We start from the raw sequence: 72,089 nt of genomic DNA, 5'->3' as shown, positions 1-72,089 counted from the left end.
TTTAGTCGTATCAAGCATGGTTGTAACGACTCACATAGGGATTAACAACGCTATTTTGGATTTATGAAATTATACACTTCAATGGTTTTATAAAAATATAAAACTATGCATCCCTTTGTACTTTACTATCACCACTCCAGTCTTAGGGTTTTTAAGACTATACATTTTCATAAAACAGGAAATATGGGATTTTCTAGGAACACACACTCTTTTTACTTACAAAAAAAAAAACAAATGACACGCATGCAATTATTCACAATTTTAGAACAAGACTACAAATCATTTTTCACATGAAATATCAGATTTTATGGAGTTTTACAAATTATTACAATCAAAGATGTCACAAAGCTTTTTATACAATCAAAGATGTCCTACTCATGACCTGGAGTTGGGGACATCGGTGTTTGCCCTAAATATTTGGAGACATTATCTTTATGGGGCCAGTTGTACTATTTACACGGATCACGAGAGTTTGCGATATCTTATGGACCATCCGAACCTGAAATGAGACAACGCAGGTGGTTGGACGTGGTCAAGGATTATGACTACGATATCCTTTACCATTCGGGTAAAACAAATGTGGTAGCGGATTCCTTAAGCCGCAAGTTGGCTGGATCTTCAGTTGGAGATATGTGTATGAGGATATCCTTTGATTCTCCACTTTTGGGTTTGACCAGAGAGGCACAAGCAGAGATATTTAAGAAGGAGAACTGGAAACAGGAAAGGATCAAGGGCGAGATCAACAGGTTAGTCACTGATAGTCGGGGCTGTTGACCTGGTGTGGTCAGGTTCGGGTTCCGGTTTCTGGTGGGATCAGGCAAATAGTGTTGGAGGAGGCTCATAAGTCTCGCTTTTTCTATACAACCGAGAGCCACCAATATGTATCGAGATTTTAAATTGAGTTATTGGCGGTCGTGTATGAAGAGGGATATAGCCTGGTATGCTGAGAGGTGCTTGACTTGTAGGATGTTCAAGGCCAAGAATCAAAGGTTGCATGACAAGCTACAACCTTTGGAGGTTCCCATGTGGAAGTGGGAATAGATCACAATGGATTTTATCACCAAGATGCCGAAGATTGCCAAGGGTTTTGATGCTATATGGGTCATTGTGGATCGATTGACCAAGAGTGCCCACTTTTGGCAATCCGAGAGAGCTCTTCGGCCGAAAAGTTGGCCGATGTGTATGTCCGGGAGATTTTTGCTCGTCATGGGTTTCCAGTCCCCATTGTTTCAAACCGAAATGTTCAGTTCATTTTCTGATTATGGCAGAAGTTCCACGAGGAACTGGGCACCAGGCTACATTTCATCATTGCTTATCACCCGCAAATCGACGGTCATAGTGAGTGTACCATCCAGACACTTGAGGATATGTTGCGGGCTTGTATCATAGATTTAGGTGTGTAACATCCCAAAAATCATGACCAAAAATTTCTTTTTAAAATCATCAATCAACCATAATCAAGTCATACATAAATCCTTATATGAAATCAAGTATCATTTCAAACATATTTATTTTATCAGAGTAAACATCTCAGACTCAAAACTTCTTGGTGTGTGTCATGCGATCATCCTGAGCTCTTCCTTCCGCTACCGGAAGCACCTGAAACCAAAACTAAAAACCGTAAGCACGAAGCTTAGTGAGTTCCCATACTACCACATATTGGGCCCCTGCCCACTGCATTGGGACTTGCCCGACATCGGACTTGCTCCGGCATCGGGCCCTGCCCGATATCAGACCCCACCTGGCATCGGGCCCCGCTCAGTATACAGATATGTTTCTCTTAGGCCTCGCCCGCCTTACACATACAATCATATAAACATGTTAACACATAAGCAAACATACCCTACTATAATCCTGTCCTAAGGCCTCGCTTAACTTGGGCCTCGCCCCTTACCTGCTACTGATGAGTCATGGAACCCTGTCCACACTCCTACTGATAGTGAGATACGGGCCCCCACCCACACTCACTTCTCCCCTATCTCGGGCCCGCCCCTGCTCGGCTACTAATGAGATACAGAACCTCGTTCATACTCATCTAGTGATGAGATGCGGGACCTTGCCCACACTCACCTCCCTACTAGGCACATACAAGTATCACACATACAACAAGTATAACGAGCATACTAACATTCCTCGGGACTCGCCCGACATCAGATCATAATCTGTAACTTATATTATAATAGTTCCTAGGGCTAACCCCCGGGTCTTCCAACTATAAATCAACATAATGGGCCGACATTGTGGCCGTAGACCCATGCACACAATGAGGAGACTCACCTTGCACTGCTGAAGTCCTGCTAAAAACTCCTCTGGCTACTAATTGGAACTTCCTGAACTGCTGATCCTTCAGCTCCCCGAGCTATAAATACCAAAATATCACTTAGTCCAATTTAATTAACCCTTCACAGGGTAGAATGGCCATTCTACCCCTAAGCCAACTTGGTCCATAACTAAGGCCCAAACCATAATGAAAGGCCCAACACCAGGTGAGCTTCCTAAGCCCATTAGTGGCCAAATTTGCTAAATCGGGCCCAATCCCTCTAATGGGCCTTACCCTAAGCCCAAACATCTTTTTGGTCCACATCATCTGACTTATGTTGGCCCACTAAGGCCTAAAGTCCAAAGCATGGCCCAATCTGAGGCCCAATAACACGAAGCCCAAATTGACAGAGTACGCGGGGCGTACATTCACGTACGATAAGCTTACTAGCCAATGGTATATACGTTGGGCGTACCTGCATGTACGCTCAACGTACTCCCCCTGTTAAGTCACTTTCCCATTAATTGCTTAATACTCTACTCCAGAAGCTACAAACACAGATCCAAGTCCTTTTCCATGTCTTAATCCATAAAGTCACTGACTTTGTGACTTAACTTGGCCCAAACAAGCCCAGACTCCCAAAATGATATTCTTCTTCCATAAAGAGGGCTAGATCTCATGCATGAACCCATTAAGTCATTCAAGATGGAGACTTTACTGCTTATGGGACCCTTTTAGCTCTGAGGGTGGCAACCCTAAGCTTACAAACGAGATTTCATCATAAAGGTCCATTCTTGGGACCAAAATAACTCCAAAACCACACTACACTAGATCTAAGCATTCTTAAGTAAAGTTATGAACTTTATACCTCAAAAGAGTTCCAAATGATGATGCTATTCCAGATTTATAAGCTCCGACTTCCCAAGTTCTTCCTTGCCAACTTCGTATTTTCTTCTTCCAAGCTTACACCACCAAAATGAGCTTCTTGAAGTCAAAAATCACCCAAGGATGAAGAGATGAGGCGTTCTAGGGTTTCTCTGAGATTGGGGGATAGATAAGGAGGCTAGGGTTTGAGCTATTATGTTTTTATATAGTGGTCACTCTAAAAGTTAGGGTTTCTGGACACTAGACGTACGCTGGGCGTACATCCTGTACGTTGGGCGTACGCCAAAAACACCCGCGACTTTATGACCTTATACGTTGGGTATAACCCAGCCTTATGTTGGGCATACTATTTCGCTAGCCACCTTGCATGCATGATCCTTTCTTGCCATTTTTTCCATTAAGGACCAATATTGCCAATAACTTCAAAGTGCTATAACTCCTTCATTCTAAGTCCGTTTCCGACGAACTTTATATCCACGAAAAGGTGGAGATAAGCCCTACACTTCTGGCAACACACCCCGACCCCAAACCTCTCGAATAAAAACTTCAAGACATATAAAAGACTGAAATGCCCCTAGCCTGGGCCTCTAAAATCCATAAACAAACATTTTCAAAACAGGGGGTTACATGGTGGGAGTTAGGATTCCTACCTACCTCTTACAGAGTTTTCTTACAACAATAACTATCACTCCAACATTGGTGCCCCACCTTTTGAGCTCTTGTACAGTTAGAGATGTCGTACCCCAGTATGTTGGGGAGAGGTAGGTCACAGGGTCATAGGAAGGACCGAAGTATTCCTTCAGACCATGGAGCTTATTCAACCGATCAGCCAGAGACTGCAGATAGCTTAGATTCGGCATAAGAGTTATGCTGACCGAAACCAATCGGAGTCGGAATTTCATGTCGACGATATATTACTGAAGGTCTCACCTTGGAATGGTGTGACATGCTTCAGGAAAAGGGGAAATTGGGTACCCAGTATATTGGACCATTCTGTGTGATCGTCGAGGTAGGTAGGGTAGCCTACTGGTTGGATTTGCTGAGCTAACTCTATCATATCCACAACACTTTCCATGTCTCTCAATTGCAAAAGTGTGTGTTTGACGGTGAGGCAATGGTCTCTTTGGATGATATTTAGGTCAATGAGCGCCTGAATTATATTGAGAGGTCGGTGGATATATTGGAGAGAAAGATGAAGGTCTTGCACAACAAGGAGATACCTTTGTTAAGGTTCAGTGGCAACATCGGAGAGGCTCCGAGTGGGAGCCGGAGGCCGAGATACAGGAGCATTATCCTGAGTTATTTGCGACGGCCGAATTCGAGGACAAAGTCTAGTTCAAGTGGGGGAGAATTGTTACATCCCGATGTCAAGGTAATTTCAATTTCAACCCTGTGTTTGAATAATATTGTATTTTATCCCTTGGGATTGAAATAGATTGCAAAATAGCCCATAGTGGCAATATGGTAATTTTGTCCAGGTGTAGTATGTTGAGCGTACGTTGTGTAAGCTAGGCGTACGTGAAGAAAGTGAAAACCCTAACTTTTAGGGTTTGGTCCATATATAAACCCCATTATAGCCTCATGTCTCATTTCTTCATCAAACTCCCTCTGTGAAAAACGACCCTAAGCAAACCCTAAGTGATAAGAGTGCATTTTGATCCCATTGGGGTGTTTTGGAGGTGTTCTTCAAGAAGAAGAAGGTGGTGAGAAGAGCATGGAGCTTGGAATCATCTTGGATCTTAGATTTCCTTCTTGTTAGTAGCCTCCAGGAGGTATAAAGTTCACAACTTGATCACTCCATCTTGTAGATCTAGACATTTCTTCCTACAAGACACTTTTTGTTCCAAATATGGTGATTCTTGAGCATGACATGTTCTTGACCCCATATGTAACATCCGGAATTCGGGATAGAAGGATCAAGATTTTGAGAAACAAAGAGGTGCCATTGGTTCAGGTCCAATGGCAACATTGGATGCGTTCCAAGCTGACCTGGGAGCCGGAGTTAGAGATGCGTGAGCAGTATCCAGAGTTATTTGTGGAAAGAGACTTCGAGGGCGAAGTCTGATTCTAGTGGTGGAGAATTCCGGATTTCCAGGTACATTATTTATTCATTTATTTTTGGAAATTTTGGAGGAACTCGGCGAGTTGATGCTTAGACTCGCGAATTCCATCCGGGTTAATGACCGGACTCGGCGAGTCGACTAGTGGACCCAGCGAGTCCGTTCTGTTTAATGAAACCCTAATCCCCGAGGTTTGAGGCCTATTTAAAGGGGCTTATAGCCACCAATTGCGGCTACCAGACCCCTGAGTGAAACCCTAAGCAATCTAGAGCGTTTGTGAGGAAGGAGAGGCCATTTTTGATCCTTGTGTGGGTGTTTTTGCAAGAAGAAGGTGACCAAGGCAAGAGGGAGCCGAAGAGGGCGCTATTATGTGGATTTCAGAGCCTAAGAACTTCATATTGAGGTATATATTCGATCCTTCTTCAGTTTTGGGTGTTAATCCTTGAGAGTTACGGTTTCTAGCCCATTTAGAGTGTGATTGATGGTGCAATTGGTCCCTGGCTTTGGATCTGGATCCAAAGAGGTCCAGAGACCTTAACTCCCTGGTCTTTATGGGGTGACTTTGGGTAATATGAGCTTAGGGTGACATATTGAGGCCATTTCTTCAAATAGAGCCATTAGATCTTTGCATGGACATCAAGATCCAGACTTTACGTGTTTATATTGCTTAAGGAGGCCAGATCTATGGGTTAGAGGAACGGATCTGACCTCAGGAGGTCAATTGAGCTTGAGCATGGCATGAACTCGCTGAGTCCCAAGAACAGACTTGACGAGTAGGGATAGGGTTTCCCATGGCTCACTCAGTAAGTAACTTGCCGAGTTAAGGGAATGACTCGGTGAGTCGGAGGGAAATAGAGGACTGAATTTCAAGGCAGAACTCGCCGAGTTCATAATGGGACTCGGCGAGTTGAGTCGGGGTGGCCCCGCGATTCATGCCAGGTGTAACCCGTCGAGCAGGGGAAAGACTCGACGTGTCATGCGGGACAAGAGGGATAGTGGACACGCATAGACTCGCCGAGTCACCCAAGTGCACTCAGCGAGTCGGGTCAAAGTTTGACCGTTGACTTTGTTGACTTTGAGGGTTTGGTCAACAATGGGGTCTTTGTGTCAAGAGAGGGGTAAAATGGTCTTTTACCCTTCTGAGGATGCCAAGAGAGGATTGAGTCTAGTCTCAAGAGTTATATTTATGAGAGTATTTACTTTATGTGATTAGGCGGAGGCTAGACCATATTTCTACCGAGTCAGATATTTACCGAGACATCTGAGGTGAGTCTTTTCACTATACATTACCTAGAATGGTAACAGAGTTATGTGCTAGTGTACTGTATGCTATTTATGTGTTATTGTGATATGTGATATGCATGATACAGAGTTTCTAGAATTAGGACCAGTGGGTCCATAGAGTTAGGGCTAGAGGGCCCATAGAGAGAGTTGGGACCGGAGGGTCCCACTGAGACACACTGACCAGAGGGTCAGTAGAGTTATAGCCTTGAGTGGCTAATATATGTTAGAGTGGTATTTTGGGGAACTCACTAAGCTTTGGGCTTACAGTGTTTTGTGTTATGTGTTTTCAGGTACTAGTGAGGAGCGTGGGAAGGCGCCGGCATGATTCGTACACACACACATGGAGTTTTATGTATTTCGATCTTGGGAAATGTTTTGTGGAACAGAGATATGATACAATGAGATTTTATTAATAATTGTGAATGAACAATGTGTGTTTGAAAATGTGAAAAATTGCTTTAATTTTTAAGGTGTTACAAGTTGGTATCAAAGCCTTGGTTTGAGGGATTCGGATGCATCTTCGGGCGTATCTAAATTCAAACTGAGGATTTGAGAAAAATTTTGATAACAAAACAATCTTAAAAGAGTAAAAAGAGTTTTGAGACAAACAGAGTAGAGCCGTGTGTACGATCAGCCAACGCCCGAACGGTGATTTCCCAAAATACCCTTGCAATAAGTGTTATGAGATATATTATGTTATGTTATATGATGAGTTATATTATGCATGCTAGAGTAGACTAGGTATTCTTATTAGGACTAGAGTGGCCTGATATGTGATGCCTTAGTCTAGGAATTTGCTGCTAGGGATGCTTGAGAGTGTTTAGATATCAGTGAGGAGCTTATGAGAGATCTACTAGTGAGTAGCATATGTTTATAGAGATTAGAGTACTTGGGATTTGGGACTCTGGGAGGAGGACTTGGGATGGATGCTGATGCGGTGTGGACGATAGTATTGGGCCCGTAGTACTGAAGACATCGGGTCAGTGCACAGTCCAAGTAAGAATCCTTAGAGTGCTAAGGAACAAGTAGGGTGGAGTCATCGAGTGTGGGTATACTCGAGCGAGTCCCTAATATTCTTATGTCATATTTCAGAGGGAGATCACGGTTGGGACACACCACACACCAGGGAGCAGCAGTACTAGTGATGAGGAGATCCGTAGGATCATTCATGAGGAAGTGGCTACGGCCATCAGGGTAGAGATACCAGAGATGTTCGGGTCTATCAAGACCACACTGATAGAGACATTTGACGAGAGATATGCTACTCTTTCTGAGGCTGCGGTTGCTGCGGCCACTGCAGCTATAGCTGCAACTAGGCCGTAAGGTGGTGATGCGCTGCTGTTCCGGGAGTTCAACAACACAAAACCACCGGAGTTTGATGGGACCCAGGACCCGATTGCAGCGATGAGGTGGATTTCATACATTAAGGGATGTTTCTTTACTTGCTCATCTCCAGAGCATTTGAGAGTTTGGTTCGCGTTGAACCAGCTTCGCTTGGGAGCGAAGGATTGGTGGAAGTTTGTGACGGCGCACTATTCGCCTATTGAGCTTGTTGCAGTGACCTGGGAGAGGTTCACTGCTATGTTTCGAGATGAGTATGTTCCCCAGGTGGAGAGGGAGCTTTTGGCCCAGGAGTTTCTGACCGTCAAGCAGGGTACTGAGCCTGTTACAGTGATTACGAGGATGTTCCATGAGCGGGTGATGTTCTGCCTAGAGCACGTGTCCTCCAAGCAGGCACGTATGAGCCGATATCTGAGCATTTTGAATAGGGATATACGAGAGTTCGTGGCGAACTCGACGTACCGGACATTTTCTAAGCTTCAGGCAAATACCCAGAAGAGGGAGATAGAGCTGGAGACCCAGGCTAGGGAAGAGGCTGAGTCTTAGGGGAGAGATCGGCGACCGACACAGTCTCAGCCGGCAGCCAAGCGGGCCAAGCCCGCTGATACGAGATCTGGGAATTAGAGGGGCCGCACTTGTGGCAAGTGCGGCAAGAGCCACGATGGGGTGTGCAAAGCGGGATCTTGCTACAAATGTGGCAAGGAGGGGCATATGGCCAAGGATTGCCCCAAGGGGTTTGCAGTATGTTTTCACTGCAACCAGACTGGACACCGGAAGGCAGAGTGTCCACAGTTGCGAGGGACAACTCAGGGAGCATCTCATGGATCTGCCCATGTTGCAGTGAGAGCTACAAACAGTCGACCCGTAAAGGCCGAGGCATCGAAGGCGCGAGGGAGAGCCTTCCAGTTGACCGCGGAGGAGGTCCGCGCAGCACCCGATGTCGTGGCTGGTACTTTTCTTGTGAGTTATGTACCTACCTTGGTGTTATTTGACTCGGGTGCGAGTCGGTCTTTCGTATCTTTGGCTTTCAGTCAACACATCAGTATTAGCCAAGAGGCGTTGAGTCGACCTTTGAGAGTTTCCATAGCTGACGAGAAGGCGGTGTATGCCACCGAGGTGATCCGAGGTGTGTACTCGAGATTTTCGGTGTTGAGTTTCCGATTGATTTAGTTCCTATTGTGATGGGAGATGTCTATGTTATCGTGGGCATGGGCTGGTTGAGCAAATTTGGAGCGGTTATTGACTGCGAGAGACAGTTGGTGACCATACGAGACCCTAGTGGGGGAGTTCTTTTGGTGTACGGCGAGGGTACACGTTCTGGGTCAGCATTTTTTTCGGCCGCTAGAGCGAGACAGAGTCTACAGCAGGGTTGTAGTGGGTTTGTGGCGTATGTGATGGATACGAGGGTTAACTTTGGGAGGCCGAGGTCAGTTGATGAGCTTCCGATAGTGCGAGAGTTCCCGGATGTTTTCCCAGAGGAGTTTTCGGGCGTGCCTCCTGAGAGGCAGGTAGAGTTTCGTATCGATTTGGTTCCAGGGGCAGCACCTATCGCCAAGGCGCCCTATCGCCTTGCACCTCCAGAGATGCAGTAGTTATCCTCGCAGCTTCAGGAGCTACTGGGGAAGGGGTTTATTCGGCCGAGTAGTTCGCCGTGGGGAGCGCCTATCCTCCTTATCAAGAAAAAGGATGGTTCACATCGGATGTGCATTGATTATCGGGAGTTGAACAAGTTGACGGTCAAGAATCGTTACCCGTTGCCAAGGATCGACGATTTGTTCGATCAGTTGCAGGGAGCATCTTGGTTCTCCAAGATTGACTTGAGGTCTGGATATCATCAGATGAGGGTGCGAGATGAGGATATCCAGAAGACAACATTCAGGACTCGTTACAGGCATTACGAGTTCGTGGTGATGCCTTTCGGGCCCACCAATGCACCGGCGGCGTTCATGGATCTCATGAACAAAGTGTGCAGGCCGATGTTGGACCGCTCAGTGATCATGTTCACGAACGATATATTGGTGTATTCGAAATCCAGAGAGCAACATGAGGAGCATTTGAGGGAGGTCCATGGAGTTTTGAGAGCGGAGAGGCTTTATGCCAAATTCTCCAAGTGTGATTTCTGGTTACGAGAGGTCCAGTTCCTTGGGCACCTCGTTAACCAGAATGGGATATTGGTCGATCCGGCCAAGATTGAGGCAGTGATGAGTTGGGAAGTGCCGAGATCCCCCACCGAGATCAGGAGTTTCTTAGGATTGGCAGGCTATTACCATATATTTATTAGGGATTTCTCCAAGATCGCCATGCCACTCACCAAGTTGACCCAGAAGGGTCTTGCTTTTTCATGGGGCCCAGAGCAGCAGGCCTCCTTCGAGACACTTCGCCAGAGACTATGCGAAGCCCCGGTGTTAACCCTTCCGGAGGGGATGGAGGACTTCGTAGTGTATTGTGACGCGTCGATATCGGGGTTGGGAGCGATGCTTATGCAGAGGGGGCATGTGATAGCATATGCATTGAGGCAGCTGAAGCCTCATTAGATGAGGTATCCCACCCACGATCTGGAGTTGGGGGCGGTGGTGTTCGCCCTCAAGATCTGGCGTCACTATCTGTATGGGGTTCAGTGTACCATATACACGGACCACAACAGCTTGAAGTATTTAATGGATCAACCCAACTAGAAAATGCGCCAAAGGAGATGGTTGGATGTGGTGAAGGATTACGATTGTGAGATCCTGTACCACCCGGGCAAGGCTAACGTTGTAGCCGATGCCCTGAGTCGTAGGGCGGAGGGCGCCCCAATATGAGATGTTTGTATGAGGTTGATAGTGATGACCCCAGTGTTTGATGCCATTCGAGGGGCCCAAGCTGAGGCCGTGAGACCAGAGAACCGTAAGATTGAGCGGGTTATCGGGCAGGTATCGGAGTTCGTCACCGATAGCCGAGGGTTTATGACCTTTCAGGGTCGGATTTGGGTACCGTTTGTGGGCGGAACGCGTACCATCTTGATGGAGGAGGCGCATAGATCGAGGTTTTCAATCCATCCCAGGGCCACTAAGATGTATTTGGACCCGAAGAGAGAGTATCGGTGGCCCTGCATGCAGAGGGATGTTGCATGATTCGTTGAGAGGTGTTTGACCTGTCGCAGGGTTAAGGCCGAGCACCAGAGACCGCATGGTAAGTTGCAGCCGTTGGAGATTCCCGAGTGGAAGTGGGACCATATTACCATGGATTTTATCACCAAATTGCTGAGGAATGCTAGGGGCGTCGATGCAATTTGGGTGATTGTGGACAGGTTGACGAAGAGCGCTCACTTCCTTGCTATCAGTGAGAGCTCTTTCGCTGAGAGGTTGGCAGAGTTGTACGTGAAGGAAGTGGTATCACAGCATGGAGTGCCGATCTCGATCGTCCCAGATCGAGATGTGCGTTTCACTTCCAGGTTATGGAAGAAATTTCATGAGGAGTTGGCTACGAGGCTTCATTTTAGCACCGCATATCACCCACAGACCGATGGGCAGAGCGAGCGGACGATTCAGACGCTCGAGGACATGCTTTGGGCATGTGTACTGGACTTCAGAGGGAGTTGGGACACATATTTACCTTTGGTTGAGTTTTCCTATAACAACAACCATCATTCGAGCATCGAAATTCCACCCTTTGAGTTGTTGTATAGGAGGAGGTGTCAGACTCCCATTTGTTGGGGTGAGTCGGTCAGCATGTGATGGGTAGTACAGAGATAGTACTTCAGACGACTGAGCAGATTCAGTAAGCCAGGCAGAGGTTACTGACGGCTTAGAGTCGTCAGAGGAGCTACGCAGACAGGTGTCGCTCGGAGCTCGAGTTCCAAGTTAGTGACTTCGTACTCCTGAAGGTATCTCCCTTGGAAAGGAGTGATCCGATTCAGGAAGAGAGGCAAGTTGGGGACTCGATATATTGGTCGTTTCACGATAACCGCCAGGGTGGGCAGGGTAGCGTACCGTTTGGAGCTACCTGCGGAGTTGAGTTAGATTCATGATACCTTCCACGTGTCTCGGTTGAGGAAGTGTATCGCTGATGAGTCGGCAGCGGTTCCATTAGAGGACATTCAGGTGGATGCGAGCCTGAACTATGTTGAGAGGCCGATCGCGATTCGGGATAGAAGGATCAAGATTTTGAGAAACAAAGAGGTGCCATTGGTTCAGGTCCAATGGCAACATCGTAAGGGTTCCGAGCTGACCTGGGAGCCGGAGTTAGAGATGCGTGAGCAATATCCAGAGTTATATGTGGAAAGAGACTTCGAGGGCGAAGTATGATTCTAGTGGGGGAGAATTGTAACATCCAGAGTGAGCGGACGATTCAGACACTCAAGGACATTTTTCGGGCATGTATACTGGACTTCGGAGGGAGTTGGGACACATATTTACCTTTGGCTTAGTTTTCCTATAACAACAGCCATCATTTGAGCATCGAACTTCCACCCTTTGAGCTGTTGTATGCGAGGAGGTGTCGGACTCCCATTTGCTGGGGTAAGTCGGTCGGCGTGTGATGGGTAGTACAGAGATAGTACTTCAGACGACTGAGCAAATTCAGCAGGTCAGCCAGAGGTTACTGACGAATCAGAGTCGCCAGAAGAGCTACGCAAAAAGGCGTCGCTCGGAGCTCGAGTTCCAAGTTGGTGACTTCATACTCCTGAAGGTATCTCCTTGGAAAGGAGTAATCCGATTCAGGAAGAGAGGCAATTTGGGGACTCGGTATATTGGTCCTTTCAGGGTGACCGCCAGGGTGGGCAGGGTAGCGTACCGTTTGGAGCTACCTGCAGAGTTGAGTCAGATTCATGATACATTCCATGTGTCTCAGTTGAGGAAGTGTATCACTGATGAGTCGACAGTGGTTCCATTAGAGGACATTCAGGTGGATGCGAGCCTGAACTATGTTGAGAGGCCGATCGCGATTCAGGATTGAAGGATCAAGATTTTGATAAACAAAGAGGTGCCATTGGTTCAAGTCCAGTGGCAACATCGGAAGGGTTCCGAGCTGACTTGGGAGCCGGAGTTAGAGATGCGTGAGCATTATCTAGAGTTATTTGTGGAAAGAGACTTCGAGGGCGAAGTCGGATTCTAGTGCGGGAGAATTGTAACATCCGGATTTCCAGGTGCATTATTTATTCATTTATTTTTGGAGATTTTGGAGAAACTCGGCGAGTTGATGCTTAGACTCACCGAGTAGAGTCGCGAATTCCATCCGGGTTAATGACCGGACTCGGCGAGTCCGCGCTGTTTAAAGAAACCCTAATCCCCGGGGTTTGAGGCCTATTTAAAGGAGCTTATAGCCACCAATTGCGGCTACCAGACCCTGAGTGAAACCCTAAGCGATCTAGAGCGTTTGTGAGGAAGGAGAGGCCATTTTTTATCCTTGTGTGGGTGTTTTTGAAAGAAGAAGGTGATCAAGGCAAGAGGGAGTCGAAGAGGGCGCTATTCTATGGATTTCAGAGCCTAAGAACTTCATATTGAGGTATATATTCGATCCTTCTTCAGTTTTGGGTGTTAATCCTTGAGAGTTACGGTTTCTAGCCCATTTAGAGTGTGATTGATGGTGCAATTGGCCCCTTCTTGTGTTGAGGCTTCGGATCTGGATCCAAAGAGGTCCAGAGACCTTAACTCCCTGGTCTTTATGGGGTGACTTTGGGTAATATGAGCTTAGGGTGACATATTTAGGCCATTTCTTCAAATAGAGCCATTAGATCTTTACATGGGCATTAAGATCCAGACTTTACATGTTTATATTGCTTAAGGAGGCCAGATCTATGGGTTAGAGGAACGGATCTGACCTCAGGAGGTCAATTGAGCTTGAGCATGGCATGAACTCGTCGAGTCCCAAGAACATAATCGACGAGTAGGGATAGGGTTTCCCATGGTTCACTCAGTAAGTAACTTGCCGAGTTAAGGGAATGACTCGGTGAGTCGGAGGGAAATAGAGGACTGGAGTTCAAGGCGGAACTCGCCGAGTTCATAATGGGACTCGGCGAGTTGAGTCGGGGTGGCCCCGCGATTCATGCCAGCTGTAACCCGTCGAGCAGGGGAAAGACTCGACGTGTCATGCGGGACTAGAGGGATAGTGGACACGCATAGACTCGTCGAGTCACCCAAGTGCACTCGGCGAGTCGGGTCAAAGTTTGACCGTTGACTTTGTTGACTTTGAGGGTTTGGTCAACAATGGGGTCTTTGTGTCAAGAGAGGGGTAAAATGGTCTTTTACCCTTCTGAGGATGCCAAGAGAGGATTGAGTCTAGTCTCGAGAGTTATATTTATGAGAGTATTTACTTTATGTGATTAGGCGGAGGCTAGACCATATTTCTACCGAGTCAGATATTTACCGAGACATCTGAGGTGAGTCTTTTCACTATACATTACCTAGAGTGGTAACAGAGTTATGTGCTAGTGTATTGTATGCTATTTATGTGTTATTGTGATATGTGATATGCATGATACAGAGTTTCCAGAGTTAGGACCAGTGGGTCCATAGAGTTAGGGCTAGAGGGCCCATAGAGAGAGTTGGGACCGGAGGGTCCTACTGAGATACACTGACCAGAGGGTCAGTAGAGTTATAACATTGAGTGGCTAATATATGTTAGAGTGGTATTTTGGGGAACTCACTAAGCTTTGTGCTTACAGTGTTTTGTGTTATGTGTTTTCAGGTACTAGTGAGGAGCGCGGGAAGGCGCCGACATGATTCGTACACACACATGGAGTTTTATGCATTTCGATCTTGGGAATTGTTTTATAGAACAGAGATATTATACAATGAGATTTTATTAATAATTGTGAATGAACAATGTGTGTTTGAAAATATGAAAAATTGCTTTAATTTTTAAGGTGTTACATAATAAGTCGTCCTTAGACCTTACGAGGGGTCTTAAGTCATAAAAATGTGGTCATGATGGTTAGTTTTGCTCCATGCATGCTATAGAAGGTCTTAATGCATTAAGATGTTGAGATTTTTTGTTTTAAGCACTTAATGGACATGCAAAGTCATAAAGTTAGAAACTTTATGACTCTAGAGGGTATTTTGGCTTTAGATCTGATTTTGGACGTGAAGATTTGGAGTATTAAGCTCTTAATGGGGAGAGGGTTGAATATGGCCCATACGCTGGGTGTAACAAGTGGTACACTGTATGTACGTGATCAGTGTCACGTAAACTAGTCATACATAGAGTATGCCCCACGTACAGAAGAGTACGCACAACATACTCGGCTGGGTCGACTCGGTCAGGTTGGCTCGGTTGGGTTGACTCGGCTAGGTGTTGATTTGACTTCTGACCGTTGAACAGGTTTGACCAAGGGTATTTCGGCGAAAATATTATTAATGGGTAATGTTTTGACATTTAGGATTTGGGTTGAATCGGTATTTGGGAGCAGAGTGTTGATCAACTATTCGTCAGATTGTGAGGTGATATTTCCTTATTATACTTACGGGTCAAATGCACCAAGGCTGTCCCATTGGATTAATATTCTATTATACATTGATTTATGATATGCTAAGTATGGGATAGATCTGTATGATCATATGATAGTTGTTGATATGCGTAGACCGGTAGATTTGTAGGGCTACCTGTGATTTCTGGTTGCATGATTATCTGTCCATTGATTATGTTTGTTATATATTATATGTCAACGTATTGTGTTATGTTGAGACTTTACTGCTATGTTCGTGAGTCAATATACTGGGGGTATTCCAGTCCGATGATTGAGTGACCCGAGGGTACTCTAGTCCGATGACTGAGTGGGCCCGTTGTATATTGGAATTCTAGTCTGATGATTGATTGGGTGAGGGGTGTAATCCATTCTGATGATTGTGGACCCGTGGGTATTCCAGTCCGATGACTGATTGGACCCAACATGGTTGTTCATTTATGATATGTGTTTTGTGTGGTGGTACTTTAGGGGAAACTCACCACGCGTTGGCTTACAGTTTTTGATTATGGTTTCAGGTACTTTTGAGGATCATGGGAATGAGAAGGCGTGACTGTATACATCTTGATTTTTATATTATTGATCTTGGGAGACTCTGTCTTAAACAATGTTTTGAAAACCATGGTTTTGTAAACACTTTTATTAGTAAGTGGGTTGATTTGAAAAGTTTAAATTGGTTGTGATTTTTGAGATGTTTCAACTTGATAAAAAAGAGTACATGTTATTTAAGGTAATCTACGTATTTAAACATTAATCTCAAATCTCTCTCTAAGTTTTTGAAATCAAAATTGAAAGCTCTCCCAAGATAAGTCAAGATTTAGGTCTTTCAAATTGACACTAACACGTAACTAGATATTTATGTTTTTTACTATATGCAAGAGTGGTCTCCCAAGTTTCTTATTTCTCAAAATATACACGTTACGCTAAGTCATTTAAGTGAAGTTTCAGAGCTACGATTTTTTCCCACTCCACCATTACTTTAACAATTTGTGTCCTTGAAACTAGTTATGACAAGTTGACCTAATTATCACTTCTCGTTCCTCGGTCTAATTTTCTTTTTCTTGTTTGTATTTTGAGTAAGCTTTCCATAATAGAAGATTCAACAAGATTATTATTTAGCTAATAAAATTATTTATTATTTTTATTGTTATTTAATTTATTATTTATCAAAAACTTTAATTTGCTCCAAAAACATGATGTTGCAACTACACTCCTCTTAGGACAATCCTGATAGGTCATGAGCACTACATCATTCCTATGGTGTACATGAAAACCCTAAAGCTTTGGATCTAGTTTTTCTAATGAACATGCAATAATCATCCAAAGCCATAAACCCTAGATCTATCATACTATGAACCGAATTAAGGGTTTAGAAATTACCTTTGATTGTCATGTAGTAATAATAATCTATTCCTTCTTGTAATTGGATTTAGAAAGCTTAGTGTCACAAATGTCACACCTCTAATGACTCACAAACACCAAGAGCAAGAGGATAAAGAAAGAGAAGAGGAGAGGCACCCAAAAATCGTCTAGAAACCCTAAGGAATCAGTTAGCCACGTTTTGGTGCCCTAGGGGTCCTATTAGGGTTATCTAACAAGGAAACCCTATTTTGACTGCTTAGGCTCTAAGCAGCCCATAGACTCCCTCCTTAGAGGCCTTGGACGATTTCTAATGGGTTTCCCCATAGAAGTCGTCCACTCCTTTAATGTGGAGTCCATTAGCCCAATATTCAACTATCACATAATTGATAGTTCTAGTCCCTTAAGTTTAATTAATCTCTTTTAGCCACAAAATTAATTCTTAATTAATTATTGACTAGTATTAATTAAACAATATGATTTCTCCTTTAATATATTATTCTCATCGTATATTAATAAATCATAATTAATCCTCTCTCTCCATAATTAATCCTATCAAGTTGCGTTGGTGAAGACAACCCAAAAGGACCATGCACCATCGGGTCAAGTACATACCAAAATAGTTATGGACTTAGACACTAATCCAACAAATCCCGTCATCGAAATTGTTGGATCCAAAAGAGCCGCAAGATCTTCTTTTCATCTCTCACTCTGTCTCTCATTTAAGGTTGGGCCATATTAACCACTTTTACTTCACAAGAACCAAATTAATCATCTTTCTTCTTAATTTCTTGACTTTTCAGTCAATAATCTCCTCTGGTTCTTCAATAAGGCATTTGTTCTCATCCATACGAACTTCTTATAATGGTAAAATTCTACATTTCCACTGACCACTTCCTCAAGCAGCACACATGAAATACATTATAAATCACATTAAACTCTTTCAGTAGCTCCAATCTATATGTTTGTTTTCCAATCTAATCCAAAACATTCAATGGAAAAATTCTACATTTTCCACCAACTACTTCCTCAAATAGCACTCATGACAATACATTATAAATCACATCAAACTCTTGAGGTAACTATAATCTATAAACATGTTTTCTAATCCACTCTAAAATATTAAATACCATGATATATCTAGGATTAAGCTTTATTCTCATCCCAAAATGAATCCATCTTCCCATGGTGACACTTTCAACGACACTTGATCACCTACTCTAAATGTCATCAGACAGTTCTAAAGGTTTACATCTTTTACCTTCTAAGTTGTTTCATGAATCGGACTTGGCCCCATAAATGTTTTCTCACCTGCTTGTAACCAACAAGATAGTGATATGCACATTTGTCTATCCAATGCCAAATATGGTGTCGTTTTAATTATCGAATGATAGTGGTAAGAAAAATCAATCAAAGGAAGATGCTTAATCCAAACTGCATGAAATCTCTAACACACACGCTCTCAACACATCTTCTAAGTTTGAATTATCCTTTCACTTTAACCATCTGTGTTGGGGATGGTAAGTAGTACTCATACTTAGATTTGTAATTCTTCTTGCATGCTCTTAAAAAATGTAAGGTGAAACAATTGTCTATATCAAACCCAATACATAATGAGATGTCATGCCTCCTCACCACATCTTTCACATATAACTTTGTAAACTTTTCCATGGACATATTTCTCTTGTTGCGAGGAAAAGTGCACTCTTGGTTAATTTGTCCACAACCACACATATCATGTCATAACCCTTCTTGGTATTTGACAATTTTGTTACAAAATCTATGCTGATTTGTCTCACTTTCATTGTGATACATCAAGTAGCTCTAAATCACCATAATGGTGTTAGTGATTGATTTGACTAAAGAACAAGTCAAACTACCACTAATGTACTTTTCTATATCAATCTTCATTGTTAGCCACCAATAAAATGTATTTAAATCCAAAGTACATTTTAGTGCTTCCAGGATGCACTAAATATTTTGCTTTATGAACTTTGTCAAGCAACATCTTCGTTACACTCCCAAACATGGGAACCCACAAAATCGTCCTTGAATGGTTTTCACTCCATCTGAATTTTGCTCAAAAATTACTAGTCTTCCTAATTTTTCCTTCTTCACATTCTCTTTCTTTGTTGCATTTAATTAGGCTTCTTTCGATACTTCCATAATCGAATATATCACTCAATTCCTTAAAGCTTTCATACATCTTATTTCTTCAATTTCCTTCCTACTCAAGGCATGTGTTATTATATTTGATACACCGGGATGGTAAGCAATCTTGCACACATAATCCTTGAACAATTCTAGCCATAATATTTGTCTCATGTTTAAGTCTTTCCGACTAAACAAATATTGCAAAATCTTATGAGTTGTGTACAACTTACATTTTTTTTCCATACAAGTAGCGTCTCCATATCTTCAAATCATGAATTACAAATTCTAATTCCAGTTCATGAGTATGATAGTTCAGTTCATGCACCGTTAACTACACAAATGCATAAGCTATCATTTTACCCTTTTGGGTAAGGTCACAATCCAAAGCAATATTAAATGCATCACTGTACATTGCAAAATCTCTTGTTCCTTATAGTAACGTGAGAATGGGTTACACATATAACTTTTTCTTCAACTCTTCAAATGATTTCTCATGAAGATTAGTCCAAACACATTTCATATGTGTGTATATATATATATATATATATATATATATATATATATATATATATATATATACTAGGTACGTCTTCGGCCCGTGCTAAGCACGACCCATGAAGGGTAGATTGGGTATTTGTTATAACGTGCGACAATAAAAAAGAGTATAATGTTAGAAATAAACAGGTTTTCAATATAGAATGACCAAATAAGAAAACGAAAAAAAAAGTACAATGTTGTAATACACATATAAATGTAAATCTATGCATTGTTATTTCCCAAACGGATTTTTAGGTCTAGCATACATGGGCAAAGTATATAGCTAGAGAAGATCCTCATGAATTATATACAATGTTTTGACTGCTTGAAGTTACTATTACATTGAATCTGAAAACCCAAGTTTCATAATCAAAATACTTTCAAGGAGAAGACTTTTTCGTTCGAGCTCTAAGTTTATTGTTTGCCACTCTAATAGTAAAACTTATCAAAACCATAGTCCAATGAACTTTTGCTGAACTTAAAGTATAGCTGATTATTATAGCAACCCACTATCACCGTAATGCAACGAAACACCTTTGACTTTTGTTTTCTTTTTTTCTCCACATTCTTATTTTTCAGGTGCAAGGTATGAAAATCATGAAAGCATCCTTTATGAACACATAAGTTATGCATCAATATGTATACTTACAGGTGAGAGGTAAACATACCACATTGCTTATATTAATGGTGACAATATTGTAAAAGAACTTCATCAATTATTATGAAAACTGCAGTACTTAGTAGACGAATGATTGTAGAGAAGTTTTTTGGATATTTGTGAAATGTCTAAAATACACTTCAAATGAGAAAATAAGGAAATCTATAGATATATACTTGTCCAGACTCAACGGCCTTTACAAGAAATGCATAATTAGCAAAAGAATGGTATGTTTGTACAACATATAAAGCAGAAGCCATGGCCATCGTAGTGTGCAGTAGCACAAGTTCTATTTAAAGATGTATACCCATTGTACTGACAAAAGCTAAATGCATGTGGAGGAATCTTGCAAACCCAAATCAGTGCTACCAGTTTTTTGAAACAGTTGGTAAGGGAAAAAGACAATAATTGATTTAAGATTTCATAATTATAAAATAAATATTAAAGAAACAATGAGTTTGACAAATTGTGGTTATAATAAAAAAGATAAATTCACTTTCTCAGCAAAGCGCACATCACTTTCTTTGTGATGTTGTTAGGGCGACATAACGATAAGTTATTCGACCTGATTTATTTGCAACTAAACAAATAATATTAATTTTTCAAATAAAATTACATCTACTAAGGGGTTGTTTCTTTTTTATTTAATGAGCTTGATAGGTTAAGTCCATAAGATTTGTTTTTTCTATTCGCCATTTAGTTTCGTATGGATAAATAATGTTTATACAAAGAAAATGTTGTACAAACAAAAACTATTTGTTTCCATGCAAATGATGTGTATGAAAAAGAGTAGGTGACCATTTTACCCTTCTGATAAGAAGCAATTAAAAAAAATGAGAAAACAACACCTAAGAATCATAAACAAGTAAAAGAATTATGTTGTGAGTTGTGACCTAGTCTCACTATTCGTGTATTGGTTTTTTTACACAAAACTTTCCATCCAACGATATTTTTGGACAAATTTACCCTTTGACGAAGTTATTTGTCTTGGCTTTTATTTATTGTAGAATCCTACTTTTTTATTCGAGCATTAAACTTGAATGAATCTAGCAATATTATTTCTCATTATTTTAATAACAGCCTGGAAATAATTTTATGTTGTGCCTTCTGTACTTACCTATAAACCAGAGAACTCTCATAAGCTATATGATTTTGACCTACAAATCCAAGTCAGCAACCAATTGATATAATGCCTTGCTGGGAATAGAAAGCAAGTGAAAAAAACTTATTTGCTTTGTATTATACCAAGTAAAATTCCTAATTTTTTCACTAAAAATAAAGAAATCGCATGAGTGGACAAAGCACAATCCCATTACTGATACAAAATAGCACAACATGAACCCCAAGAAATCAATTCCATAATTCACGAAGCAAAAGATCCTATAAACATTATGGAAAGACCTTTCATTTCTATTTACCTTCTAAAATCAAACTTACCAAAGTAGAGTTCAAGACATACCTTATATATTTCAGAATTGATTAATCTGCAACAACAACTGATTATTTAACAGAGAAACTGATCATCATCATTTCATCTTCTGAGAAAATCGGAAGTAAATTAAAATAACTTACAATCCAAAGCCTCTTGTAGCGTCTGCATCTATTAGAAACTGAAACAAGGTTTTATAAAAATCTGCAAAGAGCGAGATGAAAGAAGATTAATCATGTAACGACTGAAGACTGACAGACTGGAGTTTGGATAAATTAATATAAGAAAGAAGGTAGCGATAAATGGGGATAACAGGAGAAGGGATAAGCCATTACAGGTTTTATATTGAAATTACTTTCATTTCACTCCATAATCAATCAAACCACCGACAGTAGTTGGAATCTTCAGAAATCATATACACCTTAATCAATCCCAAAAATAAATTGTGTAGAGGAATAATATTACATACCATTAAAGGTCTGATGAGTTGGATTGAGATCAACACAGAGCATCATCAGGGGCGTACTAACCAGTTCTGCAAAAAAGAACTCAAATTTATTAAGAAGCCTACTTTACGAAAAAAAAGTTGGAGAGGATATCGAGCTCTGTTGAAGCGCTTTCTAGAGAGAGAAAGGAGAAAAATAATAAAACACATGAGGACATGAGGTGTGAGTTATGAGAATGAAACGGAACGAGCATGGAAATAGAGAAAAGGGGAATGTGGGAGAGATAATGGAGGGAAGAAAAAGCTTGGAAGACAAGGTGGTAGTGGAATAAACTATATATGCGATTATTGGTCCAGAGAGGCGGTGGTCGACTGGTCACTGGTCGACGTCTAAGGAAATGAATGCACGTGGCCAGATAAACGATGTCGTTTTCCAACAACCCACATCTTTAACCCAAACATGAACCACCAGGTACCGGCTAAAGACCCGACCCACTTTTCCATCTTTCCCTCTTTGAAAAAAACAATGGATCCAAATTCTCCTTGTTATGACGTGTCCTCCATTCTAAAATTCCTAAAAAAATCCTCAAAATTCCACAAAAAAACAAGCATAATTCCTCAAGAAACCTTTCACCCCCACTTTCCTCAAACTTTAAAAGGTAGGGTTCATAACATAAAAATCCCGTGTGTGTACTGATCAAGCCGACGCCTTTCCGCGATCCTCACTAGTACCTGAAACACATAACATAAAACACTGTAAGCACAAAGCTTAGTGAGTTCCCCAAAATACCACATATAGCACATATTAACCACTCGAGGCTATAACTCTGTGGGTCCGTGCACCCAAACTCTGTGAACCCTCAGGTTCTAACTCTGTAAACATGCACAACAAAAATCACATAGAATAATGCAGTGCAACACATAACACATATATAGCATACAAACACTGTATCACATAACTCTAGTTACCTACTCAAGGTAAAGTATAGTGAGAAGACTCACCTCGGATATCTCAATAAATCTCTAACTCGGTAAACTCTGGTCTAGCCCCTGCCTAATCACATGAAATAAATACTCTTATTAATACAACCCTTAGGGCTAGGCTAATCTCTTCCTCTCAATACATCCTCTAGGAAGGGTAAAAGACTATCCTACCCTTCCGATGACTCTAAGGTCCAAACATTGACTAACCCTAATAGTCAATGAAGTCAACGGTCAACCTTGACCAAACTTGCCAAGTGCACGGCTGTGACTCGGCGAGTCCACACGTGTTCTTCACTCTCCTAGTCCTCATTTGACTCACTGAGTCAACCTCAACTCTGCAAATCATCACTGATCACAATCTGTGAAATGTCCCGACCCAACTCGCCGAGTCCGACTCCTGACTCGGCGAGTACCATCGTGCACTCTGTCCTCTAGATTCCCTCTGACTCACCGAGTCGCTTCCCCAACTCAGTGAGTCACCAACTGTGTGATTATTGGGAAAACCCTCGTCCTACTCGCCGAGTCGGCTATTGGACTCGGCGAGTTCATGCCATGCTCAAGCTGAATTGACCTTTTGAGGTCAGATCCGCTTCACTAAACCATAGATCCAGCTTCCCAAAGCATTATAATCACGTAAAGCTAACATCTTGGTGCTCATGCAAAGGCTCAAAGGCCTTATATGAAGATATGGCCTCTAAAATGACATCCTAAGTTCATAACCTCCATTAATACCCATAAAGCTCGAGGGAAAAGGGTCTCTGGACCTCTTTGGGTCTAGATCTACAGCACCAACACGAGAAGGGACCAATTACTCCATATAACCATCCTCTAATGGGGCTAAAAAGCCCTAACTCTAAGAAATACACCATAAACTGAAGAAGGGTCAAATGAATACCTCAAAATGAAGTCTCTGAGCCCTGGAATCACTGGATTAGCACCCTCTTCAGCCTCCTCTTGTCTTGGTCCTCTTCTATTTGCAAAAACACCAACAAAGATCAAGAAATGACTCCTTTTCCTCTCACAAACGCTCTAGCTCACTTAGGGTTTCTCTCTGGGGTCTGGTAGCCGCAAATGATGGCCATAAGGCCCTTTAAATAGGCCCCAAACCCGAGGAATTAGGGTTTCATTAAACAACGTGGACTCGCCGAGTCCAGCCGTCCACCCGGATAATGATTCGCGTCTCTACTCGGTGAGTCTACGCATTAACTCGCCGAGTTCTTCCACAAAACTTGAAATTCAACGAATAAATATAATACCTAAAATTCCGGATGTTACAATTGTCCCCCACTTGAATCAGACTTTGCCCTCGAAGTCTCATCCCTGAAATAGCTCTGGATGCTGCTCACGCATCTCCCGATCTGGCTCCCAAGTCAACTCGGATCCTCTCCAATGTTGCCATTGAACCTACACCAGAGGCACCTCCTTGTTCCTCAGAACCTTGATCTTCCGATCCACAATCGCAACTGGCCTCTCCACATAGTTCAGGCTCGCATCCACCTGAATGTCCTCTAACGGCACTACCGTTGACTCATCGGCTATACACTTCCTCAGTTGAGACACGTGGAAGGTATTATGAATCCGCTCCAACTTCGCAGGTAGCTCCAAGCGATACGCTACTTTTCCCACCCTCGCGATCACTTTGAACGACCCAATATATCAGGGCCATAGCTTGCCCCTCTTCCTGAATCGAATCACTCCTTTCCAAGGAGATACTTTCAGGAGAACATAATCACCGACCTAGAACTCAAGCTCGGATCATCGCCTATCCGCATAACTCTTCCGGCGACTCTGTGCGGTTGACAATCTCTGCCTGACCAGCTGAATCTGGTCTGTCGCCTGAAGCACAATCTCCGTGCTACCCATCACTCGTTGCCCTACCTCTCCCCAACAAATGGGAGTCCGACACCTCCTCCCATACAACAGCTCTAAGGGTGGCATACCAATGCTCGAATGATGGTTGTTGTTGTAGGAGAACTCCGCTAAGGACAAATATGTGTCCCAACTTCTGCCAAAATCCAACACACATGCTCGGAGCATGTCCTCGAGCGTCTGAATCGTCCGCTCACTCTGACCGTCGGTCTGTGGGTGGTATGCGGTACTAAAATGCAGCCTCGATGCGTACGCGATCACATGCCCCCTCTGCATCAACACCGCGCCCAACTCAGATATCGATGCGTCACAATACACCACGAAGTCCTCCATCCCCTCTGGAAGAGCCAACATCGGGGCTTCGCACAATCTCTGGCGAAGAGTCTCAAATGAGGCCTGCTGCTCTGGGCCCCAACTGAACACCACACCCTTCCGGGTCAACCTGGTGAGAGGAACAGCAATCTTGGAGAAATCCCTGATGAACCTCCGATAATAGCCGACCAACCCTAGAAAACTCCTGATGATTTTGGCACCTCCCAACTCATCACCGCCTCGATCTTGGCTGGATCGACCAAAATCCCCTTTTGGTTAACGAGGTGACCAAGAAACTGCACCTCTCGTAACCAAAAATCACACTTGGAGAATTTGGCGTAAAGCCTCTCCGATCTCAGCATGCTGAGGATCTCTCGCAAATGCTCCTCATGCTGCTCCCTAGACTTCGAATACACCAAAATGTCGTCAATGAACACAATCACTGATCGATCCAACATCGGTCTGCATACCCTGTTCATGAGATCCATGAACGCTACAGGCGCATTGGTGAGCCCGAATGGCATCACCACGAACTCGTAATGCCCATAACGAGTCCTGAATGCGGTCTTCTGGATATCCTCCTCGCGCACCCTCATCTGAAGATATCCAGATCTCAGATCAATCTTGGAAAACCAAGATGCTCCCTGCAGCTGATCAAACAAATCGTCGATCATCGGCAAAGGATAATGGTTCTTGACCGTTAACTTATTCAGCTCTCGATAATCTATGCACATTCGGTGCGAACCATCCTTTTTCTTCACAAAAAGGATCGGTGCTCCACACGACGAGCTGCTCGGCCATATAAACCCCTTCCCCAGCAGCTCTTGAAGCTGCGAGGATAACTCCTGCATCTCTGGAGGTGCAAGGCGATAGGGCGCCTTGACAATAGGTGCTGCCCCTGGAACCAAATCAATGCGAAACTCAACCTGCCTCTCGGGAGGCACACCCGGTAACTCCTCGGGAAAAACATCTGGGAATTCACGCACTATCGGGACCTCCTCAACCATACTCGGTCTCTCTGCACCAACTCTCGTATCCAACACATACGCTACAAAACCACTACAGCCCTGTTGTAGACTCTGCCTCGCTCTAGCAGCCGAACAAAACGCTGAATCGGGACGGGTACCCTCGTCGTACACCGTAAGAACTCCCCCACTTGGGTCTCGAATAGTCACCAGCTACCGCTCGCCGTCGATATCTGCCCCAAATCTGCTCAACCAATCCATGCCTACGATGACACAGACGTCCCCCATCGCAATCGGGACCAAATCAATAGGAAACTCTACACCGAAAATCTCGAGTACATATCCTCGAATCACCTCCGTGGCATACACTGCTCTCTCGTCGGCGATGGAGACTCTCAGAGGTCGACTCAACGCCTCTCGACTAATACTGATGTGTTGACTACAAGCCAACGATATAAAAGATCGACTCGCACCCGAGTCAAATAACACCAAAGCAGGTACATAACTCACAAGAAAAGTACCTATGCATATCATAATATAAGCACAAAATTGATGGGTTTTGGCTATAAGAACATCCTATGTGCTCATACAAACCCTAATTCTTGGATCTAGGTTTCTCTATTGTACATGCAAGTTATCCAAGACTATAAACCCTAGATCTAGAACATGACAATCAATATAACATATAATTAGGGTTTAGATCATACCTTGATTGTTATGTAGCAATAACAATCCCAATTCCTCCTTGTATTGACTTTAGAAAGCTTAGAGTCACAAATGTCACTCCTCTAATGGTTCACAAACACCAATAGCAAGAGGATGAAGAGGATAGAGGAAGGAGGCTGCCCTAAAACGTGTGAAACCCTAGAAGGATGCTTAGCCACGTTTTTGGGTCATAAGGGTCATGTATATATAGGAGGCTATTAGGGTTATCTAACAAGGAAACCCTAATTTGGATGCTTAAGCCCTAAGCAACCCATGGATCCCTTTCCTTAAGGCCTTGGACGATCTCTTATGGGCTTCCCCATAGAATTCGTCCACTCCTTAATATAAGGCAATCCATGGCACAAATTACAATTATCTTATAATTACAATTCCAGTCCTTTAAGTTTAATTAATCTCTTTTAGTCACAAAACTAATTATCAATTAATTCTTGACTAATATTAATTAACCAATATGATTTCTCCTTTAATATATTATTCTCATAATATATTAATAAATCATATTTAATCCTTTCTCTCCATAATTCATCCTATTAAGTTGTTTTGGTGAAGGCAACCCAAAAGGACCATGCACCATCGGTTCAAGTACATACCAAAATAGTTATGGACTTAGACACTAATCCAACAGTCTCCCACTTGGATAAGTCTAATAACTATTATGCGTATGACTTCAGATCCTGATCTGCAATCGTAGCTTTCTAAACCCGCTGTCAACTCTGATCCTATCAGATATGCATGTCCTTTAGATAAGGGATCATATATTCCTCCATTCTGGATATCATATGAGACATGATTTCAAATCATTCTCTTTGTACTATATCTCAACTTCCGATTTATGATGACTGACTAGTTGAACAAATCAAATTAGCCCTAGCTCGGCCGAGCATTTACGTTTGTCATCACTAAATCATCAAGGGGCCCAAAGATATCGCTTTTATCCTACTTTGGATAAAAGGAACGGATAAACTTTGATACAATGCTTGCTTGCACTCACTCACCAAATTACACACAACAATATGTTTTATAACACCAAGTTACTGGTGTGTTTACATATTATCAATGTGCAGCCGATTTGCAAGATACAACTCACACATCTCGGTTTCAAGAATATAAAATGTTATCGTCTCACCAATCACTCGTGATACAATCCATGGAGTGATCCAAGTGAGCGTGGGTTTGATCCAATGCTCAAATTCATATTCATAAGCACTCATGAACGTTGCAGCAAACATTTGCTTATGTCTAATACTCTTTTAGACATTCCGCACACCAATTCATGACAGTCTTCATTCATACCTACTTCCAACATATGAACGATTGTGGCCCGTTCGAATAATTTGACTGTTCTAAACCAATTAAATTATTTAGGAAGTCAAAACATGCAAAGTGAAACACAAGAATAATACTAATCCCATATGGCCTCAACCCTTTGAGCATAAATAAAACACCTTTTATTTATCACCATATCGATTACTCATTATTTTTCGTTTCGGGTAATCAACTTCTTACTTGAATTATTACACTTGTCCCATGCTCTTAGCATGCACACAATGTTTACCTATGGTTCTTACTTTGTGAAATAGATCAAACTGAACACATTTCCAATCATACTCATTTCACAACTCCAAATCCTTTTCCATAAGTGAAAGAATATCAAATTCTTGCCACTTATAGAATATGCTAGATTCTAACATTTTATGCAACGATCCATTTGTAATATCACTGCACCAAAGTCACAAAGACTATTGCCAATGAAATTACAAAGTCCTCTATCGGAGATTGTTACAATACAATTCCTTAGATATGATGTCTCTCACTCAAAGAACATTCCTTTGAACATCCTTTTGCATAAAAGTTTCTAATCTAGACATAGATTTTCAATATTCAATTCCCAATATGGACACATTTCCATATTTTCCATATGACAACTCATTCTTAATAGAATCTTATCTATTCATAATAATGTCGACACGGTCCATCCAATATGGAAACATTTCCATATTTTCCAATAGTATACTTCCAACTACTCACAAGCGACCAATCCTTGGCGAACTTTGGATTGTCCTTTGATAGTTGTTTAATTATTTTAGTCAAAACCAATTCTTGTCCTTTTTCCCTCTAAATGCGCTAGATATTTGGAAAATTTTAGAATGGTCAAATATTATAGCATTTGCAATCGATCCAACACCCGAAGCGTATGGGACACGATGCAAAATCTCTTACATAAAGATTTGATACTTCATCAATCTTCTGCCATAATGTTTTATTTGCTATGTTCTCAAAATTCGACTTGTGAAGAGGAATGTCATAATCATAATCGAAATTTTAAGATCACAATATGTTTCTTTGACTAAGTTATTAACATTCCACAACCTAAGCCTTTAGATTTGAAATGAAGCATAATATTCTCTCCCTTAATTATAGCAAAACAACTTTACAACCCTTACGACTTTGCAAGGTATAACTCTTGTTTTCTATAATTAATATTGCCAACTTGCAATACGTGCCTTAATAATCATACAATCATAACATTTATGCTCCCACTATCATGATGATTATTATAAACATAACACTTATGCTCCCACTAACTTTAACATGTATTCAGAAACAGCTTAACTTTCAGAAAAACAATGCTTATTGAATTTCTTAAGTTCATGTTTCTAATACTTAGTGCTTTGATAATCTTTTATCAAGGCTTCTTGAACTTATACACCTTTGCCTTAGATAGTTCATATGTGTGTCTAAACAATTGCCAAACCTCACAATTCAAATTATGGAAAGGGATACCGTAACCATAATCGAATTCGAGAATACAATTTTACAATCACTATCTTCTTAAAATCTTTCTTAGTGAAAGTATTTCCTCACAATCATTTTCATGAAGGAGGACATCTCATGACACTTAGATTTAAACGGTGTATTTGTTCCTATCCATGTGAATTTGTCAAAACCAAAGTTTACGACAAATTTAAACTCATATGGATCGAACTTTCTTAATCTCGATTTCTTGCCTTATGGTAGCACAGCTGCCCACCATGTCTTCCAAATAGTTAAGCAGCTCACCCTTTCCTATCAATGTACCTTTCATTGATTAAGGTGCCTTGCCTTTTATGCGTTCAAAATGAGAACTCATAGAACTCTCATGCATAATTAACTCAATTGGAACAACACAGAAACAAAATAATGTCAACACGATAGGTTGTAAACCTCAACTCGTGTGCTAGTGATGATCGATAAGGTCTATTTTGATTTGTTCTTGAAACCTTTCAAGACCTTTAAGACTCCCACTGACTCCTTGACATATGAGATTCTCTTGTCAATAACCATTTCTTGACAAACAAATATTCAAGAGTTAGTGTAGCTTTTATCAAAACACTTCATAAATTGATCCTAGTTGGTCTTTGTCTTATCCAAGACATCACAACTTTCCATATTTGATGAATGTTATAAACCTTTTTAATACTTATCACTCAATTTCACAATCTTAACTCTAAGACTTGTTTTGGAACGAAGTATGATTGACTTTTGATTTAACCATTTCTTCAATTATTGATTCCTCTTCCTAGACATACAATTGTACTAAGACTCACTTAGAGGATCAATTGAGATATGGTTCTTAATCATTAAGACCTATCATAGAGCATAAAAGGTACTTTCCCTTCTTCTTAGAATGGAGAAACTTTTATCTTTCTGCCTACTTGATTCTTCTTATTCGTTTGCTATTGATTTAAACCTTTTTTAACCAATTCCGAATTACACTTAATCTTATAAGTATAATCATATTTACTAAATCTTTAGTAAATCATGACGAATATCTTTGTTACTCTTATGGTGGACTTTGATCAACACACAACTTTATGTACTTGATCTCCTAGTCCTTTCACTCGACACTTTGTCAACGAATTAGTCTAATTTCCAAATATGAACTTTCTCATTCATCATGCAACCAAGTTGCGTGATTCCAAATTTCTGTCCAATTGAAACTTGGGCGATGAGAACCTCTCCCAATTTGGTAAATTCTTCGACATTTCCACAAATAACATAATAAGAACCAAATCCATTATTGATAATAATAGAAACATTTAAACATCAATTTTTCATATACGCCATTGCAAGGATAAATAATATAAAATCAAAATTTATTTTATTGTGGAAAAAAAATTGTCCTTACAATGCAATTCAATGAAAAACTATGCTAATACATCTTTCTTAGCAATCTAATTCTAACTCTAAGTAGTAGCTCAAGAATCTAATCTTCGAGAAATGCGATCGAAATCCATTCCTTCACGGTTAGATTTTGCTCACTTCTTCCCTTAAGCTTCCTTTTTTTTCTTCGATCCTACAAAACATCAATTGTAATCTTATCACATTATGTATTAAGAATCTAGAATAGAAGCTTAAAAGAGTTAGTTAATGGATTTTACCTATATTAGATTCATACGTTTAGACTCTCCCATCTCTTAGATCTCTTAGGTAAATGGGGCAGCTTCATCTCCAATGCCCTTTCTCTTGGCAATAAAAGCAAATTGACTCTTTTGGAACATGACATTGAACTACTTCAGACATTGCCTTTCTCTAATGATCAAACTTTTCGATCATAGCATGTCTTTCATTGCCATTGTCTATATCTATAGAGGTCTTGAAGGTAGATTCACCAATCAACTTTGCTTTTCTATTACGCCAAACCATTGCTGATTCAGCAACATTAAGCATATATGTGAGATCTATAAGGGTCACGTTGCGGTTCATCATATAGTACTCTCTTACGAACTCACTATATGAGTTAGGAAGTGACTGAAGAATCCAATCAACAACCATTTTCTCACAGACAACGGATCCCAACATTCTTAACCTATCAATGTGTGACTTCATCCCTAGGACGTGTGCACACACCGACTTTCCTTCTTTATGTTTACTTGCCAAAAGGGTTTGAGTGATCTTGAACTTTTCAAGCCTTTGAACTTGTGGGTTAGGGAGAATAATTGGAGGAGGTGGAGGAAGTGAAGCATGATTTCTTGTTCCTCGATCGAATCATGGAATATCATCTTCATGTGGAATGCTTGTTCCACGGGATTTGGGAAGACCATAGTTGTTGAACTTTGACATCTACAAAACGGGAGAAAACGAATTCAAGTTGGTTGATTGATTGAGTCCTTAGTAAATCACCCAAATGAGATTCTAAGGCTAGGACCCAACACAATATTCTACAACTCGGGAGAGGGATGTCGTAACCCAAATTGCAGAACATTTGAAGGTAAGTGAATGACGATTCACTAATTTTCACCATGAAAAACGAAAAAGGAAATTTAAGTTTTAAATCTATGAAAACTCCTAGATCCTATGAGATTCATTGAACATTTCAATGGCATGTTTAAATCTCAATATGCCCCTCTTGTTTGTGATTGGGATGCCGAGGATCACAAAGTGGGTGTGAATAACCATGCAAACTTACATGGTGCCCTCACATGTTACAATCACCTATTTGATGTGTCGGTAAACCACACACGTTCCACCGAACTATGACAAACATTGAGTCACCCTTTGCTACCTTTCCTTAGAACCATTTAGTGTTTCGGTAAACCACACACGCTCCACTAATGTCTTCGAAAGGGCACAAAGTGTAATTTCATGGAATTGCATCAATTCACTTTTGCCTAAGTAACTAAGATTGGGAATTTAAAAAAAAAATAGTTACTTTAGTAATTCATTATACTTATAATGGAAGGTTTCGTCCTATCCTACCCGTTCGGCTAACGACCCTCCACTAGTCAAGAGTGCGGTGGGTAAGAGTGGATACCCATTCAATCGTCATTTTATAGGCAATTTCCTTAAACACCCCTTATAGACCAGCTTCGTGAATGGGGCCTACTAACGGTAAGACTGACTTTTACTCATACATATATATAATGTTAGACTTTTAATGTTATATATAGTATAGGGTATATTTTACACTTTTAAAATACTAGGTGGTCAAATTTAATAATTATACCTTTAATTCAATTAAATTGTAAACCAAAACTTTTATGGATTTATTAAACCTCTTTTAATTATACACCTTAATTAATTAATAAAACCATAAGGGTGTGATTTGAACTTTTCAAAAACAATACTAGGGTTTTAGAATTTAACATTCCTAAATTAAACCTTTAATCAACTTTTAAATTCCAAAACTTGAGGGCAAGTTTTGAAACCTTTTTCAAAACATTAGGGTTTCAACTATTTAAATTTCAAAACAACAAAACTTTTGAGGTCAAATTTAAACTATAAAACCTAAAGGGGAAAATGTGAAACTTTTCATAACACAAGGATCAAATAACAAATAATCTTAATTAACAATTAATCACATAATTATCCATATTTGATTTATTTAATGATTTCTTGCAAAACAATTTACCAATTTAATCAAAATAATTAATCAATTATCACATAAGGAAACAAATATTTTATTAATTGATAAATATCTTCAATTAGATCAAGAATATAGTCATATATATCAAAAAATCGGATTTATATTGATCTAATATGATAAGGCAAGTATCCTCAAGCAAAAACAACAAGAAATCCCGGTTTTCCCTCATTCTGACCAGCCGACTCGTCGAGTCAGGCATGGACTCGTCGAGTTCAGCATGGACTCGGCGAGTTCATCTAGAAACTCGGCGAGTTCAGCAAGCAGAACCACAAAAAACGAATTTTTCCAACATACAAGGCATCAGTACAATAGAAACCAGTCTAGGCTCTGATACCACTGATGGGTTTTGGCTATAAGAACATCCTATGTGCTCATACAAACCCTAATGCTTGGATCTAGGTTTCTCTATTGTACATGCAAGTTATCCAAGACTATAAACCCTAGATCTAGAATATGATAATCAATATAACATATAATTAGGGTTTAGATCATACCTTGATTGTTATGTAGCAATAACAATCCTAATTCCTCCTTGTATTGACTTTAGAAAGCTTAGAGTCACAAATGTCACTCCTCTAATGGTTCACAAACACCAATAGCAAGAGGATGAAGAGGATAGAGGAAGGAGGTTGCCCTAAAACGTGTGAAACCCTAGAAGGATGCTTAGCCACGTTTTTGGGTCATAAGGGTCATGTATATATAGGAGGCTATTAGGGTTATTTAACAAGGAAACCCTAATTTGGATGCTTAAGCCCTAAGCAACCCATGGATCCCTTTCCTTAAGGCCTTGGACAATTTCCATATGGGTTTCCCCATAGAATTCGTCCACTCCTTAATATAAGGCAATCCATGGCCCAAATTGCAATTATCTTATAATTACAATTCCAGTCCCTTAAGTTTAATTAATCTCTTTTAGTCACAAAACTAATTATCAATTAATTCTTGACTAATATAAATCAACCAATATGATTTCTCTTTTAATATATTATTCTCATAATATATTAATAAATCATATTTAATCATTTATCTCCATAATTCATCCTATCAAGTTGTTTTGGTGAAGGCAACCCAAAAGGACCATGTACCATCGGGTCAAGTACATACCAAAATAGTTATGGACTTAGACACTAATCCAACAAAAATCTCAAACATTAAAATAAATACATGAAAGAATAAATACCAGCCACGACATCGGGCACTGCGCGGACCTCTTCCGCAGTCAGCTGGAAGGCTCTCCCCCGAGTCTTCGGCGTCTCGGTCTTCACCGGCCGACTATCAGAAGCCCTAACAGCAGCAGGGGCAGACCCCTGAGAAGCTCCCTGTGCTAACCCTCGCAGAAAGCGGACACTCGGCCTTTCGGTGTCCAGTCTGGTTGCAGTGGAAACACACTGCAAACCCCTTGGGGCAGTCCTTGGCCATATGCCCCTCCTTGCCACACTTGTAGCAAGATCCAGCTCTACAAACTCCATCATGACCCTTGCCTCACTTTCCATAAGTGCGGCCCTTCTGGCTCCCTGCTCTGGAATCAGCGGGCTTGGCTCGCTTGGCTGCCAGCTGGGACTGTGCCGGTTGCCGATCCTTCCCCTGAGACTCCGCCTCCTTCCTAGCCTGAGTCTCTAGCTCGATCTCCCTCTTCCGGGCATTTGCCTGAAGCTCGGCAAATGTCCGGTACGAGGAGTTCGACACGAACTCCCGAATATCTCTCCTCAAAATACTCAAATAACGGCTCATACGTGCCTGCTCAGTAGACACGTGTTCAGGGCAGAACATCGCCCTCTCATGAAACATCCTGGTAATAACCATAACAGACTCCGTACCCTGCTTGAGGGTCAAAAACTCATGTGCCAATCGATCCCGTTCCACCGAGGGAACGTACTCATCACGAAACATGGTGGTGAACCTCTCCCAGGTCACCGCAGCAAGCTCTGCTGGAGAATAGTGTGTTGTCGCAAACTTCCACCAGTCCTTCGCCCCCGGGCGAAGCTGGTTCAGCGCAAACCGAACCCTCAAGTGCTCCGGGTACGAGCATGTATAGAAACACCCCTTAATGTCAGATACCCATCCCATCGCTGCAATCGGATCCTGCGTCCCATCAAACTCTGGTGGCTTCGTGTTGCTGAACTCCCTGAATAACAACGAGTCACACCCCTGCGGCCTAGCAGCAGCGACGGCTGCGGTGGCCGCTGCAACAGCAGCCTCAGAAAGAGCGGCATAACGCTCGTCAAAAGTCTCAATCAACGTGGTCTTAATAGACCCGAACATCTCTGGTATCTCTGCCCTGATGGCCGCAGCCACCTCCTCATGGATGATCCGGCGGATCTCCTCATCACTAGTCCCGCTGCTCTCTGGCGTATGACGTGTCCTCACCATGATCTACCTCTGAAATACAACATACGATATATTAGAAACACACTCGAGCATACTCGCACTCGATAACTCATCCCTCCTTGATCCCTGGCATCCCGAAGATTCTTACTTGAACTGTACACTGCCCCGGTGTTTTCAGTAGTACGGGCCCAATACTACCGTCCACACTGTACCAATATACACCCCAAGTACTCTATTATGCATAACCCACTCTCTAACAGATCTCTCATAAGCTCCTCACTGCTACCTACTCACTCTCAAGCATCTCATAGCAGCTCACCTCCCCCTAGGCTAAGGCATCACAAATCAGGCCACTCTAGTCCTAACAGGAATACCTAGCCCACTCTAGCACGAGAATACATCATATCAATCTCATAAACATATAACCTAAGGGTATTTTGGGAAATCACCGTTCGGGCGCTGACTGATCGTACACACGACTCTGCTCTACGTTTTCCAAAAATCTTTTACTCTTTTTAGAAACTTGGTTCTCTTTTGAAAATATTTCTCAAATCCTCAGTTTGAGTTCAAATACGCCCGAAGGTGTACTTGAATCCCTCAAACCAAGGCTCTGATACCAACTTGTAACACCGTAAATTTCAAAACAAATTTTCGCGTTTTATAAAAACATAATTCATTCATTATTGATAAAAACATCATTGTTTAAAACTCAATTCATAACATATATCAATCCCAAGATCTCATAACATAAAAATCCCGTGTGTGTACTGATCAAGCCGACGCCTTTCCGCGATCCTCACTAGTACCTGAAACACATAACATAAAACACTGTAAGCACAAAGCTTAGTGAGTTCCCCAAAATACCACATATAGCACATATTAGCCACTCGAGGCTATAACTCTGTAGGTCCGTGCACCCAAACTCTGTGAACCCTCAGGTTCTAACTCTGTAAACATGCACAACAAAAATCACATAGAATAATGCAGTGCAACACATAACACATATATAGCATACAAACACTGTATCACATAACTCTAGTTACCTACTCAAGGTAAAGTATAGTGAGAAGACTCACCTCAGATATCTCAATAAATCTCTAACTCGGTAAACTCTGGTCTAGCCCCTGCCTAATCACATGAAATAAATACTCTTATTAATACAACCCTTAGGGCTAGGCTAATCTCTTCCTCTCAATACATCCTCTAGGAAGGGTAAAAGACTATCCTACCCTTCCGATGACTCTAAGGTCCAAACATTGACTAACCCTAATAGTCAACGAAGTCAACGGTCAACCTTGACCAAACTTGCCAAGTGCACGGCTGTGACTCGGCGAGTCCACACGTGTTCTTCACTCTCCTAGTCCTCATTCGACTCACTGAGTCAACCTCAACTCTGCAAATCATCACTGATCACAATCTGTGAAATGTCCCGACCCAACTCGCCGAGTCCGACTCCTGACTCGACGAGTACCATCGTGCACTCTGTCCTCTAGATTCCCTCTGACTCACCGAGTCGCTTCCCCAACTCAGTGAGTCACCAACTGTGTGATTATCGGGAAAACCCTCGTCCTACTCGCCGAGTCGGCTATTGGACTCGGCGAGTTCATGCCATGCTCAAGCTGAATTGACCTTTTGAGGTCAGATCCGCTTCACTAAACCATAGATCCAGCTTCCCAAAGCATTATAATCACGTAAAGCTAACATCTTGGTGCTCATGCAAAGGCTCAAAGGCCTTATATGAAGATATGGCCTCTAAAATGACATCCTAAGTTCATAACCTCCATTAATACCCATAAAGCTCGAGGGAAAAGGGTCTTTGGACCTCTTTGGGTCCAGATCTACAACACCAACACGAGAAGGGACCAATTACTCCATATAACCATCCTCTAATGGGGCTAAAAAGCCCTAACTCTAAGAAATACACCATAAACTGAAGAAGGGTCGAATGAATACCTCAAAATGAAGTCTCTGAGCCCTGGAATCACTGGATTAGCACCCTCTTCAGCCTCCTCTTGTCTTGGTCCTCTTTTATTTGCAAAAACACCAACAAAGATCAAGAAATGACTCCTTTTCCTCTCACAAACGCTCTAGCTCACTTAGGGTTTCTCCCTGGGGCCTGGTAGCCGCAAATGATGGCCATAAGGCCCTTTAAATAGGCCCCAAACCCGAGGAATTAGGGTTTCATTAAACAACGTGGACTCGCCGAGTCCAGCCGTCCACCCGGATAATGATTCGCGTCTCTACTCGACGAGTCTACGCATCAACTCGCCGAGTTCTTCCACAAAACTTGAAATTCAACGAATAAATATAATACCTGAAATTTCGGATGTTAGAAACAATCAAAAGAAAGAGGGACTATTTTCTTTTATTTAGTTATAACCATTAAAAAGAAAAAAAATAGTAAGAATTTATTTGTAAATGAAGAATACCATAAGGACTATTCTTACAAGGTTTTTCAAACTTATGGATTATATTTGTAATAAATTTCTTATATTGACCAAGCTAGTACATTTGCCAAGCATAGGGACCTGTCATTTTGTCTAAAAAAAATTTAATAAATCATAAGCCTCATTTGTGCACGAATAAAAACCCTAATTTCAACTTCATTCTCTTTCTCTTTTCTCTCTCAACCTCTACGCAATTAATCTCTTCAACAGCTACAGCCTCTCCTATGGCGACGGCGGGCGACGGAAGGGCTCCCTACGAAAGCAGCGGAGCCGGAGGAAAGTTCCGTAAGAGGCCTTACCGGCGTAGTACTCCGGCGACGCCGTATGATAGACCTCCTACGGCACTCAGGAACAACAATCCTGGCCTATTTACGAAGCTTGTGGACCCTGCTTCCAGACTCATCTATGCCGGGGTTCATAAGCTCTTCGGCGTTTTCCGCAAGCGTCTTCCTCCCCTGTCTTTACAAGGACTGCCAGGTTCAACGCTTTTTCTCTCAATCGAATAAAATTTTAATCATTTCTTGCCTGTGTCAGCTTAATTAGGGTTTATTTGGCTGTATCCAAATGCTATTTCTTATGGCTATTGTAGGGTATCAAAATTGGTGTGCTATGTATTAGGTTTTTCTGTTTTCTATTGGATGATTACTGTGTTCTTTTTCATTTGATTAGTTTTTTCCTTTGGCTGTAAAAAGGCATTATTTTACGACATCACAGGTATTGCAATTATTATTCAGTTTTTTCTTGTTGAAATCTTGTTTCTGCATTGTTGAATTGCTCGGGGGTTTTAATTTAGCGGTTGAAAGATGCTTATCTCTTGTTACACTGTTGGTCTTATCTTTCAGAAATGCTTGGTTTCTGTTGGCCAAATTCTTTTTGCTGCATGTTTCAACTGCTAAAGCTTTTCTTCAATATGGCTGCAGAAAGCCACATATCTATTCGTAATCAGTTAAATTAGGGTTTATTGACAGTGAATTTTGTCCAATGTTTCTCATTAGTGTGGATGTGTAGTTTATAAGTCTTTATGTACAAAACTTGATATAGGTTAGGCATTATTTATGTGCACCATTGGGTTTTCAATGCTGAGGAAATATGACTTTCCCTGAGTTTAACTATTATGAAGTCGAAATGACATCATGAATATGCAATATTTTAGTCATATGTAAATGTATAATTGACATCTTTGAATGACAGCACTAAAATTTCTTGGTTTCCTACGAACATGCAGTTCCGACTTTCACGAGGTCTTACAGTCATTCAAATGATGTGAATTGAGATATCTAAGAGCTTTAGGTTGGAACTCTAAATTAGGCAGTAGTCATGGAACTTTGCTTCCAAAGCATGTTTACGAGTACATCTGTGAAAGAGAGTTATGATGCTTGAAACAAGCAAATATGGCATTTATATGTTGGAGACTGAGCTCATGATCTCATGTATTTGTACTAGTTCAATAGTAAATGGAAAGGATGACACCTAGATTAGAATTGTGAGTCGTATCTATGGGAGAGTAAACTCCTCATGGTCATATGCACATAGGTGAGAAACCGTTTTTGTGTTGCTTGGAATAAAATGCTTGTCATATGGATGGAATAAATATTCTTGACTATTTCAATTTTTTTGCCCTCATGTGGAAAAGATAACTGTTGTGCATGTGTGAATTTGAAATCTTAAACTTTAAGAGTTCAGCTACAGAGAAATTCTACTTCATGATGTACATGTTCCTTACAAAAGTTCTTATGTTAACAGGGATTAGTGAAGAACCACAAAATGTTTCTCAGGATGTAGGGAGAAATGTAAGTTCTTTATCTGTGTGCTTCACATGTGGTATGCTGGTGTCAATAACTGTACTAATGCCATCTTAAATTTTTGCTCAAGTCTAAGGCCCAAAACTTTCTTTAGCTTTCACATATTACATTTAAATCAAGAACTTTCTTGAATTTTGCAAATATTAGTCAGAGCAAAATAATACATTTTTTTTGTTGGGTTGTATGGTATTTCACTATTTCTTCATGACTTATGTTGCTGGTTTTGTCCTGATTCCTGTATATTGTTTCTAATCTGAGCTGCTTCCTCTTATGAGTCGAATTCAGATGCCCTTTACTTGAAATAATGAACTACACAATCTCTTATGTCATTGTCTTAATCCTTTTATCCAACCATTTTGTTTGAAACTTTTGTAACCCCGATGCACTTTTGATTTCTTGAACTGAAGAATTCTATTGGAGTATCAAAAGCTAGCACTGATCAAGACATGAATTCTGCTGCCACTGGGATATCAGAGCTTGAGCAAATGTTGAAACAAAAAACCTTTACTAGGTTGGTCTTTCTCTTAGTACAATCCTACATTGCTATATTTACGCTTTAGTGGTAACTTTTTATCTTTACATCATATTACATATTGGGGTATGCTCATTTGTCAATAAGCTGCAATATGATTTCACGGCATTTATGGAGAGGTTGCTTTGATTCTCACTCTAACCAAAAAACTTGCTTTTAAGGTAAAAATATTTCGTTGTAATCATATCTCATGCAATTCCAAGGTTGTACTTTTGTGTGTTTTGATAAGAAATTAGAATTACTAAAGTAACACACAAATGACACAATGATATGGCAAGGGTATTTTAGAAGGGCCGCAGGGGCAAATCTGGAAAGTGGCTAAAGAGTTGGTTAGGAGAAAGAGAAGAATAAAGAGAGGGGAGGCATTTCATTTCAGGGTATCGATTAGTATCGTGGAAAGATTATTGACTCTTAGCATTTAGCTAGAGAGAGGGAGATTCCCTGGGATTGTTTGAGGTTATTACTTCATTCAATATCACAGATTGTAATTCATTTCATTAGATTCAATGATATCATCTTCTTCTTCTTCTTCCCTAATTCTTCCTGTTTTCCTTTAATTTCATTATCTGTTGATTTCTGTTTCTCATCATGTTTAAAGTAGAGGGAAAATACTTGGTGTTTTGAATTTTGCATAAATTACTTTTTGTTGCATGAGAATCCACTTTCTTGGTTGCATAAGAATTTTAAAATTTTCCATTTTGGACTCTTGATTGAATTTGCAACATTCTCTTTCAAAGTCAAAAATAAAAAAGAAGAAGAAAGTTATTCCATATTGTTAAATGAACAAAAAAGGCACACTGATGTTTAAATACTGCTACAGATCTGAAATCCAGCACTTGACAACATTGTTGCATTCAAGAACCACCGAGTCACCTGATAATGTTGTAGACATAAATGGAGCAAAGCCTCATAGCTCACCTTCTCCTCTTTTAAGGCTTGAAGCATCAACAAGTGGCTCAATGAAAAAACATGGAGACAACAGGGATAACTTCCATGCTACTATTTCAACTCCCTTTGTCAGTTCAAAAGTGAGTAATATTTTCATGCTTGTCTCTTTTTTTGTGTGTGATTTTTATCTATAATATATTATTATATTATCTTCAGGTTCTTGAAGAGGAGACTCCTTCACCTGCTGAGGTGGCAAAGTCTTACATGGGATCCAGGCCTACAAAGCTAGCACCATCGCCACTTGGATTAACCAGCCATAACACAACTAGCCTTCAAAAAACATCAATTACTCCAAAAACTGCAAACAATTTCAAAGGTCTTAAAAATGGTTTCTTGACACCAAGATCAAGAGGCAGGTCAGCAATGTACAGCATGGCTAGGACACCATATACCAAAAGTCCTTTAAATTTTAACCAAAAGGTTTGCATTTGCCTGATTCACTTACATCTATCAAACTTACTCCTTAGTTTTTTTTACTGAGGTAGAATCTTTTATCTTCTTACATAATTTCCAGGAAATCATGTCAACATCTTCTCAGTCTCTAAAACGTAGGAGTTCTGTTTTAGATGATGATTTTGGATCTGGGGGCCCACTGCGTAGAACTCGACAAAAACCTAATCTTTTATTACAGTCAAGAGAAAAAAGAGAACTTGGATACACTACTTTTCAACAACCGATGCTTTTAGAGAACAAACCTGAAGAAAATGGAGACGCTGCTATCCATGGGTCAACTCATGGATCTGTTCCAGCAAAGTCAACTCAAACAGCTACAAAAATATTCCAACAACTTGAAAGATTGACTCCAAAATCGCCCACTAAACTGACATCAAATATGCTCCATGGTCAGGCTCTTAGAAGTTTGGAGAAAGCGGATTCACCTAAATTTCTCCAAACCTCTCATGACACTCAGAAATCAGAGTTTCAGCATGAGTCAACCAGTAAGTCAACCTCTCGAGGCAAAGAAAAAGTTGAAGAAAATGGTGAAAGAAAGTTCCCTGTTCCTTTTAACATGTTGACACCTGTTAATGGTGATTTGGGAGTTTCTATAAAAGAAAGTTCACAGATTGTTACAGTTGATGATTCAACTTCAATTCTTCCATCTGAACCTCCTCAAAAGAGGCGTGCCTTTCAGATGAGTGCTCCTGAGGTATGTCGTGTTTATTTATTGTTTTTGTTGCTATTTCTTGTTATATTTCAGCAGCTATATTGACTTGTGTTTGTCTCATGAAGGATACATGGGAGCTAGATGATGATGATGATGATGACATCCATGTTAATGGGCATGTGTACACTCCACCTGTTGTTGAAAACAATAAACCAGAGACAAGTTTAGTAGTGAACAAACCTGGTTCTGCTGACATCATTGAACCTCCAACACCGCCGGTAGTCTTCAAAACTCCGGCACCGGTTGAAGCAACTCCGGTGGTGGCTGAAGTAACTCCGGTTGCAAAATCTTCAGAGAAAGTTGAGTTGAAAGAATCTGAAAAAGCTACACCATTTCCAAAAACTGATGGATTTCTTGGTGGGAATGTTATTGAGCAAGAAACAGGATTTAAATTCCCAACCTCACCTCCATCAACTTTCACCACACAAAAAGACGAGGTTACCCCTACTGAAAAGGTGTCACCATTTCAGTTTTCTGGTAGCGAGCTTTCAGAATCCAAACCAAAAGCACCTGATTCGACCAGGTTAGAAGATTCTTTTATTTAGTAAAATTTTTTTTTGCTCTCTGCTTATTACTGAAACTGAAGTTGGAAAATATATATTTCTGCAGTGTATTTAATTTAGACACAAAGAATGATCAAGTTAAGGTCACCAACAAGGATGAAAATGGAAATGATCAAAAGCTGGAAAATATTCCTGCAGCTTCATCAACAAGTGCTATCTTCTCATTTGCCAGCTCAGCAGCGAAGGACTCAAGTGGTCCCACCCCCACCATGACACCTGATTCAAGCTCTCCTATATTTTCTTCAACTCCTTTTCCAGCTTCTGATGCAAATGCAAATTCAGTTGTCAATAATAGCTCTTCCAATATTACCCCCGCCAGTACTTCCATAGCCACTAGTAGTGTCTTCTCTACTACATCTTTACCACCACCAGCCTTCAGTTTCGGGTCTTCTAAACCAACAACTTCTTTGGCAGAAACTGGGAAGGCTGATGCTATAACTGAAAAGGAACCAAAATCCACCATAAGCAGCTCGCCTTTTGCCACCATCACCACCCCAAATGGTGGTGGTCTCTTTGGCTTTAGTTCTCCGACAGCTACTTCCACCACCACCGCCGCCACCACTACAACAAATGGTGGCGCTCTCTTTGGCTTCAGCTCTCCGGCAGCTTCTTCCACCACCACCGCCGCCACAAGTGGTGGTGCTCTCTTTGGCTTCAGTTCTCCGGCTGCTACTTCCACCACCACTAGTGGCAGTGCTCTCTTTGGCTTTGGTTCTTCGGCAGCTACTTCCACCACTGCCACCACCAGTACAACAAATGGTGGCGCTCTCTTTGGTTTCAGTTCTCCAGCAGCCACTTCCACCACCACCACTGCCACAAGTGGTGGTGCTCTTTTTGGCTTCAGTGCTCCGGCTGCTACCTCCACCACTAGTGGCAGCACTCCGTTTGGCTTCAGTTCTCCGGCTGCTACCTCCACCACCACCACCACCACTAGTGGCAGTACTCCGTTTGGCTTCAGTTCTCCGGCAGCTACTTCCACCACCGCCACCACCACAAATGGTGGTGCTTTCTTTGGTTTCAGTTCTCCAGCCGCCACTTCCACCACCACTGCTCAATCGCAGGGGTCTTTCTTTAATGCCGCCAGTGGTTCTCAGTCAAACACACAGACATCTACTCCTGTTACTCAGGCTGTTCCCTTCCAGTTTTCTTCAAGCAGTTCTCTATTTGGATCTTCCGCTCCTGCTTTTGGCATTAGTGCTTCAGAGGGCAAATCCGGTAATTCCACTAGTGGGTCCACCTCCACCACTAGCATATTTGGTTCTTCTTGGCAACCCCCAAACTCTTCAGTATTCTCATTCGGGGCATCATCTGCAGCCACAACTCCACCTATCACATTTGGTGCATCATCTAATACAACCGCATCAACAGGATCTTCCATGTTTTCATTCACCACATCTGGTCCCACCAAGCCGTCTTTCACAACCCCCTCCACAGTTTTTGGAAACCCAACTCCTGTTTTTGCGAATAATAATAATAATAATAATAATAATAATGATCAAATGAGTATGGAAGACAGCATGGCAGAGGATTCTATGCAAACTCCTAGTCCAAGTCCTGTTTCTGTTTCACCATTTGGTCAAGCAGCTCCTGTGGCTGCATCACCAGGGTTCATGTTCGGTTCAGCCACCCCGGCCCCACCACAAGCGGCGGCTCCTTTCCAATTTGGTGGCCAGCCAAACCAAGTGCCGCCTCAGAATCCTTTCCAGTCATCTAGTGTAGAGTTTAATGCTGGTGGAGGAAGCTTTTCGTTGGGGTCTGGTGGTGGTGATAAATCTGGAAGGAGGATGGTGAGAGTTACTAAAAGCAAGAACAGGAGGAAGTGAGGCCATTTTTAAAAAAAGGTATCAGTGTTTTGATGTAATGCATATGCACCACCTTCTTTTTTATTTTCTTTGTGTCTTGTTATTGTGAAATATTGTTGTAGTTAGAATGTTGTTAGATCACAATTTTGGAGCAAAGTGTTGGTAGTGTGAAGTTTTAGATTCATATGTTACTGTTGTAGATTTCACAGTCGTACTCTTTTATGTAGAAAATACATAAGCCAAGGGTATTGAAATTTTACTACAGGTATCATGTTTGTCGTTTCTAGTTTCTAATAATAAGCTTAAACATTAGCAACTTAGAATGTTGTTTTTGTTCCCTATTTAAGGATTTCTAGTTTGGTTTTTTGCCTCCAATTGCAATATTGCATCTTTTACATTCAACTCCAAGTTACTTTCTGTTTTGATGGATTCAAGCACGAATAAAGCTTTCATTTTTGTAAGCGAGAACTAGATGTGGTTGAAATTAGACCATATGATCACCAAGAAGCAGCACATTGGTTCTCTTTTACACAGTGGCACTGTCGATTAGATGCACATTAACTTGTGAGCCATAATGAGAGCATGTTCATTTCGTATTTAAACCATGAACCAACTTCCTTGAATCAACCATGAAACTATGATAGAATGCTATAAACAACTGTATCCAAAAATAAATTTGGCTTCATGCTAGGGAGTTGAGAGGTGGGTGATCCACCTTTGAAGATGCCTTATGGAAGAATATGGAGGAATCAAATAAGGATCTTCATATGGTACCTGGAGAAAGCTAAAAGGCAAGGCTATATATACTGGCATGTGTCCGAACTGCAGTTGGTGACATAGATTTACGGCTACATTTCCGTTTTAATTGTAAATGAGATTCTGCATGAGATTTATAGATCTGGTGCCATTGTGTATGTTTCTTGCTGACAACATTGTTTTGGTAGCACAGATACTAGGATCGAGCTGGAATTCTATGTTGGATACTTTGAGGGATGCCTTGTAAGAATACTGTGCAATTTCAGCAGGGAGTCAAATGATGAATGAGTAGATGTATTGATGAGCAAGTTCTACACCTAAAGGAAAGTTTCAAAAGGAGGTGTTAAGGATGACGGTTTCCACCACATAAACGCATGATGATTAGAGTTTAGAGCGTCTGAATGCCTAAAAAGACATCCATTCAAAATCTATCACTTGGATTTGCCAATTAAATTCATTGGTTCCTACGACGCCAACCACTGAATGCTACCATGACATTTTGTTTTGGGTCTGATACTTCATGATCACATTTAATTCTTTTTCCGAACTCCTTCTAGAGTTAGTTCCAATTTGTTCCCCTGATTTCCAATTTGATTCCTCATTAGCTGTTGCATCATCGATTGCATGTTGCTTTCTATTGAATCATTTTTTGATTGAAACAAACTAATATCTCCCAACTCTATAATTCGATTAGCCAGCTCTGGTATCAAATTGATGAATAATATCAATTGCGGAAAAGAAAGAATTAAAAGAAAATTAATGTTTATTGATTGATTTCAACTTTTCATATCTTTAAGATCTTCTATATAAGCAATCTCTTCATTGTTGTAAAAATGTCATGTGAAACACAATTTAAGCTTGTCCCATAATCTGACTATATTGTCTAAACTTCATCAAACCATGTTAACATCCAAAAGCTGGATAATTTTATTTGGTCATACAATTAATTGCTAAGCGGTTTATCCACAATGATTAGAAGGGAGTGAAACTACACATCCCCCCACCCTCCCCTAAAAGAAGGCAATAAAGACAAGTATCATAGAGCCAAAGGAATGCTAGAAAAATGAGAAAATCTCAGAAATACAACACCATATGCTTCTTCATAGAATCCATTTCCATAAAGTTTAATCACTAGCAGAAGAAAATAATTCTGAGACCAACTTCACCACCCCAGCCATTGGTGCATCATCCTGCACAAACCAACATTTTTATATGGATAAACACCTTTATATTTAACTTAAAACCTATCCAAAAAAAAAAAGAATATATATTTCAATTTTCACAAGAGACAGAATATTCACACTCACTAGATAAACAATGTCAAAGCCTTTCCGGTAGTTATCAAGAGAGTTCTCAATGTTATTATTCCTGCAAAAAGCCAACAACACAATCAATGAATTATTCATTCAAACTTTTAAGTGCACATGCGGAAATCAAACTCATGTTTGTTTTAAAACTTACAAAAATCCCACAGAAATGCGGGTTTCATAGTTCAAACCATCAGACATTCTCAAGTCTCCCATGTGATCACCAAGAAGTAGCACATTGGTTCTCTTTTTCACAGAGGCACTATCAATCACATGATCATCGATTTCACCCAATTGATCATGTAAAGAAGCAGCCATATCAAGAGCATGCTCATTCTTATTTAAACTATGAATCAACTTCCCTGAGAGACAACCATAAAGTTTCATACTTTTCAAGAAACAAAACCAATTCAATCTTATTATTTAAACCATGATTCAAGAATATACCTGTAAAAGAAACTAGGTTACCATTCTCGTCAAATTTCATCCGGTTTGATACAATCTTAACATTTTTGAAAGTCCTATGAAGTTTCTGACGAAGAACCTGATGAAATTTAAATTATCATAGTTATAAACTGGAAGCATTAGCTCTATATGTCAAGATTAGCTTTTTGCTAATTGGTTAACTTACCTCCTCAATAATATCTGCTAGACCTGCAGAAAATATAAGAATTGGGACATCTCTCTCCTGCAGATTTAAAAGAATTGAGATTACTTTACTACTAAAGAAACCCTTCAAATGATGCTAAGATGGGAAGGAAAATGTCAAAACTTGCCTCTAAAAACTCAAAAAGCTCAACTACACCTTCTCTGAAAGCAATCATGGCACCAGCTACAGAGTTTCTTATTGCATCATATGTAAGGCCACCTTCAATAAGGAGACTATGGGTCTTACCCCACCTACATTGAGTTATAAAAGAATGGTTTAGCTTTAGTATTTTATTATATTTATCTTGAAGTGCTTAGAAATGGAAATGTAGATACCACTCTTCCATGAGCTTTGTTTTTTCATCAATTGGAATTTCAGGGTCAAATTCTAAAGGATGGTAGTAGTTGAATAACTCATCTCTCTTTGCGTTGTACTCAGGATTCTCCTGTTGCAGGAGGGCGTGACTAGCTACAATTGCAATTAGACAATAGTTTAATTGCACAGCAAACACATAATAACAATAAAGAATGTGTTACAGTGTTATTCAAATTTTTTAATAAATCACAAACTTACAGTGTCCTTTAAATCCATCAACCCAAAACTTTGTCAGTGTGTTGTCAAAATCTGCAATAACCTACAGTTTAAACAATGAAATGATTGCAAAAAGTTTGATCAATAAGCATTAAATCTAGGAAGGGAAAACTGGTCTGCATGCATCGGCATTTCAGTAGAAGAATAAAGATCAAGAAAACTAGTGACAACTCATGATTAACGCAACAAGTATAGTAAAAAGCCCCAAATATCGAAAGGGTTTAGAGTAAAAAACCTGGAATTTCGAGGGTCCGGCAAGGCGAATAGCTGTTTTTTTCTGATGAAGCAACTTGGGATCATTGATGACTACCTTAGACGAACAGCAGTTGGAACCATTAACCATTTTTACCATTTCAGCTTGACTCATGTTCCTCTTACTACAACGAACCCTAAAAATTAGCAAAAAGAAACATAAAATCAGCAACGTAGATATAACTTCCTGTACATGCATTGTAGCTAGCATATATGAAAGAGGCAAGACCTGTTCTGTGGACTGAAGATTGCAATACCTGGAATTGGAGTGAGAGAGATTGAGACGATGGGAAATGTAGCGAATTGTCAGGATGGCGTGTAGACGAAAGCAACTCAGAGACATATATAGAGGTGGTGCAGGGCGAATGCCGAGGAACTTTTAGAAATTGCCCTAGTGATTCGGAATATACGTTGCGGTTACGATTTCACATAAATAGATAGAAGATAATAAAGATATTTCAAACGCAACAAAGACAACCATTGTTCGGTACGGAATTTTTTGGAAGGTTTGGAACTTCTATCTTTTAGCATTTGAAAAAACGTTTGAATTTGAATTGAAAATCATCGTTTGACACTACAAACTTCTTAGTATTTAATTTAAATAAAACACTCAAAATTTAAATGTTATTTCACTTAGCGACGTAGCTTTTAACAAAACGCTACTAGCTAGAAGCTGTCCGCTTCCCGCTCCTAACTATTTTTACCGAACACGTGTTATTTTAGCGAAGTATTCATTTTGGGCTTCATCTAGGATTTACCATAGTATTAGAATTGAGAGTTTGGATGCGGTTTCAAGTGTGGTTTGCCACCTCACCTGGTAGGAATGTTGCCCTCACCCTGTGGTTTTGAATATAATTTAGCCACACGCTACTAATTCTAGTTGCTCTCTCTCTCTCTCTCTCTCTATATATATATATATATATATATATATATATATATATATATATATATATACACACACACACACACATACACACACAAAGGTTCCTACACCTAGTGTGTGACAAAGCACTACACTATATATTTAAATTGACATGACACCTATATGACGGAGAGTGTGGATAAGCTACTGACTCCTCCGATGAAGTTTTTCAACTATATCGCCTCCTACGATGCTTCGCTTGCTGCTATGTACTTTGATTCGTACGTTGAATCAGCTACTGACTCCTGCTTGAAACTTTTCCATGTCACTGCTCCTCCATTCAGGGTAAATATCCAGCCCGACTGAGAGCGGAAATTATCTCTATTGGTTTGGAAGTTGGCGTCACTATACCCTGTCACTCTCAAGTCATCACTCCCACCGAGGGTAAGGACCCAGTCCTTAGTCCTCCACATGAACTTAAGAATGTTCTTAACTGCAGTCCAACGAGCTTTACTAGGATTCCCTTGATATCTGCTGACCATGCTCAAAGCAAAGGCCACATCAGGGCGAGTACAAGTCATAGCATACATGATCGAGCCAACTGCGGAAGCATATGGTATTCGACTCATCTCTGCTATCTCAGCCTCTATACTCGGACTTTAAGTCTTACGTAGTTTGATATTGCTTTGGATAGGTAAGTCACCTTTCTTGGACTCCTCCGTGCTGAAACGTTTCAACACCTTGTCCAAGTAGGTAGTTTGACTAAGTCTTATTGCTCTTTTACTCCTGTTTCTCAATATCCTTTTTCCTAGAATATAAGCAGCTTCTCTGAGGTCCTTCGTGGCGAAACATTTCCCAAGCCAGGACTTAACCTCCTGCAAGGTTGGGATGTCCTTTCCTATGAGCAGTATGTCATCTAAAAATTATTGGATTAGTGTCTAAGTCCATAACTATAATTGGTATGTACTTGACCCAATTTAGCATGGTCCATTTGGGTTGCACTTCACCGAAACAATTTATATGGATAGTCTTTTGAGAATAGTATGTTTATGATATATATTAATATATTATAAGTTCTAATATATTAATATGGAATCATAATATTTGATTAGTATTGGTCAAGAATTAATTTGGAATTAATTTAGTGATAAAAAAGAAACTAATTAAATATGGACTCTTATATATAGGATGGGTCAAGTTCATCTAGGTTGGGCTAAGCTTGCATGGATAGTCCATGGAGTTTTTAATCCATGGATCATATGGAAATGAAAGGTCATGGGTATTAGGGTTTACATGAATGTAACCCTAATCCTCCATACTATATAAAGAGGTCCTTGGCACATGAAATGACACTAGTGTGTGAGTAAACAAGAGTGGGCCAATTTCTAGTGTGCTTACTATTCTCTCAAGTTTTCCAAGGTGTTCTTTGTGATTTGTGATTCCACTTGAGGCTTCCACACTATTGGGGATAAGCTCTTAAAGTTCAAGACTTCAAGATCAATCAAAAGGTATGTCATCTAACTAGGTTTTTATAGTATAGTTGCTTCATATTATGCTAGTTAGGATAAAAACCTTGGAATATTGAATATTTGCATGTATAATAGAGAAAACATAGATCCAAAGTTTATAGGGTTGCATGTACACCATAGAAGTGTTAGAATGTTCAAAACCCATCAGTGGTATTAGAGCCTAGACTTGTTTTCAATTATACTTGATGCAAATTGCTGAAAAAATCGATTTTTTTGGCTTTCTGGGCACTGGACTCGCCGTGTCCACTGATGGACTCGCTGAGTCCATGAAGAAAATCATCCTACTCGTCGAGTAGGTTCATACACTCGACGAGTAGGAGCCCCTGACAACATATTTTCGAGTTTTAAGGTTGGAATTGGTCTAGAATCATTACCTTAAACTGTTTTGGACTTATAAAACCTGTTTTTGATGTGGTAATGATTATGGTAAACCAAATTCAAGGTTTTTATCAAAATTTCAAGTTTTATGTGTGTTTATGTAATTCTTGAAATTGCTGATATGATTGTTCATACACTTATGAGTTTTGGTAGATCATAGGAATTATTTGCAAAATTGTTTGTTAGTTGATTCTTGATCTAAATGTGTTTTAATGGAGTCCATAATTTGTCCTCAAGTTATGGATTACCAAAACTCATTTCTTTTAAAGATCCATTAAAATGCATAGGTTACAAAAATTGAAGAGTCCTTTTGTTTTATGAGCTCCATAACTTGTCCTCAAGTTATGAATGTTCAAGAGTCTCTTCATTAAAAATTTTAAAACCTTAATTAAACTCATAAGTTATGGAAATCCAAAAGGTTTTGAATAGTTCAAAAGTTACCCTCAAGTTTTGGAATTTGTAAAGTTTCCCCTCATTTATACTTTAATTCCAAGTGAAGCCCTTAGAATTTTAAAAGTTAAAATTCAACCCTTATACTATTATAATATTAATAGTTAATAGTTATATATGTATAAGAACAAAGTCAGTCTTATCGTTAGTAGGCCTCATTCACGAAGCCGGTCTATAAGGAGAGTATAAGGTTACTGCCTATAAAATGGAAATTTAATGGGTGTCCACTCTCACCCACCGTTTCCTTGACTGGTGGAGGGTCGTTAGCTGAACAGGTTTGATAAGACTATAATTCTCCCTTCATTAAAAGTATTAATGATAATTACTAAGTAACTAAACTCTTATGAATTCCCAATATTAGTTACTTAGGAAATGTGAATTTGGTGCTAACCCATGAAATTACACTTTGCACTTTGCTTAAGTCAGTAGTGGTGCACATATGGTTAACCGGCACACTAGCTTGATTTAACAAGGTAGGTAAAGTGTAACTTAATGTTTATCATAGGATCGGTGGAGCGTGTGTGGTTAACCGGCACATCAATTAAGTGATAAATGGTTATTCATACCTTGTTGTGTGATCCTCGGCATACTAGTCACAAAACTTGAGAGGGCACAATCAAAATTGAAACATGCCATTTAAAAGTTCAATGAATCTCAATAGATCTAGGAGTTTCAAATCCAACTAAAACCTAATAAACCATTTCGTTTTTCATGGTGAAAAATGGTGAACCGTCATTCGCCTACCTTCAAATATTTTATAGCTTGGATTACGGCATCTCTCTTCCGAGTTATAAAATATTGTGTTGGGTCCTAGCCTTAATATTTCATATTTGGTGTTATATTAAGGATTTAAATCAACTAACTTGAATTTCTCCAATTGTAGATGTCTGGTTCAGACAAATATGATCTTCCCAAATCTCTTGGAACAAGCTTTCCTAATGAAGATGACTTCCCGCAATTGGTTCATGGAAATCATAATTCTCTTCCTCCACCTCCTCCAATTATTCTCCCTAATTCACAAGCTCTTGAAAAGTTCAAGGTCACTCAAGCCCTATTGGCAAGCAAAGTCTATGTGTGATCACATCTTGGAGATGAAGTCACATATTGACAAGCCGGGAGAGTTGGGTGTCAAAGTCTTGAGGAAGTTGGTTATTGACTAGGTTCTTCAATCACTTTCTAAGTCACATAGTGAGTTCTTTAAGGACAACTATGTAGCAGACTGATGACGTGCCTAGGGCAGCACGGCAGAAGCACGAGCTGGACACGTCGACTGGTCCCAACCCAGCGGGCTTAGCGTCCGCTGGAACCCCCTGGAGTGGAAGGCACATACGAAAGGCTCGCACACGCCAACTGGGCCTAGCCCAGCAGGCTTAGCGTCCGCTGGCTCCCTCGGGAGCGGAATGCACAGGCGAAAGGCTCGCGCCTGCCAAGAGGCGCTCCCAGCTCCAAGACAAAAGATACGGTTAGGAGACAAGCAAGAGGATCAGACCATTACCGTCAGAGCCAATAAGAGCATCCTAACTGTTGAAGGCGCATGACTCTCCAGTCAGCTCCCCTGATCCTGGCTCCCCAAAAAGCAATCTTGTTTGGTACGGATCAAGCAAGGGAGTTAGGTATAAAAGGATACGCTCTCAGACCTACGAGGTAAGCTCTCTGGACTCTTGAAGAGCGCACACCCAAAGATCCTAAACACTCTCTAACTTGACCGTCGGAGCGTTCTTCCGGGAACTCCTCTCGGAAAGCGGATGACGACCTTCTTTCTTTGTGATCTTGCAGAGGCAACCGAGAATCCAAGTGAACAACATTGATTGAGCCAAGCCAAGGTCGCATCATTTGGCGCCATCCGTTTGTGAGATCAAGAACACAAACTAAAAGCACGAAAGCGACAAGTAAATGGCATCCAATGGCAGTGAGGGACAACAAGCTAGTCCCATACATCCCATGGCAGCGTTGGACGAAACACCTTCGCCTACAGCGGTCAACAGGGCCGCTATAGGCGAAGGAAGCTCAACGGTAACCACTGAAGGTGCCCCAAAACCTCCAGTTCACCAGCCAATAACAATTCCGGGGGGGGGGGGGGATTTCCGACAACGTCTTTTCAGATGCCACCATTCTTCTTGTCGTCATTGCAATAAACACAACCGGTTCACTCAGTGATGCTTCCACAGGCCACGTTTTCAACAACCCACCGTCGTACCAGGCAACAGGCGGACAAAGTTCAATGCTTTCAGTACCACCATTGGTGTAAACCATGATAGCTCATACACCACCTGTCTATTCACTGACCGACACATAGACCGGACCAACCATAGCCGCCAACAATAACTTGCAACAGACGACAACGGTTAACCTTATGACCCCTACACACCCTTTACCCTCCAGTTACTCCCTCCAACTACCATTCCAGTCGTACCCCTTTTACGGACCAAGCCTTGGCTATCACACGCCGCCACCATATGGCATAAACACACAATACCAGCAGCCGGGATCATCCACCATCCCCGACCATGAATGTATTTCCCGTAGTGTGATGTCTCCGTTTGTCAAAGAACTGTTGGACTACGAAATACCAAACACAACCAAACTACCGACGCTCAAAACATATAGCAGAACCACTGACCCAGATAGCCACATCGACACATATGAATGGACCATGACGTCATTAAAGCTCGATGAGAGGTTTTGGTGCACATATTTCCCGACTACACTCGACGGCAATGCCGACACGTGGTTCAAGACGCTACGACCGAGCAACATCTCCAATTTTGCCCAGCTTAAGTACCTTTTCCTTACCAACTTCATGCAATTGCGTAAGTAAAAGGGAGACTCTCATTCAATCATAGGCTGTAAGAAAAAGGAGGGTGAAACTATACGGGAATACTTCATAAGATTCATAAACGCCACATTAGACGTACCGGGGCATGATGAGGGGCTCATAGTCGGCGCCTTCACATGGGGGATATTGCCAGGCCCTTTCACTACAAGAAAAATAGCCTTTTACGACGTGCAAACCACGACACTCGGTGATTTATGTTACGCAAAGGAGAGTGACATTAAAAGAGTGTCGTCTATTTAAAAAATTTAAGGATTTAGGTCACGCATTATTGCGTGCCCTTAAATAGTGTCTCATGTAAAAAAATTAAAAACACGGAGGGCACTCGTGCGTCCTCTATGAATGTCGTTTTATATTTTTTTTAAGAAACGTGCGTCTCTAAGAGGGAAAATGAAATCCCCAAATTTTTTAAACACCCGCCTTCTTCTCCTACATTCATTTCCATATGACTCTCATATCTACCCTACATCGTCTCCACCTCTCACCCACATCCACTGCCTCACAAAATTTTCACAAGCTAACGATGCCAGAGCCTACTAGCGATTGAGGGTTATTTTCACATCTGCTCTACTTCCCATCGTCCATCTACTTCTGCCCTAGATCCGACGATTGAAGATTACAAATATGTGTAGGGTTTTATTTTATTTTAAGCTTCTATTTCTCCTGTTTCCGTGGTGATCGACCGGTGGTGAAACGATTCAGCGCCAAAAAAAGAAGCGGCTCTCCATTCTCTTCTCGAATGAGATTTCTAAGGATTTACATCGGTATCTCAAACGACTTCAACTCTTTTCACAGATTTCTTCCCATCTGATTTTATGATTTAAGATTTCTTATTGGCGACTCATTTCCTCTCCCATCGAGTTCGAAATTTTCACTCAAGGAAGTAATGGCAGCGGAAGATGATGAAGGGCCTTCAATGGTGCTTTGTTTATTACACTATGGTAGCGGAGATGACGGTGTTGTTGATAGCCCTAAACAATAGTCATCTTAAAAGAAATTATCAAAGAGAAAGGTACGTATCAGTTCTAGAGTTCTTATATAAAATTAGGTCAGCTGTACCCTTCTTATATAAAATTAATGAAATCGATTTTAAAAGCAAGCCATAATATCGATTTTGAAATCGAGCCCCAGATTTTCGAATATAGCCCTGCCTGTTACCATTAAAATTCACCCCTGCTTCTGATTTTTTAGCTTCCTGGTCAGGCCGACTCATAGAACTATTCCCCACAAACCCTTTGAATTCCAAAACATCACCCCCATCCTTGTTCTTTCCCATAACCTTGTTACTTTTCCAACTTTGCCCCTGTTCAATCTTTGAATCATTAGACTTTCCTTTCATTGGCTGAATATTCCCATAATACCCCTGCCCATTTTTACCTCCTGTCTTCCCACCTCTATCAAAACTAAATTCCAAATTTTCCTGATTATTCCCATTATACCCTTGATAGCGAATTCCAGCAGAAGCCTCAGAATTTCCAATTTTCGGATAATTCCCTTTTTGCCCCTGCTTGCGGTTTCCAGCAAAAACCCCTGAACCTTCATTTTTCAAGAAATTCCCTTGATGCCCCTGACTCGAAAACTGTTTTTCCCCCCTGTAGCTTCTTTTGAAAACAAATTTCCATTATTTCCTTTGGTTTTCTTCACCACATCAACAAACCCATCATTTTGTTCCTTAACTTCTTTAGTGCTGGCAAGAAGCACTTGCATAAGATCCACAGTAGCTCCTTATTTTCCTTTCTCTATTTTACTTCTCTCTTCTTCTTCTTTCATCTGAATAGCAGTAACATCAATCGAGATTAGTGGAAATTGGTTTTTACTTTTTATAGTTGATACTTGAGAAAACCTTATATGTTTTTTTTTTATTTTGTGAAAATTAATTCCAGGTGAAAACAGAAAATGGTATGTTGTGTTAGAAAATGACAATCATACCCTTGGTCACAGTAGTCTCATATCATTATTTCCATTCTCACCTTCACTCCAATGCCCATTATTAGAAGAAATCAATGAGCTCCTTGCCAGCTGCTGTTGCTGGAAGTCGGTCTGATAATGAGATGAAAGATGATTGTTGCCAACCATCCTTGAAGGATTTGCAGCATAAAGTTTCTCTTGGTCATGCCATACACTGTTATATAGTTCATGGTTCTGCATAAAGTGAAAACTTTTGCTTCTAGGTCATCCAAATGTACAATGTGATTTTTCTTAACATCAGGTACAAATGTAGATTTTTCATAACAGCAGTGAAAATCTTAATCAGTTGAATGTGTGTTTCATAACATCAGGTACAAATTTACAATGTGATTTTTTTATTCAATTACAGGGTAATCTTATTCCGGAAGGCCATAAAGTTCTTATCTTTTCCCAGAGTTGCATAATGCTTGATATTATCCAGGTTTGTTTCAATGCCTAACTAAATTGGCTATGTTTCTTGTTCTTTTTCTTAACCAAAGTTTATCAACTTTGTGAATATTATTCTGACTTGTTTTGATATTTATTTTTGATATTTTGTTCTTAATGTTGGTTCTAACTTCTTGTTTTTTCTTTTTTTTTTAAACAGTTACAAGGGACCTGAATAGGGGTTTTCTGAATTTGTAGTGATAGCTGCAGACACTGAAGATTTTGAAATGATTTCCCATATTGCATTCCTTACTAAATATAAGGTATATTTCCCATATCCCATATTCCATTCCTTACTAAATATAAGGTATGACACCTGAAATTGTACAAGGGAGGGGCCATGATAAGGCCGCTGATTGGTGGAGTGTTGGAATTTTAATGTATGAAATGCTTTCTGGAAAGGTTGGTGTGCTGTCACCCTTAATTACTTTTAATAAATCACTATTAAATTCCCATTACTTTTAGCGTGAGGGTAATAATGTAATTTTGTTCGACATTGTATCTTTGCAGCCTTCGTTTAGAGGTGGAAACAGAGAGAAGATTCAGGATAAAATAGTGAAGGACAAGATAAAGCTTCCAGGACTCTTGTCAAGTGAAGTACATTCGCTTTTGAAAGGGGTAATGTTGTAATGTTGTAATACTATATGCATGTGTTATAGTTGTTGGTTAATATTATATGCATGAGAATACAACAATTTCTGTTTTGAGCTTCTCACCTGATGGAGAGGTACAACCGTTCATACTATTTTAATACATGATGAAACAGAAACACTACAAATTTTTCAATTAATTTTTAAATATATATATATATATATATATATATATATATATATATATATATATATATATATATATATATATGGTAGGGGTTGATAGCTTTCTCTTAGCTTGGTTGAATGATAAGATGGTGGTCATTTGGATCCATGTGATCAGAATTTCCCTGGTGCTCCAACATTTTTGCCAGGTAAACCCATCTGGCCAGACCTCTGCATTGCCTCCTACAAGGTCTGTTACTTGTTATTATGATTTATGATTCTGAGGGTATTTAGGTCATTTACTCAGAATTTTGCGTTTTCAACTTTACAAGTAGATCACACTTGCTTGGCTAATCGTTATTCTGTATGCTTTCAAACTTGTCTTCTTCCTGAATTGTTTTTCTTTGTAAGTTTAGCCTTATTCTTTTCTTCAATTAAGTGTTGTCTGGAGAGTGTTGTATGAACAACAATAAATCAACATTTTTACCTTCTTTTTCTTGTATGAACAATACATAGTCATAGTTTGACTTAATTAGTTGCTTATTTTGTTTATTAGTTGCTTGTTTTCTAGCTTATTATAGTTACTGATTGGTTTCTTGTTATGCTTATATCTTAACAGCTATCATGGCAACCTTCAACAGTAGTTTTGGACCGGCACCTTCTTGCAAAAGATATCGTGTACGTGTTTTTCTGCTGCTATTGTGGATTCGAGAACATCCTTGCTTACTGGTCTAACTATATGTATCTCACGTGAAGCTTCTGTTAGAATTATTAATCTTATAGATTTCAAGTTTTTCATATTTCTTGTATCTAATTAGTTTGTAAATTTCTGTTACAACTTTTATTGATTTGTTTTATCTTTCCATGGAACGATTATTTGTATGACATTATATTTTGTGCAATGGATTGTATTTTTGTATATGATATTTTATTTATTAAGAGACATTAAATGAAAATTTAATTTGAAAATTAATAAATCTATAAATAATATTTTTTTTAAACATATAAAATTATGATACGCAAAAATGTGTGTCATCTTCATTTATGACATGACCTTTCTTGACAGGGGCTTTCTTGATACGCATTGCGTGTCATTAACACGCGCGTCGTAAGGTTACGACACGCAAATGCGTGTCGTCTTCCTTTATGACAGGGCCTTCCTTGATACGCATTGCGTGTCGTAAACGCGCGTCGTAAATGAGCGTCGTAAATGCGCGTCGTCTATAGACGACGTGCAAAAGCGCGTCGTCTCTCTTTATGACAGGGCCTTCCTTGACGCGCATTTGCGCGTCGTCCGAGCGTTTTACGACGCGCAATGAGCGTCGTAAAAGGCTGTTTTTCTAGTAGTGTTTATCGCAGAAACTCATGGGAAAGAAGCCCCTAACACGGGCCGAATTGAAGGAAAGGGTGGAGCGATATTTGAGGCAGGAGGATGGCGAAGCAGCAAAACATGCCTACCTGAATGCAATGACTGCCAGACACCACAACCCGGGTCACACGGACTTTCGAGGGGGAAGTAGGCACTACGGCCAAGCGAGAAGACCACAGGCTCGGTTCCGACCGTTTGCTAAGGATGACAGGCGTAGCCGTCACCCGGAGGTGTACACGGTGTCAGAGAAGCAACAACCAGCCAAGTCGCCAAAGAACCGGTATTGCGAGTACCACAAAAGTAAGACACATGACACAACTAACTGTTCGGTGTTAAAAAAAAGAAATGGAGGAGAAGCAGCTAAAAGGGGACTTGGCGAAAATAGCACGAAGCTTGCATGCCAAGTTTGACGCTGAAAACGCTAAAAACACACCTCGCGAAGGGGTCCAACCCAAGGAGATATTCATGATACGGAGTAAGAGAAGCAGGGGAGAACAACAGACAGAACAGGGGACCACCAGAACCCCGATGCGCACGCTCACATTCTCCGTTCAAGACCCTCTCCCGAAGGGATGGAGAGGCGACGACCCACTAGTGATCCAAGCCTCCATCAGGGATGTAACCATACGCAGGGTCTATGTGGACACGGGAAGTTCGGCGGACATCATTTATCAGCACTGTTTCCTGCTTCTCCCAGATCCCTGGAAGGACAACCTACGGCCCACGACGGGGAGGCTGATCGGGTTCACCGGCCATAGCCTATGGCCGCTGGGCACAATTCACCTTCCATTGACCATAACCAGCCACGATAAGCAGCAAAAGAAAACTGCCCTGATCGAATTTATGGTCATTTAGCATGTAGCGGAACACAATATTATTCTAGGGAGAACAACTCTTTTAAAGCTAGGGGCGGTTCCATCAACCATGCATGGAGTCATGAAGTTCGACACTCCAACGCGCCCAGCCATAGTACTGGCCACTCCACCGAGAGAATTGCAATGCTTTGCAATTATGAAACCAACAGAGATAACTAAAGAGGCCAAGAAGCTGAGACGCGACCCTGCAAAGGGAAAGGAGGTGATCAACGAGGAACACCCTAACCAGCCGGTCAGTATTGGATGTGACCTCCCAAGTCACGTGAGAAGAGCGTTGGTCGACCTGCTCAAGCGATATAAACACGTGTTTGCATGGACCCCCACGGACATGGTGGGGGTAGAAAGGAAAGTCATTGAGCACAAGCTTGTAATTAAACCAGGAGTAAAGGAGGTTATGCAAAAGAAGAGGGTCCAGGGTGGGGACCGTAATAGGGCAATCAATGCCGAGGTGGCCAAACTAAAAGAAGCTGGAATAGTAAGAGAAGCGATATTCCCGACGTGGATTGCCAACCCAGTTATGGTTCGCAAGCAGGATGGGTCATGGCGAATGTGCATAGACTTTTCCGACTTAAACAAAGCATGCCCTAAAGATTGCTACCCCATTCCATAAATTAACCAAAAGGTAGAGTCGTTGCAAGGATTCAAGCTGAAGTGTTTCTTAGATGCATATAAAGGGTATCACCAGATCTTGATGAGAAAAGAGGACGAGAAAAAACGACTTTTTATACGGACCACGACACTTTCTGTTACACTAAGATGCCTTTTGGTCTAAAGAATGCGAGGGCTACATATCAGCGCCTAGTTGACTCGATCTTTGCCAAACAAATTGGGAGAAACATTGAGGTATATGTGGATGATATGGTGATCAAGAGTCCACACGAAGACAAGATGTTACAAGACATCGAAGAGACGTTCCAAATCCTAGAGAAGGTAAAGATGAAGCTGAACCCAGCTAAATGCACATTTGGGATGGAAGAGGGGCAGTTCTTGGGGTACTATGTCACCAGGCAGGGCATCCAGCCCAGCCCGACCAAGGTAGACAAGTTTAATGAAACGCCAACCCCAAGCACCCTCAGGGACGCGCAGGGCCTAAACGGGAAACTTACGGCTCTGAGAAGGTTCATCTCAAAATCTGCTGACAAGGCCATGCCATTGTTTCACACGTTAAAAGGCTGCATTGAAAAGAGCAACTTCCAGTGGACGAACGAAGCAGAAGTAGTGCTCCAAAAAATCAAGGAGACATTACACCAGCTACCCACGTTGGCCAGTCCCGTCCCGGGGGAAACATTGTAAATGTATCTTTCGACCTCAAACGAAGCGATATCCTCAGTATTAACTGTAGAAAGAGAAGGAGAGAAGAGGCCGGTGTATTTTGTAAGCAGAGTACTATAAGGGCCAGAACTCAACTACCCCACCCTGGAAAAGCTAGTCCTGGCGCTCATCTACGCGGCATGGCGACTAAGGCGGTATTTTCAATCACATCAGATCGAAGTGCTAATGAACTGCCCCATCAAACAAACACTGCTTAAACCAGAGACGTCGGGCCGGATAGCGAAATGGGCAATCACGCTAGGGAAGCATGACATAAGTTACCATCCGAGGACAAGTATTAGGGGACAAGCGTTGACCGACTTCCTGCTAAAAATCCCAGACGAAGGGGGCCCTGTTAAGGAGAAGGTATGGGCAATTGAAGGAGCTCCGCTCGACAATAGTTCGTGGACATTATATACGGATGGAGCATCCAGCAGGGAGGGCTCGGGGGCGGGGCTAATCTTGACTAGCCTTAAGGGGGAAGAAGTGACATACGCCCTCCGTTTTGATTTTCACACATCAAACAATGAAGCGGAGTATGAGGCCCTCCTTGCAGGATTGCGACTAGCCAAGCAAATGGGTGCAAAGGCTGTAACAGCCTTGACTGACTCAAGGCTAGCAGCGAACCAAGTCAATGGAAGTTTCGAGGTGAGAGATCAGAGAATGGGAAGGTACGTGAAGATGGCGAAACAACTAATCGAATCGTTTAAACAGTTCACAATTAGGCTGATACCTAGGAGCGAAAACAAGAGGGCGGATGCCTTAAGCAAATTGACATCCACGTGCTTCGATCACCTATCGAAGAAAGTCTTGGTAGAGGTGCTCCGAGAAAGAAGTATAGACGAGCGACATGTGAATACCCAGACGACCAATGGACCAACATGGATGACACCATTCACGGAATACCTACAGAGAGGGGTGCTCCCGGACGATCACAACGAGGTGAGGAAGATATGTATAAAAGCACCCTCATATGCACTAATAAATGGAGAACTATACGGGAAAGGGTTCACAGGGCCATGGCTGAAGTGTGTAGACCGAGCCAAAGGGGGAGAGATGCTACAGGAAGCACACACAAGCCAAGTGGGTGCACACGAGGGGCACGGGCCTTGACGGGCAAAGTACTTCTAATGGGCGTGTACTGGCCAACAATACAACAAGATACGCTAGAGATAACCAGAAAATGCAGGGAATGCCAGTCGTACGCTCCAGTCCAAACAAACCCCCCAGCACCATTGCATAACATACCCAGCCCGTGGCCGTTCTACCAATGGGGTATAGATATAGTGGGCCCATTCCCGGAAGCACCAGGGAAGCTGAAATATATGGTGGTGGCTGTGATGGGTTTTGGACATAAGAACTTTACCTATGTGCACATACAACCCTATTGATTGGATCTAGGTTTCACTAATTGAACATGCAACATATCCAAGACTTTCATGGCTAGATCTAATGTAAACTAACAATTGAAACATATGAAAACAAATCTAGAATGATACCTTGAGTTACTTTCTTGAAAACCTTCTTCTTCTTGGAGCTTAGAGTCACAAATGTCACTCCTCTAATGGCTTACAAACACCAACTAGCAAGAAGATGATTTGAGAGAGATGAGGAAGAGGGAAATTGGCTCTAGGGTTACTCCAATCACAAGGTGGCCGATTTCCTCAACCCTATGGGTCTATTTATACTGTGAGCTTCTAGGGTTTCACCCTAAAACCCTAATTGGATAACTTAGCCTCAAAGCAATCCAAATCCTTTCCTAGATAAAGCCTTGGACGATTTCTAAATGATCCATATCCCTAAAATCGTCCAACCCTATATCCATAAGGGTTATCAGCTCAAAATACAACTTTCACACATTTGACAGTTTATACCCCTTTATTCAATTAATCTCTTTAAGTCACCAAATTAATTCCTAATTAATTTATGACTTATATTAATCAAATAATATTATTATTCTTTTAACATATTATTCTTATAATAATATCTCTTCTCTCCAAATCACTCTATCAAGTTGCTTTGGTGAAGGCAACCCAAAAGGACCATGCACAATCGGGTTAAGTACTTACCAAATATAGTTACAGCCTTAGACACTAATCCAACAGTCTCCCACTTGGATAAGTCTAGTAACTATAAATGCAAACACAATCCGATTAGCAATCATAGCTCTCAAAGACGCTGTCAACTCTGATCATATCAGTAACCTGCCCTTTAGATAAGGGATTGTATAGTCCTCTGTTTTGATATCGTGTAGACGATTTCATGAGACATTGTCACACTCATTGTCCAGCAACTATTTTCTCGATCTCAGATTTATCTGACATAGAACTTAATTGAACACATCAATTCAGTCCTGACCGGGCCCGACACATAAGTCAAATCAAATCATCGAGCGGCCGTGATATCGCTTTTACCCTCTTAGAATAAAAGTAACAGATAAACTTCGACTTATATGCATTTACTTATCGACTAACCAATTATACACAACAATGCGTTTTATGACATCAATTTACTGATGCAATTTCGCATTATCAATGTACAACTAATTAGTAAATAATAAACCATATATCTAGGTTTTAAGACCATATGATATTATCGTCTTGCGATCACTCCAAAATGATTCCAGCAAGCGCGAGTTTATCCCAATGCTCAAAACTTGTTCAAAAGCACTCATGAACATTGCAGCAAACATTTGCTATGTCTAATACCATTTAGACAATCTACACACCAATTCACGACAATCTTCATTCATACCTACTTCCAACATATGAACGATTGTGGACAGTTTGAATAATTCGATTATTCTCAATAAACTCAATTATTCTGGAAGTCAAAACATGCAAAGTGAAACAATAGCTAAACAATTAACATAAGACAATAACATTACTTATAAATAATACTCCTTTATTTAATCATCAAATGTCAATTACATTTATCTATTACATGTTTCTAATACTATCTAATCTAAACTAATATCATCCTTCAGCCCAATACTCCTAGCATGCTGCAAGTGCTTAACCCTGCTCAGTCCCTTCGTAAGCGGATCTGCTGGGTTATCTTCTGATGATATCCTCTTAACCACGAGGTGTCCTTCTTCTACTCGATGCGTAATAAAGTGATATTTTCTGTCGATATGCCGAGATCTACCATGATCCCTCGGTTCCTTGGTCAAGGCAACCGCTCCTTCATTATCACATAAAATTTCCATGGGCTCCTTTATGGCAGGCACAACTCCAAGATCGCCAATGAAGTTCTTCAACCATATTGCCTCCTTTGACGCTTCGCTTGCTACAATGTACTCTGATTCACACGTTGAATCAACTACTGTTTTCTGTTTGGAACTTTTCCAAGTTACTGCTCCTCCATTAAGGGTAAAGACCCATCCCGATGGCGAACGGTAGTTGTCCCTGTCGGTCTGGAAACTAGCGTCACTATACCCTCGCACCTTCAAGTCATCACTCCCTCCGAGGACTAGAAACCATTCCTTGGTCCTCCGAAGGTACTTAAGGATGTTCTTGACCGCAATACAATGCGCTCTACTAGGATTCCCTTGATATATACTGACCATGCTCAAAGCAAAGGCCACATCAGGACTAGTACAAGTCATAGCATACATGATCGAGCCAACTGCGGAAGCGTATGGTACTCGACTCATCTCAGCTATCTCGGCTTTGGTACTCGGACTTTGAGTCTTACTCAACTTGGTATTATTCTGTATCGGTAGTTCTCCCTTCTTCGAGTTTTCCATACTAAAACGTTTTAGTACCTTATCTAAGTAAGTATTCTGACTAAGTCCTATTAGTCTCTTACTTCTTTCTCTCATTATCCTTATTCCCAAAATATAGGAAGCCTCTCCGAGGTCTTTCATAGCGAAACACTTCCCGAGCCAGGACTTTACCTCCTACAGATTCGGGACGTCGTTTCCTATGAGCAGTATGTCATCAACATACAAAACGAGAAATCTAACTATGCTCCCACTGGCTTTGACATACACACATGATTCATCTTCGCTTCATACAAATCCAAACTCTTTGACTTTCTCATCAAAGCAAAGATTCCATCTGCGAGACGCTTGCTTAAGTCCATAAATGGACTTCTCAAGCTTGCACACTCTATTTGGATGCTTCGGATCAACAAAACCTTCTGGCTGAGCCATGTAAACATCCTTAGCCAGCTTCCCATTAAGGAAAGCGGTCTTGACATCCATTTGCCATATCTCGTAATCATGAAATGCGGCAATAGCTAGCATCACCCTAATAGATTTTATCTTCACAACTGGCAAGAAGGTCTCATCATAGTCAACTCTGGGAGTTTGAGTAAAGCCCTTCGTAACCAATCGCACCTTGTATGTGTGCACATTCCCATCCATGTCAGTCTTCTTCTTAAAGATCCATTTGCACCCAACCGTCTTACGTCCGGGCACATTGTCAACCAAATTCCAAAGTTGGTTGTCATACATGGACTGAATCTCGCTATCCATTGCCTCTTTCCATTTTGCAGACTCCGGGCCTGCCATGGCTTCCTTATAGCAATTAGGTTCATCTAGATCTATTAGTGTACTATCACTAATATACGTGTCCCCTTCGGTAGTAATATGAAAACCATACAACTGGGGTTGAACTCTAACTCTTTCGGAACGTCTAAGAGGTAATGACTCGTCAATTGGTTCAACCGGAGTTTCCTCCTCGGGTTGAGCGCCAGCGGTAGAGGTTCCTTCATCGCTTAACTCTTGAATCTCTTCAAGATCGATTTGCCTCCCAATGTCTCCTTGGCTTATGAGTTCTCTCTCTCTCTCTCTCTCTCTCTCAGAAAACCCCTCTCCTCGCAACGAAGACCACATTGTCACTCGGTCTATAGAAGAGATATCCAAAGGATTTCTGCGGGTAGCCGATGAAAATACGTTGCTCACTACGAGTTTCGGGCTTGTCATGAGTTTCTCGTCTTACGAAAACTTCACAACCCCAAACCTTGATATGTGCCAACGAGGGAGCTTTCCTTGTCCACATCTTATGAGGTGTTTTGGTAACCTTCTTTGTAGGGACTCGGTTAAGGATATGGGCGGCAGTCTCTAAGGCATACCCCCAAAGTACTCATCAGTGACAACGACCTATAGTTTGCTGAGAATCCATTCAAGGAGTGGTGCGCCGCCAAAGGGATAAGTCAACGATTCACATCAGTCGCGCACCCACAAGCTAACGGACAGACGGAGGTGTCCAATCGAACCATCGTGAATGGAATCAAGAAAAGGCTAGGCAAAGCAAAAGGGAATTGGCCGGAGGAGATACCGACAGTGCTATGGTCGTACAGGACCACGCCACGAACGAGCATGCAAGAGATCCCGTTCAGCTTAACATACGGGACAGAAGCCATGCTCCCTATGGAGTTAGCGGGGAGTACACTAAGGGTGGCTAACACGGATGAAGAAAGCAACGCACAGGACCTGAGGATGAACCTAGATATCCTAGAAGAAAAACGCGAAAAATCAGAAATGCGCCAGGCTGCATGCAAACACGCAACAGAAAGGTATTATAACCAAAGGGTAAAAGAGAAAGCGTTCAAGGTGGGTGAGTATGTTCTGAGGAATAACGAAGCGAGTCGAGCCCAACCCCAGGGCAAACTGGGCCTAACGTGGGAAGGCCCTTACAAAGTCATGGAAGTAAATCGAAATAACGCATATGTCTTAGAAATGATGGAAGGAAGGCAGATTCCAAGAACGTGGAATGCCAGGAACTTGAGAAAGTTTTTCTTTTGAAAAAGAAAAAAGTGTAGCCCTAGTCGACCAATGCGCCGCTTAGCGCGGCACATCCCAAGTACTTAGTGTACACAAGTTCATGCTTAGTGACATGAGTCTAATACTTAGTGTATTTATGGTCCATGGATAATGTAATGGGATTATTCAAATGCTAATTGATGAAAATGCTTAGTGACATGAGTTTAATACTTAGTGTATTTCTTTAATACTTAGTGTATTAACTCTTAACGATTGAAAATGTGCGTAGAGATCCATTTGTTGGGAACTAAGTGTTGGATTAATGTCTAAGTCCATAACTATAATTGATAAGACTTGACCCGACTCGGCATGGTCCATTTGGGTTGCATACCATCATGCACTTGGATAGACTATAATGAGAGAAATAAGACACTTATGGTTATTAATATATTATAAGTTCTAGTATATTAATAATAAGAATAATAAGATTATTTAATTAGTATTGATCAAGAATTAATCTAGGATTAATTAAGTGATCAAAAGAAGACTAATTAAATATATGGGTTGATTGTGTAAATCATCCATACTTGTATAGTGGGCTAATGCTCCATGGATAATCAAGTTGGGCTAAAACCCATAGGATGGTCCATGGATGCTCCATGGTGTATTTGTACCCATGGATCATGGAAATGAAAGGCCATGTCAATTAGGGTTTACATGGTGTAACCCTAACTATATAAGCATCTTATTCTTGACCAAAATCGGCCACTAGAGTGTGTGAAGTGAAAGGGCTAGCCGATTTCATGAGTTGTAGAATTTTCTCAAGTTATTCTAAGTGTTTTGGTGATTGTGATTCCATTTGAGGCTTCCACACTATTGGGGCTAGGCACTCAAGCTTCATGAAGACTTTCTACATCAAAGAGGTATGTATTCTATCTTGTTACACTCATTGTTTTTGTATGCTAGATTAGGATAATACCTTGGATGTTCTTATTTGCATGTATAATAGAGAAAACATAGATCCAAGGTATTTAGGGTTGCATGTACACTTAGGAGTGTTAGAATGCTCAAAACCCATCAGTGGTATCAGAGCCTAGGCTTGTTTTCATGTTATACATGCAATAGAAGCTGAAAAAACGAATTTGTTGCTGTATGATCATCAGACTCGGTGAGTCCATCAGAGGACTCGGCGAGTCCATGCCTAAAATGTGATCAATTCGATCCAACTCGCCGAGTTGGTTCATGCACTCGACGAGTTGGACCCCCAGACAGCATATTTTCGAGTTTTTTGGCTAGAAATGGACTAGGAACATTACCCTAAGTTGTTTTTGAACTTATAAACTTGTTTTTGATGTGGTAATGTTCATGCTAATCCATTTTCAAAGATAACTGTCAATAGATTCATGTTTTGTATTTGTTTAAGGTTTAGACTAATTACATGAAAAAGTTTGATTTGAATTATCTTGTACTTATGAGTTGCTTAGATTAATAGAAAAGTTAATTGAAATAGTTGTTTTCAATCCATTTTAATCTAAGAGTTGAGTATAAAATGTGTTTGTGTAACTTGTCCTCAAGTTACATGAAGAGTCACATTAAAGACACATAAAATTCATAAAAGTTGGCAATGGTTACAAAATGAAGAGTCTTGTGTCATTGAATAATTTTTTATGACTCCATAACTTGTCCTCAAGTTATGGAAGTTCAAGAGTCACTTCATTAAAGAAAAATATGTAACCATAATTAAATCCATAAGTTATAAAATAAAGAAAAAGTTAGTTCTTTTATTAGTTTAAAGTCTTCCATCTCAAGTTAAGGAACTTGAAGAGTTTTTGGATTAAAACTACTTTAAACACATAAGTTATGGAATTAATTAGTTTTGAATAGTTTCAAAACTTGCCCTCAAGTTTTGGAATTTGAAAAGTTTTCCTTATGAATACTTTAATTCCAAGTTAGCCCTTAGAATTTTAAAAGTTAAAATTCAACCCTTATACTTTATAATATTATAAGTTAATAATATATATATGTATAAGAGTAAAGTCAGTCTTACCGTTAGTACGCCTCATTCACGAAGCCGGTCTATAAGGTGGGTATAAGGTTGTTGCCTATAAAATGGCAACTTAATGGGTGTCCACTCTCACCCACCGCTTGCTTGACTGGTGGAGGGTCGTTAGCCGAACGGGTTTGACAGGACTAGAATTCTCCCTTCATTAAAAGTATTAATGATAATACTAAGTAACTAAACTCTTAATAATACCTAATCTTAGTTACTTAGGAAAAATGTGAATAAGGTGCTAATCCATGAAATTACACTTTGCACTTTGTTTAAGTCGGTTAGTGGAGCGTGTGTGGTTAACCGGCACACTAACGCGTATTTAACAAGGTAGGCAAAGGGTAACTTAATGTTTATCATAGTATCGATGGAGCGTGTGTGGTTAACCGACACATCGATTAAGGGGTAAACACTTAAGGGTACCAAGTAATTTGCATGGTTACTTCACACCTTGTTTTGTGATCCTCGGCATCCCAGTCACAAAACCTGAAGGGCACACTCGAGATTGAAACATGCCTTTGAACAGTTCAATGAATCTCAAAGATCTAGGAGTTTCAAAACCAATTAAAACCTAATAATACATTTCGTTTATCTTGGTGGAAATTGGTGAATCGTCATTCACCTACCTTCAAATATTTTATAGCTTGGATTACGGCATACCTCTTCTAAGTTATAAAATAGTTTGTTGGGTCCTAGCCTTAATATTTCATATTGGGTGTCATATTAAGGACTTAAAATCAACTATCTTGAATATCTCCCAAAAGATGTCTGGTTTAGACACCTATGATCTTCCCAAATCTCTTGAAACAAGGTTTCCTAATGAAGATGATGTCCCATGGATATCATACTTCTTTCTCCTCCTCCAACTAATCTCCCTAACCCACAAGTTCTTGAAAAGTTTAAGGTCACTCAAGCCCTATTGGCAAGGCAAGGTCTAGGTGTGAACAAATCTTGGAGATGTAGTCACATATTGACAAGCCGGGAGAGTTGGGTGTCAAAGTCTTGAGAAAGTTGGTGGTTCAATCACTTTCTAAGTCACATAGTGAGTTCCTTTGGGACACCTATGAAACAGACTATGACAAGACCCTTAATGATCTTATCTATTTGCTAAGATCAACTTCCTAAACTTCATGGACATTGATAATGATATCTAGTAAAGCTCTCTCTTCCCAGTGGAAAGGGATCGACCATAGTCAACTCGGTTGACCAAATGGTAAAGAGAAAAGCTAAGTCTATGATAGTCTCGTGTACCATTATCAAAGAGTCCATATGTTTATATTGCCAAAGGAAGGGGCATTGGTTGCGAAGCTGCCAAATTTACCTAAGGATGTTAAAGTCAATAAGTTTGACTCTACTTCAGGTAAAGTCCACTATCTAACTCTGTTAAGTTTCTATTATGAGATTATTGATACATGATGTGACTGGGTCACATGGTGATGTTTTAAGAATCAAAGAAAAGTGAAGAAACTTAAAGAAAGAATATGCTGAATCTGATCGCATAGATGGATTTCTATCGCATAGTTTGAAAAATCGGATTCTTGAGCTACTTCTTAGGAGTTATGATATATTGCTTAGGAATAGGTAACAACAAGTTTTCATGTGCTTATGCACTGTAAGGATAAGTTTTTCCGCAAAGTTTTAAAATAAAAGGAAATTTTTGATTTTATTTATTTTAAAATATCCTTACAATGGCATTTGAGGAAAAATTGTTGCTTATATGATTCCATTAATAGCAGGAGTGGAAATATGAAATTGATTTTTTCATTTGTGGTAATGTCTAAATTTACCAAATAAGGAAAGATTCTCATCACCCAAGTTTCAATTGGACCGGAACTTGGAATCATGCAAGTTGTATAGCATGATGAATGAGAACTTTCAAGTATTGGAAAATTAAGACTTATTACTTGTTCACATGGATGTGTGAGTCAAGTGAAGGACTAAGGGATCGAGTACACATTCTTGTGCACTGATTAAGTCCACCATAAAAGATTGATAAAACTATTCGTCATAGTTTACTAAAGCTAAGTAAATATGATTATACTTACAAGCTTAAGTGTAACTCTGAGACATTAGAAAAAGGTTCCAATGTATGACAGAGCGAATAATCAAATTAGGCAGAAGGATAAAAGTTTCTCAAATCTAAAAAGATGGGAGAGTACTTTAGTATCAGTTTTGTGATCATCTTAATGATTAAGAAACCATATCAACATTAGTTCTCTAAGGAAATCTTAGTGCATTCTTATGACTAAGAAGAGGGATCTTGAATTGTTGAAATGGTTAAATCAAGAAGATGAGTCATACTTCGTTCCAATACAAGTCTTAGAGTCATACTCCAAGATTGTCATTTGAGTGACATGTCTTAAAGAAGGTTTAAAACACTTGTCAAATGTAAGAGTAAAAGTTTTCTACTCTTGTACATTTGAAATTGGTAAGTTGTGATGTTTTGGATAAAACAAAGATCAACTTAGGCCAATTGTGTGAAGTGTTTGTCTTGATTAGAATCCACACTATCTCTTGGATATTTGACAAGGGAGTCTTATAGGTCAAGAGGACAGTGGGAGTCTTAAAGGTCTTGAAAGTCTCAAGAACTAATCAAGAATAGAACCTAAAGTTCTTCACTAGCACACAACTTGAGGTTTATAACCTATCGTGTTGACATATCTGTGCCCATTCCAGTTAAAGTTAACTTTGCATATGAGTTCTTAGAGTTCTCAATTTGTTGCACAACAACTTGGAAGCAATGGTAGGCCCTTGAGCTGCCAGGTGGCGAGAAATTAAGATTGAGTTCAATCCATATGAGTTTGGATTTGTCATTATCCTTGTCTTGTGGCTATGGTTTTGACAATTCACATGGATAAGAACACATACACCATTAAATCTAAGTGTCATAAGGTTTCTCTCCGATTCATGAAAATGATGGTGAGGAAACACTTTCACTAAGTAGATTTTAGCTAGATAGCAATTGTGATATTTGCATTCTCAAAGTCGTTAGTGGAGCGTGTGGGGTTTACCGGCACACTAACCTGGACTTGTGAGAAGTGGCAAAAAGGTCTAACCATTATGATTACGGCATCCCTCTTCATAATTTTTTAGACACACAATTGTGCTATCTAAGGGAAGGTGTATGATTTTGATAAAGTCTTATCAAAACAATCTAGTATTAGAAATCTGAACTTTGGTAAGAAAGTCAATGAAGTATTGATTTCCAGAAGTCCAGGTGATTTCTGAGAACATGTCAAAGCTAGTGGGAGCATAAGTGTTATGCTAATAATCATCATGTTAGTGGGAGCATGATAATTATGATAAGTATTGCAAG

General features: G+C 40.5%; 3 protein-coding genes across 12 annotated transcripts; 2 read left to right on the top strand and 1 right to left on the bottom strand.

Annotated features, from left to right (window-relative positions):
* The first annotated feature begins 38,025 nt into the window (after positions 1-38,025).
* On the top strand, positions 38,026-46,083 carry LOC145066065 (uncharacterized). 9 transcript variants are annotated; one of them, XM_079013224.1, is made up of 9 exons: positions 38,026-38,367; positions 39,634-39,680; positions 40,100-40,203; positions 41,045-41,252; positions 41,329-41,592; positions 41,687-42,319; positions 42,403-42,860; positions 42,947-44,741; positions 45,652-46,083. In XM_079013224.1, exons 1-8 carry the CDS (start codon positions 38,115-38,117, stop codon positions 44,721-44,723), a joined length of 3,744 nt encoding a protein of 1,247 aa, XP_078869350.1. In that variant the 5' UTR covers positions 38,026-38,114; the 3' UTR covers positions 44,724-44,741; positions 45,652-46,083. The 9 variants fall into 9 exon arrangements, with proteins under 9 accessions (XP_078869350.1, XP_078869351.1, XP_078869349.1 ...); XM_079013225.1 differs by lacking the exon at positions 45,652-46,083 and adding an exon at positions 45,394-45,569; XM_079013223.1 differs by lacking the exon at positions 45,652-46,083 and having other exon boundaries at positions 42,947-44,964.
* A 233-nt stretch (positions 46,084-46,316) lies between these two features.
* Positions 46,317-48,681, bottom strand: LOC145066066 (5'-nucleotidase / magnesium ion binding protein). 2 transcript variants are annotated; one of them, XM_079013232.1, is made up of 10 exons: positions 48,515-48,681; positions 48,241-48,394; positions 47,988-48,048; positions 47,750-47,882; positions 47,542-47,665; positions 47,397-47,453; positions 47,213-47,309; positions 46,920-47,127; positions 46,766-46,826; positions 46,317-46,648 (listed from the first exon to the last, which is right to left on the bottom strand). In XM_079013232.1, the coding sequence occupies exons 1-10, from the start codon at positions 48,598-48,600 to the stop codon at positions 46,583-46,585; spliced, it is 1,047 nt and encodes a 348-aa protein (XP_078869358.1). In that variant the 5' UTR covers positions 48,601-48,681; the 3' UTR covers positions 46,317-46,582. The 2 variants fall into 2 exon arrangements, with proteins under 2 accessions (XP_078869358.1, XP_078869359.1); XM_079013233.1 differs by having other exon boundaries at positions 48,487-48,609.
* Positions 48,682-61,199: 12,518 nt separating this feature from the next.
* Positions 61,200-62,126, top strand: LOC145066766 (uncharacterized). The gene has a single exon (XM_079014040.1). It carries the CDS (start codon positions 61,200-61,202, stop codon positions 62,124-62,126), a length of 927 nt encoding a protein of 308 aa, XP_078870166.1.
* Positions 62,127-72,089: the final 9,963 nt, after the last annotated feature.

The sequence above is a fragment of the Lactuca serriola genome, chromosome 8 (assembly GCF_051521515.1).
Source record: "Lactuca serriola cultivar US96UC23 chromosome 8, Lser_US96UC23_V15, whole genome shotgun sequence".
Taxonomy (NCBI): domain Eukaryota; kingdom Viridiplantae; phylum Streptophyta; class Magnoliopsida; order Asterales; family Asteraceae; genus Lactuca; species Lactuca serriola.
Note: the sequence above shows the minus strand (reverse complement) of the source record. Positions and strands in the feature narration are given on the sequence as shown.

What these genes read in the sequence shown, in the direction of transcription:
- LOC145066065 (XM_079013224.1), top strand. Translation starts at nt 38,115, where the DNA reads ATGGCGACGGCGGGCGACGGAAGGGCTCCCTACGAAAGCAGCGGAGCC. An exon ending in CTTTAAATTTTAACCAAAAG is followed by an intron (nt 41,593 to 41,686) that starts GTTTGCATTTGC and finishes CATAATTTCCAG; the next exon opens with GAAATCATGTCAACATCTTC. An exon ending in AAAGCACCTGATTCGACCAG is followed by an intron (nt 42,861 to 42,946) that starts GTTAGAAGATTC and finishes ATATTTCTGCAG; the next exon opens with TGTATTTAATTTAGACACAA.
- LOC145066066 (XM_079013232.1), bottom strand. Translation starts at nt 48,600, where the DNA reads ATGTCTCTGAGTTGCTTTCGTCTACACGCCATCCTGACAATTCGCTAC. An exon ending in CCGGACCCTCGAAATTCCAG is followed by an intron (nt 48,049 to 48,240) that starts GTTTTTTACTCT and finishes TTTAAACTGTAG; the next exon opens with GTTATTGCAGATTTTGACAA. An exon ending in ACAAAGCTCATGGAAGAGTG is followed by an intron (nt 47,666 to 47,749) that starts GTATCTACATTT and finishes AACTCAATGTAG; the next exon opens with GTGGGGTAAGACCCATAGTC.
- LOC145066766 (XM_079014040.1), top strand. Translation starts at nt 61,200, where the DNA reads ATGAACTGCCCCATCAAACAAACACTGCTTAAACCAGAGACGTCGGGC.